Here is a 72089-nt window from a genome sequence, read left to right as displayed (position 1 = left end):
AACAGTCTACACTCCAACAGCACGCAAGGGCAGAGTATCAAGCTCAATCCCCTTGCCGGTTCCTTGACAATAATCCAATGTTTACCCACAAGTGACCCCTGGCTCCTCGACAATGGTTAATCCGAGGTTTACCAGTTGTAATACGTGTGTGTCTGGCGTCGTTCCCAACGAGGGAGGATTGATCCCCTCACCAGTTCGGACACGAGCTCGTGCTTCTCCTTTAAGAGGAGCTTTCCCAGAGTACAAATGAGACAATTGGATTTATTCTATCACAAGATAAGCTACTTGTTTGGTTTTGTTGTCTTGGAGAGTTAATTACTCTCCTACTCCAAGACACTATCATGATCTAAATTGGTGTTTCAGAGCCCTAGTAAATAAAAGTTACTACGTTGATTTTACTTCAAGCGTTAATTTTATGGTTTTTCTTAAAGACAAAAGGTAGCGGAAATGAAACCAATGGTGTGTAGACTCGACTCAAACCACTACAAAGATGCACCTAAGATGATTTACGCTACTTTTCTCTTTCAATGAAACTCCTAACTAAGAGAGTTGGAAAATGAAAATTTTATAGAAAACAACTTTCTTAGTAAAGAAAATCAAAGAAACAATTCTCTTTATCTTTCCAAGCATACAAACATGACCACTCCTTACGTGCACGAAAAATTATTTTTCTTTCACAATACCCCAAAGCTACTTGAAACAAAACTTTTCAAAGGAGATTTTTTTGTATTTTTCTTATTTAATAAAGCATATAAATCTATTTTAAAGAAAATCAATCTCGAAATCTATAAAAGCTATGAAAAATTGACTTACAAGCAAATCAAAAGGAAATTTACTCTAAAGCAAACCTAACGAGGCAAAAGCCTACAAGGAGGATTCTAGGTTTTTTTTCTTGACCACAATCAAGCCAAGGACCAGCTAATGCAGAATCAAAAGACCAGTCAAAACAAAACTCAAATCTTTTTGTTCTTTTTGTAAAATGGAATTCAATACTCAATCAACAAGCACTTCGAAATTCGCCAAAGAGACAACTCAAAGGTAAGTTGCTCTCACAGGTAGACTTTATGACAGGTCCGACTCCTAAGAAGGCTGACAAAACCAGAGAGATCTAAGGCTTGACAACTTCTACCGCCAAAGTCACTACAGGACCTACTCAAAAATCAAACCCTAGGGCTTAAACTTCTATGAAATCCACTAAAACACTCAATGCTATCGAAGCAAGTTCAGGTGAAGATCTTTGACAAGAGACTAATGGATCTGGGTAGTAAAAACTAAGAAAAGGCAAAATCTAAGAGGAAAAATGTAAAAAATGGAAATTTCTTAATTTTTAGCAAGGTACGCAGGCAACCTGTTAAGACAGGTGCGGGCTCGCTCTGTGCACACAGCAACAGTGCGTACAGGTACGCACTGTGAAATACTCAGAGGGTGCGTACTACTGAAAAAACCAAGAAAAACTAAATTCAATCTAACCCTAAGCTAACCCACCCAAATACAAAGTCATAGAGCCAAAAACCAGAAAATAAATGACTTTTCTCATATCAAAGTTGCATACAAAGGAAAAAACTTTCACATCAATGGATTCCCCAGCGGAGTTGCCATTTTGTCAGGCGGAAAGAGTCGATAGTGCGGACACAACCAACCTCCCTAGGAGCCTAAGACTCTCTAGTGACAAACAAGACAAACAAGAGCAATCCTTCTCTAAACATGCATTTACTATACGAGAAATCAAGTGTTTAGATCCTACCTGTAGTCCAACGCTGTTGTACCAGTCCAGCCTCGTTGATCCGGATGAGCTCCTCCTTCACTTCGAAACCTGCATTCACTAACAATCAAATGATTAAATAGCACTTGATAATCTCATAAAATAAAACATATTTAACACATAGACCAAGGAGTACATGAAACAACTCATAAATAACAAGTTATTGAGAAGAATGGACTCATTTGCATTAATAGGAAACAAAAGGAACAATTACAACCTGAGCCTTGGTGTTGTGCAAGTCCCTCCCAGGGTCCATCAAGAGTTCTCCTTTACTTTGACAAAGCTCACCCACTTCCAAATAGAACAAGCAAAGATGGCAATCTCTCCTCACAAGCTTCTAAATGGGAGTCCTAATTCCAGCAGCATCTACCCTTAGAAATGTTTAGCTTTCAACCTCTCCTCCTTCTGGCCCAATGCCTGTATTTATAGTGCTCAAGAGGAAGTTAATCAGGTCCACCATCAATGGGATAATCCCCTCTTTCGATGGGATAGCTCCCTTATTGATGGGATAAGTTCCTCTTTGGTAGGGATACATGAACCATCTGGAGGCGTTTCATACACGTCAAAAATACTTCTAGAAGCCTCTAGAAATGACCATAAGTAACCTTTTTGGAGTGAAACTTGCGCCTTTTGACCTTTACAGGGGTACGCACCTACCCCTTTACATACAGAGCGTACAAGTACGCATTTTTTGTGAACATCAGGTGCGTATATGCAGGTAAGGCCGAGAGAATCTGCGTACCTAGAGATAAACACATTTACAAAGACTTTCTCTCTTTTTGGAGTTTGACATGGAGAGCAGAGGCATAAGACTTGCCCAGGAGGATAGCATGACCGTTGATAGAGCCATACTAACTGTAAATAGCCATGGTGACATTTTTTAGTGTAACAGTATCCCTATCAGACACAATACTTACAGGCAATCCATGTAACGTTACAACTTTTGAGAAAAAACAGATTAGCAATATGTGTTGCATCACTAGTATTTTTACATGCAATGAAATGTGCCATTTTGGAAAATCTATCTACCACAACATAAATGGAATCATTCCCTCTTTGAGTTCTAGGTAATCCAAAAACAAAATCCATACTAACTACATCCCATGGTCGGTTTGGTATTGGAAATAGTTGGTACAATCATATATTTTGGCTTCTCCCTTTAGCACACTGACATATCCTGCACTTTTCAACAAATTTCTTAACATCAATTTGCATCTTTAGCCAATAGTAAAAATCATTTACCTGAGCAAAGATTTTGTCTTGTCCAAAATGCCCAGATAATCCTCCACTGTGTTTCTCCTTGATTATAGTTTACCTCATGGAACATTTGAGAATGCATATTTTGTTACCTTTAAACAGTAAACCTTCTTGGATAAGATAATCTAGCCACTGGCTTCTATTATGAACTGTCAAATTTTGTACAATTGCATAAATATCTTTAAAATCAGCATCGTCTTTATACATATCAACCATTCCTTCAAATCCTACAACACCAACTCTTAATTCTTGCACAATGAAATTTACTCTTCTTAAAGCATCAACAACTTTGTTCAACTTACCACTTGTATGTTTTATCAAAAAAGTAAAGCTCTGTAAAATCTCTACCCACTTGGCATGTTTCTGGTTCAATTTTGGTTGGTTGTTTATGAACTATAATGCATGATTGTCATAGTATAATACAAACTCCTTTGGTAGCAAATAATGTCTCCATTTTTTTAAAGCTTGCACAATAGCATAAAATTATTTATCATAAGAAGAATATTTCTTCTTAGCTTCATTTAGTTTCTCACTAAAGTATGCTATTGTTCTTTGTTCCTGACTCAAAACTACTCCAATTGCAACTCCACTAACATCAATTTCATCTTGAAATACTTTTCCAAAATCAAGTAAAGCTAAAATTGGTTTCTTTGTAATTTTCTTCTTCAATGACGTAAAATTTCAGTTTGCTACTTCTGTCCACTTGAACAACTTATTAGTCTCTTTGATTATTTCAATAATTGGTGCACAAATCTGACTAAAACTTCTGATAAATTTTCTATAAAAACTTGCAAGATTGTGGAAACTTCTTACCTCAAATATGTTTCTTGGAATAGGCCAGTTCCAAATTGCTTGGACTTTCTCTGGATCCATTTTTAGACCTTCTTTAGAAACTACAAATCCCAAATAGATTAATTCCTCTTTAATGAAACTACATTTCTTTATATTTATCAGCAATTTCTCTTTCTACAGAGTTCTTAAAACCAACTTAAGATGCTCCAAATATTCTTCTTTTCTTTTACTGAAAACTAAAATAACATCAAGATAAACAATGACAAACTTGCCTGCATATTCCTTCAAGACTTCGTTCATCAATCTCATGAATGTGATGGGTGCATTAGTGAGTTCAAAGGCATCACTAACCACTCATACAACCCACTGTATGTTTTAAATGCAGTCATCCATTCATCCCCTTCTCTAGTCCTTATTTGATGGTATCCACTCTTCATATTTATTTTAGTAAAATAATTTGACCCACTTAAACAATCCATCAAATCATCCATTCAAGGTAAAGGAAATCTATACCTGATAGTAATCTTGTTTATGGCTCTGTAATCAGTACACATGCACCATTCACCTCGTTTCTGTGGACTGAGTACTGTTGGTACAACATACGGACTAAGATTCTCTTTGATTAATCCCTTATCCATTAGTTCTTGCACTTGTCTTCCAACTTTTGCATTCTCTTGAGGAGTTAATCTGTATGTTGTTTTGTTTGGCAAACTTGCTCCAGGTTTCAAATCAATATGATGACTAATACTCCTGATTGGTGGTAATGCATTTGGCAACTCATCCACAATAATATCAGCAAAATCATTCAACAGAGTTTTGATTTCTTTAGGTAAATCATCTAAGTTTGTAGAAGTCAAAATTACCTTAGGTATCCTTATGACAAAAAAATGTATATGTTCATCCTTCTTGACTTTTTGCAGCAGCTCCTTTCCACACATCAGCATAACATTGTTTCCAGGCGCTTCTTTGCCTGCTTCCTCCTTCAATGGCAGCAGTGTGTGTTTATTTCCATCCTTCTCTAGAGTGTAAGTATTTCTTCTCCCATCATGAATAGCTTTTTGATCAAACTGCCAAGGTCTTCCCAACAACACATGGCATACATCCATTGGCATTACATCACACAATATCACATCCTTATAAGTACCAATCTGTATCTCTACCTTGCATTGTTCTATCACAATAAGCTGATGTCCTTTTTACAACAATGACACTTTGTAAGGAGTAGGGTGTACCATTTTTACTAATCCTAGCTTTTCCACCATTTCTGTAGAAACAAGGTTATCAGTGCTTCCACTATCAATTATCACTTTACAACATTTTCCTTTGGACTTTCATGTAGTTCTGAATAAACTCTTTCTCTAAGTTGGTTCTCCTATCTCTTTCTTTGCCTTAAGTAATACCCTTTTCAACAACAAAGGTTCTCTTTCTTCGGGTGATGTTGGGTTGTGTTAGGGTTCATGGTTTTGGACGCGATGGTTTTCGGTCCATGGTATTGGATGCTTCGGCATGTATAAATATGTATTGTAACATTGAAAGGAAAATAATGAAAAATCAAGCTAGTAGTCCCGGTTTTGGGATCCAGGGGAAAATCTCTGTGCATATGTGTTTTATGTGTTCTGCTCTCGCATTGTTTATTTTATTAGTTTAAGAATTCGTATGCAGGTAATTTATGTACAGGGTTAAAACCTACATTTGGTATCAGAGCTCTTTTGGCTTCAAGGGGACACCTTTGTTGCTGAGGGGTTTTGCTCGGGCCTGTGATAGACCCTGTTAAGTGGGAGATCTGCAAGATCGATTCTGGTGGTGAAAGAAGATGGCGATCAGTGGAAAGATCGAGATTGAGAAGTTCAATGGTCAGAGTTTTGAGTTGTGGAAACTCAAGATGGAGGATCTGTTGGTGGATAAAGATCAGTGGATCGTGGTAGATCCGGGTACTAAACCAACGGGAGTGACCGATGAAGAATGGAAGAAGTTGGATCGGAAGGCAAAGAGCACAATACGATTGTGTGTCTCAGATTCAGTATTGTTGAATGTATCAGGGGAAGCTAAGGCGAAGGCTTTGTGGGTCAAGTTAGGGACTTTGTACCAATCTAAGTCTCTGGTGAATAAATTGTTCCTGCGGAAAAAGCTGTATAACCTGAGGATGAAAGATGGAGACTCAGTGACAGAGCATCTGAATGCGTTTAATACTGTGGTAAGTCAGTTATCATCTGTTGATATTAAATTTCAGATGAAGATAAGTGCATCAGTCTGTTGTGTTCTCTACCAGATTCATGGGATAGTCTAGTTATTGCAATAGGTAGCAATGCAACTGCTTTGCAGTTTGATGAAATAGTCTCAGCCTTGCTGACGGAGGAGATGAGACGGAAAAATATGGACAACCAAAATGGTGATGCCTTTTCTGTACGAGGACGGTCCCAAAACAGAAACAAAAATAAGTCATCGAGTGGGAGATCTAAATCTCCAGGAAAACCTACAAAGGTGGTGTGTTGGAAATGCGGAAAGGAAGGGCACTTTAGAAGGGATTGTAAATCTAAAGCTCTTGATAAAGGAAAGGGATCTGATGATGCTCCTTCTGCAGAGGCGAAAACCACCTCAGATGAAGGTGGGGATGTGTACTTGGCTTCTTCAAGTACACATGTAGATCATGAGGCATGGTTGATTGACTCAGGTGCATCCTTTCACTTCACTCCCCATAGAGAGTGGTTCTGCGAGTATGAGAAATATGATGGTGGTGATGTCTTCTTAGGAGATGATAGGAAGGCTAGAATCATTGGTCGCGGAAAATTAAAGTTGAAGTTGCAAGGTGGAAGGGTTAGAACACTTCCGAGTGTTGTGCATATTCCTGCATTAGCCAGAAATCTGATTTCTGTAAGCAAGTTGATGATGCAGGTGTAAAGACAGTGTTCGAGAAAGATACCTGCAAAATGGTTCAAGGAGAACTGATATTGATGCGGGGAGTTCGGATTGGAACTCTGTACAAGCCTCAAGGTAGCAGTGTTGTTGATGGGTGCAATAGTTCTATGGTTCCTGAAAATGGAGCAAAAAATCTAGTGGTCTCTGGAGAGAAGACCATGTTGTGGCATCAAAGGCTTGGACATATTGGAGAGAAGGGCCTTTGAATAATTCATGGTAAAGGTATGGTAGAAGGTATGAATAATAGCTCTCTGGATTTTGATTTTTATGAAAATTGTGTATATGGGAAGCAGAATCGGGTGAGTTTCCCCTCTGGTGGTAAGAGGACGAAACAAATATTAGAGCTTGTGCACAGTGATGTGTTTGGACCTGTGAAGGTTCCATCACTGGGTAAGTCTGTGTACTGTATCATTCATAGATGATTTCTCAAGGAATACATGGATATATTTCCTTAAGAAGAAATCTGAAGTCTTTGACAGGTTTAAAGAATTTAAGGCTTTGGTGGAAAATCATACAGAGAAGAAGATAAAGGTGCTGAGGACAGATAATGGTGGAGAATTTTGCAGCAAGGAATTTGAAGAATTCTGTGAGAAGTGTGGTATAGCACGGCAGAAGACTACTCCATATACACCTCAACAAAATGGAGTCGCAGAAAGAATGAACAAGACGTTGATGGAAAGGGCAAGAAGCATGATCAGTGGTGTCGGGTTAGGACAAGAATTCTGGGTAGAGGCGGTGGATACTGCATGTTACCTGGTCAACAGGTCACCTTCATCAGCATTGGAGGATAAGACTCCACAAGAAGTATGGACTGGTAAGAAACCCTCTCTTTCACATCTGAGGGTCTTTGGATGTGATGCATATGTACATGTTCCAAAGGAGAAACGAACCAAGTTGGATAGTAAATATGAAAAGTGCATCTTTATTGGGTATAAAGATGGTTTAAAGGGTTATAAGCTTTGGAACCCAGTCACACGGAAAGTTGTGTACAGTCGAGATGTGGTGTTCAGAGAGGTGAAAGATGTTATTAAACATGAAGTCCAACCAAAGGAACCTATGAAGATAGAGTTTGAACTAAAGGAGGAAGAATCAGACTCTGCAGCAGAGGAGGAATCAAAAGATGAAGAGCCACAAACTCTGGCTGTGAGAAGATCAGTTCGAGAAAGAAGGCAGCCAAAAAGGTATAGTCCATCTGCTTTCTGTTCAAATTTTGCTTTGTCTGTTACTGATGATGATCCCAAAACTGTGAAGGAAGCAGTGGATTCAGAGGATGGAAAACTTTGGAAAGAGGCCATGGTTGATGAAATGGCATCTTTGCACAAAAATGAGGCTTGGGATCTGGTGGAGTTTCCGGCTGGAAGGAAACCCATTGGCAGCAAATGGGTGTTCAAGAAGAAGACAAATGCAGAAGGAAAGGTGGAGAAATACAAAGCTCGGTTGGTAGCAAAAGGTTATTCCCAGGTTGCCGGGAATTGATTTTGGTGATATTTTTTCTCCTGTTGCCAAGGTAACTTCTATTAGATTACTTTTATCTGTTGATGCTGCTTTTGATTTTGAGGTAGAACAGATGGATGTGAAGACAGCATTTCTTCATGGGGATTTGGAAGAGGAAATCTACATGAAGCAACCTGAAGGCTTTGCTGTGAAGGGTAAGAAAGAATTGGTATGCAAGTTAAAGAAGTCTTTGTATGGGTTAAAACAGTCACCAAGGATGTGGTATCAGAAATTTGATACATTTATACGGGGACTTGGCTTCACCAGAAGCAAAGCAGATCATTGTGTGTATTTTAAATTAATTGGTGACAGTGTTATTTATCTGGTCTTGTATGTGGATGATATGTTGCTGGTTGGAAATGACAAAGAAATTATCCAGGATTTGAAGACCCAATTGTCCTCCAAATTCGACATGAAAGATCTTGGTGTTGCAAACTATATTTTCGGCATGGAAATTAAAAGAGATCGGGAAAAGAGGAAGCTCTGGTTAAACCAGAGGATGTTGAGACAATACTGCAGAGGTTTAATATGCAGGATAGTAAACCAGTGAAGGTTCCTATTCCTGTAGGTGTGAGGTTATCTGTTGAACAGTGTCCCAAGACATAACAAGAGGAAGAGGACATGTCCCGTGTTCCATATGCAAGTGCAGTGGATAGCCCGATGTATGTAATGGTCTATACTAGACCAGACATTGCACATGTAGTGGGAGTATTAAGCAGGTTTATGTCAAAACCTGGGAAGGAGCACTGGACAACAGTGAAGCGGGTTTTCAGTTATTTGCGTGGCACTAGTGATCATGTTTTGTGCTACCAAGGAAGACCAGGATTGGACAGAGTGTTGGATATTCATGGCTTTGTTGATGCAAACTGGGCTGGAGATCTGGATCAGAGAAGATCTACAAGTGGGTATGTGTTTAACCTATTTGGAGGTGCAGTCAGTTGGATGAGTAAGAAACAATCTGTAGTGGCACTATCAACAACAGAGGCAGAATACATGGCAACCACTCATGCAAGCAAGGAAGCAGTTTGGTTGCAGAGATTGTGTTCAAATATGGGGTTGGTACAGGGAGCTATAAGAATAGACTGTGACAGCCAAAGTGCAATTTTCTTAGAAAATAACCCTGCTTATCATTCAAAGACAAAGCACATTGACGTTCAGTATCATTTTGTGAGGGATATGATAGAAGACAAAAAGGTGTTGCTGGTAAAGGTGGACACTTTGAAGAATACTGCAGATGCATTGACAAAATCTGTGAGCTCTGAGAAGTTCTCTTGGTGTAGAGAAAAAATGGGTGTTTCAGGGCTGGAAAAATGACTAAGCTCTCCTGTGGCCCCCTGTGGAAAGAAAACAACAAGTGGGAGATTGTTGGGTTGTGTTATATTGGATGCTTCGGCATGTATAAATATGTATTGTAACATTGAAAGGAAAATAATGAAAAATCAAGCTGGTAGTCCCGGTTTTGGGATCCAGGGGAAAATATCTGTGCATATGTGTTTTATGTGTTCTGCTCTCGCATTGTTTATTTTATTTGTTTAAGAATTCGTATGCAGGTAATTTCTGTATAGGGTTAAAACCTACAGGTGATTCTTCCTTGTTTGCAATTTGAGGTTTTTCTTCCTTTGCCTCAGCTACATTCACATTTCTCTGATTTGTTACTTTATTATGAGGACAATCCCATGATCCATGTCCCCATTCTCCACATGTATAACATCAAATGTCTCTTCCTCGGTCTCTTCCTCTGGGTGCAAATATTCCTTTACTAAAGTCTCCTCTCTATGGTGGTCTACTACTTGAACTTCTTGCTTCACTCTGATGGTGTTGAAATCTTGGTTTGATAGTCCCTCTACCTCTTGCTGAACTTTTCCTTCAATTGTCTTCAGACTCAGCAAGCTGATCTCATCCTGTATGTCATACCTCAAGCCATTGATGTATCTGGATACCTTTTCTACGTCATCCTCTACGTATCCTGCTCTAATACTCAGCTTATAAAATTATTTTGTATATTCTTTAATAGTCATTCCTTTTTTGCCTTAAATTCTGTAACTGTCTGAAAAGATTTAACTGATAATCTTTTGGCATAAATTTAGCTTCAATCTACTCACCATTTTATCCCATTGTTTAATCTTGGACTTTCCTTTTCTTTCTCTGGATTTTTGTAATTCATCCCACCAGATAGCTTCATGACCCTTCAATCTGGTAACTGCAAATTTCATCTTCTTTTTATCATCAACCTCCTCATAGTCGAAATACTTGTCCAATGAACTGATCCAATCCATCAACTCTTCTACATTGAGAATCACTTCATACAAAGGTATATCAACCTTTGGTCTTCCACTTAATTTGGCTAACATCTTGATAACTTTGGTGGTTTCACTTTCATCCTCTTCTTCTTCCTCACAAGATTCTTCTACAACACTGGCATCTCCTTCATTGCATGATCTCCTTTGAACAGTGTCCATTGTCTCCATCCTTGTACGTAGATTCTGGATCTCATCCAGCAGAATTGCATCTGATACAGGTCTTCCTCGACCTTTGCCAGCTCCTCTCCTCGATGGCATGTTTACTGTAGCAAAACTTAATCTTTGTGTTATGATACCAAATATGACACAGGAGGTTGACGAAAATGAGGTGGTAGTCTGTAATTCGACTACTGGTTAACTTTGTGACCAATCATCTACACACAAACAGATTTTGTACGTAGATTTTCCCCCTAAGGGTCTCGCTTTTCTAACCAATCATTGTTGGCCCCTCATTGACTTCTCCTTTTATCAAGTGCTTCAATATGCGATGTTGATCTCACTTCTCTAGATCCAACGGATATCGCGTCGTTCGCTCGCCAATTAGCCCAGACGATCTCCACCGTTGATGTGACCCATCCAATTGAATGGATGTCGTGAAATCCCGCGTGAAATCTTGCACGACTGATATTTGGTCAAGAGTGCACGAGAAAAGTGGTTTTCCCATGCTACGTGTCGCTCGCTAAGGTTAATCGCGTGATTTTTTGAAATAACATTTCCAGCCTTTTGAGCGTGCGAGATACCACTTCCCACTTATCAATACCACTCACGTGTTTAATACATACTTTTAATAAAGATGCTTAAGGGAAGTTTTAATGCTTAAATTTGATATTAACCCTTAATACTAATTGACTGTGATTTATAGATAAAATGTTTAAACAAAAAAAAATACCCGATTAGGGCCCAGAACACCGATACACAACTACAAATTAATTTTTTCACCATAACAGTGTGTCCACACCACACTGCAATTAATTATTAAACAAAATTGAAATTACAGAGTCTTGGCCCTCTCTGCTCGATTACAACAGTTTTTCTAACCTCTATTTCAATCTCAAACCCTATCTATGTCACACCTCTCTCTTAATCACTCTATTCTCGATCATCTAATCCATTTGTCATTACATTATTTTTCCTTTTATGAATCAAATCCTATCCTAACTGCATTGACAACTCAATCTATATTTTTATCAGTATAACAATTAAATCCCTAGTTTCAAGCTTTGATACACACCTATACTAAAAAATTATATCTTCGTCTAAAAATAATACAGTGATCTAATTATTACAATAATCAAAGCAAAGATAAATTCTAGAGATCAACCCCCTCTCTACTAAAACTGATTTTGACCACTCAGGTCAATGAAATTCATCTCATGTTATCCACAACATGTGAAGAGATCACATTGCTAGCTAAGTCTAGATGCTCCTACATCAATCGTCCACCTCTACCCACGAGAATTGAAATAGGGACACACGCTTCAAAAATAATGTGACTAAATTGATCTAAACCTGAAATTCTTCAAGCGTCCTATTTTACACTTGGTCAACTGCCTTTTCATGTTGACCAGCAGTCCTTCGTACCAGTTAAATATTGTTGGAGCTAGGAAATCCACTGCGTATTGGAATTTTTATTTCGTTCCTCATGCAATGCTTGAGCCCCAACTATATGGGCCATGGTATGTATAATCATCCTCAAGGGAAGGTTGTCGATTGTTGCTATCTTAACCTTCCCACTCATGATTGTTTCTGCACCTAGGAAATGCATTCTAATCAAGGTATTGGTGCTCTCCCCTCCAGTATGAGCTCCAAAGAGTTGGACCCTCTCCCCTCTCATAGACAATCCAGTGATGAAGTAGATGTCAACTACCTCTAGTTCTAGTTCTTGATCTCCAATGATTAAGGTCTAGTGACCGACATCCCATAATCCAATGAGATATTCTAGCATCTCATTCTGAGCTCTGAGTCCTGGGGTTTGAAAGAAATTCAATCATACATAGTCCTTCAAAGCATTAACATGTTCATCGCTTTGGGAAGCTTGGCGATCTTCCGCATCGTGGCCTCTCTCTTTCCATTCGATAGCCATATCTGTCAAAATTTCCTGCAAATAACCCATAAACAATATTAGGAAATCTTTCAATGGATCAAAATTGTGAAAAAACCAGTTAAGAAAACTAATTTCTCATTTTATTTTACACTCTGCACCCAGTGCGATTTTTTGAATTATTTTCGCACTGGCAGCATGAGGGCCTTTTGGGCTAAGGGGTGATTAGTGTGGATCCGATGATCAGACTTGCGTTGATTTCCCCTAATTATAAGAATTAAAATCCTCCCCTTAAGTAGTAAAAACTTCTCTAAAATGGTATGAAAATGGAATGAAAAGCAAGAGAAAGGAAAGAGCTCTTACCTGCAACTGACAACTTGTGAAATGGTGCCCCATATCTGCCACACCGCTTGCCTGAAGTATAAAGGAAAATGGGGTAAAATGCACTCTCCGAGTTATTCTAAGTGAAATGGTAAAATGTTTTTTACTTTTTGTCTATTTTTAATTTTTTAAACACATTTTTACCAATATTTTATTATTTTTCTCAATATCGATGATGTGTGGTTGTCTTTGTGCAATTATAGGATATTTTGGTGGTAACGATGATCATTTTTTTACTGATTCAATGAGTTTTTGTTTTCTCTTTTCATACTTGTTAAAAATAAACGAAAGAGGAACCCCCCTGGAGTCATCTTTAAGCTCTTTTCTAACTCTCAAAGATGAAAAGATCGTCAAGTACTTGTGTTTTTGAACTCATCAAATTAAATGAATTGATGTCATCTTAGTATACATTTACCCTTTTTTTGGGTTGTGATTGACTATTTATGAAAAAATAACGCCTTGGTCGACATGGTCAAGAGGTACTCTAGAATATTGTTTTCTAACTTTTCAGGTTCGGGAGACATATTACGAAAAGGGACCTGATGGAATTTTCTTTTTTTGTCCCTTTTTCAAACTCTTTAAATATGAAAAAGACACTAATTTACTCTTCTGTCTTACTCGTAAAAATTAAACAACGAAATACTTGTCACCATGACGAGATCGAGTTTCTCCTTCCTAGGGCTTGTAAAACTTATTAAGCTGGATTTATTTGAAGAATGAACTTATACGACAAGCATATGCTATTGCCCTTCAAGCTTGTGATTAAAAATAATTGGGGTACCCACTAGAAATATTATGGAAAATGAAAATGAAACATCTCTTGTATAGGCAGCATGTTGCTCTTGAACATGACACTCATTTGTTTCTCGTGTCAGGTTTGGGATATCCTCTCTCAGTCACTTGTCCTTGCTGGTTTGGATGATTCATTTTGCCTCTCATTTGACTATTCCATTTCATCATCATCACCCTTGGTCCCATGTTAAGCCAAATGCTGCCAAACTCCAGATTCATGTGGTCAATATGTTCAAGAGAATTCCTATCTGCATTTTATTACTTATACATTGTCTAACCTTTTGACATAGTCCTAGATTGTGCTAATTTATTCCACTTTATTCCTCGTTTCATGTCGATGATGAGGGAGTCATTATGGCCCTCCTTCAATGGGTCACTTCCTATAGACTTCAGCTCATTATCAAGGAAGTTGACTTAGAAACCCCTTTTTAGTACCTTAGAGCTTGCATGCCTTAATGGAAAGTTCTTCACATTCGAAGACAAGTTTTAATCATTGGCCTTTGATCGAATGATTCCATGAGTGTTTGACTTCAGCTTCAATTTCACATTCATGGATTGTACTGTCGTACCTTGAGGGCCATTGTCATTATTGGTGGTTTCTCTTATGCTTGTTAACAGTTCACATCATTGGTCGATAATCAAGTGGTTTTCTAGCATGTTCAACTTCGACACATTCATTCACATGTTAAATGTGTACTTTGATCGGGTTGGGATGGAGAGTAAGGCCCTGAGTTTTGTCTGATATAACTCAGGCTGCATGGAGTTATGTATTATTCATGATTGTATACATGTTTCCTCTATATGGATGGTTGCAACCATACTGTGGGACCTTATATCTATGATGATGATGATCCTTCTATATTGGGTGGTTGCATCCATGCCATGGATCTTAGATTTCCAGACTATCCTTTTCATTTGGATGGTTGCGCCCATATCGTGGGTATTTTCACATGGTACTTTCTATCGAATGGTTGTGTCCATATCATGGATCCATGTTTTGATATATATGACAGAGATATCATATATGTATATGTATATGCATCCTTGATTTGTAGGTCTCCTGGCAGTGTTTGTTCTCGTCCTTGCAATAGCTCTTAAAGCATCTCATCCATCACTCCCTATTCTGCCTTCACACTTTAGGGGGAATATGTTACAGAGTACTTTTTCACACCTCCTGCACTTCCCTGTGTCATACCCCAGAGTACCCAAAACTTGACAATTATGCAGCATACCCATCCTGATATGTAGTGTAGACCCACCCTGAAGAACTAATGAAAACATGCCTTGATCCTTCCCTGAGGAAATGAGCTCAAAACCCTAATTTCTGGGTCAGTGCGACTATGACACTACCTACTTGTGTTGATGGCAGGTTGTACCATATTAGACTTGCGCTACGAGTGCAGTTTTTACCTAGATACTCACGTTGATCCATAAAAGGAAAGTTTTCCCAAAGAGGACAAGAAGCTTCGTGATCTAGAGGCTTCCAGAACGATAAGCTGGAGGTTGTTCGTTGTGGATGTGGTCGAATTCTCCCAATATTTCCCTTTGATCTTATCCCTATTAGCTTCCTCCTTGAGATGAGGACCTTCCCCTATCTTTGGTGAGATCCTAACTCCCTCCCCCTACCTATATATTCATCCTCTTCCATTCCCTAATGGTTGGTATCTGATTATTTGCACCCTTATGTTGAAATAGTGCCTACATGCTATTCATTTTTCCTTGGAGAAGGAGTGCTTGAAGAGCTTGAGTTTGAACTTGGACATTCACTCAAGGAGGGCTACTAACATCAAGGTCTAGGTTGTATGATTCCTCTTTTGTTTATTAATATATACAACTGATAGTTCACTTTCAAAAAATTCCTGTGTCAATGCTTCATTTATCTTAATGCTCCTTGATTTGCTAAGTGGATTACATTCAATTATGCTTGTTGCACTTTTAACCCTAATGGCCAAACAGCCATGAGATAAACAGTATGTCCCCAAAAAACCTGCAGACTGCTGAGAAGTTGCAGAACTAGGAGACCAGGAAACAGAGCGGAATGATAGAGGAGGAGAGGGAGGTGGATATCCCCTCCTATCAAGATGCGGAGGTAGGGGAATCATGCCAGAATATCAGTAACCAAAAACAAGCAGGAGAAACAAACAAAACGTCAAGACCGGTCGTCAAAGCAAGATGGCAGGCAAGCAGCAGAGGCAAATGTTTACCATGTGCAATGGAGAAAACAAGATTCATCATACCGATGAACAAACTAGAGCGATATAGAAGTTATATGAAATACCATGCACTAATATGTAAGTTCATTATAGTATGGCCAACAAAAAAGGACCTCACCAAATGGATTCAGAAAAAATGGCGGCCCCGAGGCCATATCAAGCTCAAGCTGGGAGCTAGAGGCTTCTTCATGGTAATATTATCGAACCTACAAGACAAAGAAAAGGTATTTGAAAATGGCCCTTACTTTCATTATAATGTTGGATTGTTTATGAGATATTGGGAAGAATGCTATGACCCAGATAAGGAAAAGAATTTGGCAGCCCTGATATGGGTTAGGTTATTTGGCCTCCCAATGGACTTTTGGGACCCAGAGATACTAGAGGGCATAGGAAACACGATAGGAAGATTTGTCAAAATAGCAGAAATGACAAAAAAAGGAAGATATACTTCATATGCCAGAATATGTGTTTACATGAATATAGCTGAACCCATCCTAGACACAGTAAAACTAGAGTACCATGAAGAGGTCTGGCAACAAACCCTAGACTATGAACATATCCCATTCAGATGTAGAAGATGTCATGAGTATGGCCACCTATTTAAGGAGTGCCCATTGAATATAGACGAGGGAGAGAACATGGATAAACAACAGAGGAAAAATCAAGAAGACAAGGATGGGTTTCAAGAGGTGAAAAGTAAAAGAAAACAAGTAAGAGAGAATACTAGTGGGGGGGGAAAAGAACAACAAGCCCAACCAAGTAGAACAAACAACTTCGAGGTACTACAAGAAGAAGAAGAAGAAGAAGATAACGAGGTCCAAACAATGGACTATCAGGGGGGAAAGGAAAGGAAAGTAGCTCGAGTCAAGGCAAACTAAAACCTAAGAGGAGAGCCCAAAGCAAGCCGACAAAGAAGGAGGAGAAGGGAGATAGAGAAAATATGGATAACACTACAATGGAAATAGATACAAGTAGGGGAGAAGAACTAAGCATGGAAAAAGAGGTACTGAGGAAACTATTGAATGAATGGAGACATCTAGATAAGCGATTCATTCCAGAAGACCAAAAACGACTATACAGAGAAAAATTCCAGCAGTATCAACTTAAACAAGGGCAGGGGAAGGTGGAGATGGTAGAACAACTGGGGTTGCAACATGAAAGCACCCAAGATTACCCAAATAAAATGAAACATGGAAAGAAAAGAGGCCGAAGAAACCTACAGGAATCTATACAGATTATGGGAGAAATTCTAGTGAATACAGGGAGGGTAGTACCACTATCGGCGATATTCCATCAAATAAACCAAGTAACCCAATTATTATTACATCTTGGAATATAAGAGGCCTTAATAGTAGAGGAAAATAGAGACACTTAGTTGAAAGACTAAGAAAAGAAAAAACTCAACTCATGCTACTACAAGAAACAAAAATCATAGGAAGGAGAATGGAGGAAATCCTAAACAAAATAAAACCAACGTATGAATGCATGACCATAGATGTAAAAGGCAGTGTGGGAGGTATATAAATACTGTGGAACCTAGCAGAGATCACAGTATATTATTGGGTGGGTATGAAAATAATCCTCACGGGTCGGTTCCAGCTAATTGGAAATAGAGAATGGTTTTTACTCTACAATATATGGCCCTCATATTCCAGTGTAAAAAGGAAACTTCCTCTAACAAATACATAAGCTAGGTAAACTTCACGAGGAAAAAATATGGCTGATAGCAGGGGACTTCAATTTGATAACATCAACAGAGGAGAAAAGAAGAGGACTGCAAAGGGAAGAGCCGAAAATGGAGAGCTTTAGGGATCTTCAAGAAGAACTAAAATTGGTAGACATCCCAACCATAAATGGAAAATATACGTGGAACAACAGAAGGGGAGGGAGTAGACATATAGCCTCTAGGTTAGTTAGGTTCTTGGCAACATAACACTTCATTGGCAAAGATATATTCTATGAAGCATCAATTCTTCCATGTTTAGGGTTAGATCATTGGCATATTAAACTCGAAATAGAAATGAATCAAAGAAACCAGAACAGACCCTTTAGGTTTGAGGCATTTTGGCTAAGAGAACCAACATTTATAGAAAAATGAAGGAATGGTGGAAAGGGAATGAGAATGAGATAGGAGGAAGAAATCATATGCACACCTTCCAACTCAGACTAAAAGATCTAAAAGGGAAGATAAAGAAATGTAACAAGGAAGAATTCGGTAACATATAGAAGGAACAAGAGATAATCCAAACAAAGATGAAGAAAATACAACAACAAATAATCGATGAGGGTAGAAGTCAAGAGCTTGCAAAAGAGGAAGGGATGTTGATTAACAAACTGGAAGAAAGGAGACAACAAGAGGAAATCCTATGGAAACAAAAATCAAGAATCCAATGGTTAAAATAAGGAGAAAGAAATATAAAGCTCTTCCATAAAGCAATGATACAGCATAGCAGCAGAACAAAATCTTCTCCCTAATGGATCAGCAAGGCAATCGGTTCACCCAAAAGGAAGAAATGGAGAATCTGTTAATTCAGCACTTCAAAGGGCTCCTGAAAGAACCAAACATTAGAAGGAGGGATAATATTAATAAAATCATTCAAAATATCCCCAATTTGGTGAGCAGAGACCAAAATCTATCTCTTTTAAGAGAAACATCTAAATCAGAGGTGGAGGAGGTAATTAGGAGTATGGCGAGAAACAAAGCACTAGGGCCAGATGGATTCACTGCTGAATTCTTCCAAGCGACCTGGGATTTCCTAAGTGAAGACATAGTGAAACTAGTGGAGGAGTCCAGATGTACCAAAAGAATGCAGTCAGCCCTAAATTCAACATTTCTAGCCCTGATCCCAAAGACAGAGCACTCGAAAGAACCACAAGGGTTCCGACCAATAGCACTCTGTAATGTCATATACAAAATCTTGGCTACAATAATGGTCAACCATTTAAAACCCATATTACCTAGTTTGATTTCTCAAGAGCAAACAGGGTTTGTCAAAGGCAGAAAAATAACAGACGGCATAGTGGTGGAACAAGAAGCAATTCACTCATTAAAAAAATAAAAAACCAAAGGAATGCTAGTAAAACTAGACTTGGCTAAAACCTATGATAGATTGAATTGGGAGTATCTACAAAAAACACTGAAGGCATTCCGCTTCTATGAAAAATGGATAAGTTGGATAATGTCAATGGTAACCACCCCAATCCTTTCAATTATTCTCAATGGACCCCCTACAGAGGCATTCAACGCAACCAAAGGGCTTAGGCAAGGCAACCCACTCTCACCCTTCTTGTTTATTCTAGTAGCGGAAGGCCTAGGAAGATATATAAAAGTGAAAGTCTACAGTGAACAATATATGGGCCTTAGACTATGGGGGAATGACCTTCAACTAACCCATCAGCAATTCATAGACGACGTAATGTTATATGAACAGACATTGCTCAAGGAAGCCAGGAAAATCATGGAAATCCTCACAGACTTCACTAGTGCTTCAGAGACAGAGATAAACAAAGAGAAGTCTAATATCTTCTTCTTCAACACCCCAGCACCATCTCAAGCCTTCCTAGCAAGAACTATGGGATATCAGAATAGGAACTTTCCCAATGAAATATCTTGGCATCCAACGAAATGACTAGCACAAAAAAGTGGCTAATTAGAAACTCTTGTTGGAAAACATCCAAAGGAAAATGAAAAAATGGACATTCAGAACTTTGAACATTCCAAGTTGCGTAATACTACTAAGGTTAGTATTATAATCCATTTTGATATATCAACTAACTAGTCAAGCGACTCCTAAAACAGTCTGCCAGAAAATGGTAGACATGTTCAAAAAATTCTTATGGCAAAGACCTAGCACGATCAAAAAATGGGCGCTTCTATCCTGGAGCTGGCTTAGCAAACCACTAAAAGAAGGAGTCCTTGGACTCTGGTACCCATACATACTGAATCAGGTAATGGGAGCAAAGTTGTGGTGGAGATGGATACAGGGAGGGGTAGACCTTTGGAAAAAACTATGGGAGAGGAAGTATGACATGCCCAGGTCTCTCGAAGGAAAGTTGAGAAGCCATAATGACTAGAAAGGTTCAGCAATATGGAACCTAGCCAGTGTTAACAAGGATCTAATCAGAAACCATAGCTTCTAGGAAATCAGAGGAGGTGACAAAGCCAACTTCTAGGAAGAAGGGTGGCAACAAAGAGGAAAATTAAACAGCCAGCCTCAGCTAGTAGAAATCCACCAATTCACCAATCTCCAAGGGGGAAACACAGTGCAAAAATTTTGGTGCATAGACCTAGGAGAATACTGGAGAAAGTGGAAACAAAAATAGGATTGGCCAGAAGCACTAGAAACACCCGAATGGAAGCTATATGAAAAGGAAATGGCAACCATGAAAATAGCAAAAAAACAAGGACATGACATTCTAAGATGGGGCTATAGGATCAAAGGAATGTTTACAATTAGAGAAGGGTATCAATTAAAAGCAGAACACCTCAAACATCAAGAAATAAATAACTGGGAAAGCATAGGGAAGGAAAAAACATGGCCAAATATTGCTTTCTTTATTTGGATCCTGAGGCATGGTCGAGCATTAACGTGGTACCAACTACAAAAAAAATGAATGCAAGGCCCATCGATATGTGTCTTATGCCGAGAACAGGAAGAGACAAGGTAGCACCTTACCAATGCTTGTAAATACAGTGATAACATGTGGAAACAACACCATCAAATTTTCAAAATCAATGAGAGGAATCCAAATAACATGCAAACAACAATAGAGAACTGGTGGAAAAATCCGCACCAGAACACAATCCTGAACCATGCTTGGAGACTCTCACTAGGATTTGTCCTGTGGAATATATGGAAAGAACGAAACAAACTAATCTTCAAGGAATAAGGAAGAGAAAAAGCAGAAAAATGGAACTAGATAACCCAAAATATTCAAGAGATTATTCTGACAGAGAATTGATCAAGGAGGATTGGAAAACTAACCCAAAGGAAGAAAAGATAATGACTCACTTGAACCTGAAACCAAGCATGTTGCATACATCTTCATGGAAGCACCACACCACCAAAGGAGAGGAAGTAAACCAATTCAAAAGACCGCAGAAGGAATTCATCAAACTAAACTTCAATGGCACTGCAAAAGGGAACCCTGGTGAGGCGGGGACAGGAGGGTTATTCAGATATGACAGGGTAAGACACTTAGAGTTTATACGATGGACTGTGGCAATGTGAAAAATAATGAAGTAGAGCTTCATGCCCTGAAAAAAGGGCTAGAAATCATGATAAGAGAGAAATTTCAAAAATTGCAGGTAGAAGGCAACTCAAAAATGGTGATTGAAATGGTAAAGAAGCTACACCAAGGAACTCAATCAGAGAAGATCAACCAAAGCTACAAAACTGCATGGCTGGTCTAGGAGATCAGTAAACTAATCAGACAGATAGACTACATTATCCCTACACATGTCGAAAGGAAAGGCAATGCAGTAGCAAATAACCTGGCAAATTGGGGAAGCGGCCAGGTAGGTAGAACTTTAGACATAAAAGTGGAAGAACTATATTAGATGGAGGAGATGGAGAACTTAGTGAAAATCCTAGAAAAAGACAAGGAAGAGGAGGAGAACCCCTGATCAGGGTGTAGCACCGTGGAGGAAGTGGGTCAAGGGAGATGGGACTGAGAAGTGGTAGGCAGAGTCCAAGTGACTGAAAGGATAGGTATTAGAAGAGGAAGTGGAGGTTGAGGAAAGGGGGAAGGGCAAGTGGATGGACACAGCAGGGAAGGAAAATACCCCGAAAGCAGGCCGGTGGAGACAGGAAAGGAAGACAGCAAGGATGGCAAGGGGGCCAGTGGGAGTGCGGGCAGGAGGACGCCAGCAAGTGGCAGGTCGAGGGAAGAGGACATGTGGCAAGAGCAGCCAAGAGTAAGTGAGAATTAATGAGAGATAGTGCAAGACAGGATGGAGGGTCACCATTCCAAGGTGACGGTGTAGGGATCAATGAGGGGAGTAATGATGATAGATTGGTGGATGTAGAGAGTAAGGACAAAAAGGGGAGAGGAATAAAACTTAAGGGAAAAAAGTCTATAGGCAGATGCATGCAGAGGGAGGAAATGAGAACTAGAGAGAAGAAAGGTGGCCAAGGAATGATGTTGCAGCATGAGGATAAAAGCAGAACTAGCTCTGCAAGTCAGTATGTTGCTTCTCTTGTCCTTAACACCTTAAGAATTAGGATGTTGTTCTTTAAAAATCTAGGAAAATTTTCAAGGATAGGTAGAGATTCTGGTAGGGAGGAACCCAGGAATTCCTGGGACCACGGATGGACGAAGACTGCAAAATTAGTAATGAAAACCTTGGCGGTTAAGCTAGAGCTCAGAGAGAAGGGAGAAAGTAGAAGAAAGATGAGCAAACCTGGTAAGGATACCGGGATGGGGAAACCTATTACGACCAAGTGGTACCTATGGCTAGGAAAGGATGGGGCATAAGCCAGGAATGGAGAGGTCTCCACCACAGTAACCCCACGAAATGAAATGAGTGAGATTGAGGCCATCATGATTCCTATTGGGGACTCCTCAGACAAAACAGAGGGAAAAAGCGAAGAGCCAAATATAGTAAAGAGAACAGGTAAAAGAGATAAAAGGAAAAACAAAATTTTACTTGTTGCGAAGGAGAATAGGGAGAGAGTATTTTTGTTTAGACCACCGGAGAACATCCCCATGGCCAAGCCTCCCTATGAAGCAAAGAACAGTAACCTAGTCTATCCTGGTGGCGGTCCCAAGTGGATGCCTCTATCGCACTGTCTGAGTGATGGATGTCGACGTGAGAAAAACACAAAGGTCAAAGAAGAAAGAATTAGAAGAACCCAAAACTACAAGACAAGTTGGGAAAAACTAAAAGAAACCATGAAAAGCCTTAGTTCTGGCCCTGAAAGGGAAACCAAAAGTGACACAGGTAAATGGGAAATTGTTTGGATGTCTATTCAACATCAAACTGATATTTTGTATGGTTATGTGATAGGTCTCACCTCAAATTACATCCAATACAGAGAGGAGGCTAGTAAAAAGAAAGAAGCAACCAGCAGCAGATACGAAGACAACATGGAAAGAGACGAAAAGAGGTGACCAGGAAGGGTAAGAGAGACATAGGCAAAAAGATGGCAGAGTGGGTGAGCAGCCCAAACAAAGAGAAAAGCAAGAGAGGGAGAAAGACTGGATGCGAACACATGAAAACCCTCATCGACTCTTACATGGCAAGGAACCCACTGGAAGTCAGAGCCCAAATAGCTAGCTGGGAGTGAGAACTAAACGACAACATAAGGAACCAAGACATTCCCAGGGAGGAATTGGAGGGCATGGTTCCGGACCCAGGGAACTCTCAAGGACATCACTCTCTCTTTAGACAGACAATACAATAGTATTGGGTCATGAAGAACGTGGTGGCCTGGGCTATGACTCTCAATCGAGAAAAAGCAACAAGCAAAGGACTGGAGGTGAAGGAAGACACCAAGGAAAAGGATCCCATCAAGGCAGAACTCCTCAGCGAGATTGCAGCAGTCCATATACAAACTTACAGAAACAACTTGGTAGTGGGAAGAATTGAACAAACACTGCAAGACATGAAGAGGAGAGAGATGCTGGGCTCTAGTGCCAAAGTGCCAGCCCCAGTAATATCCACGGACGAGGATTGAAGTAGAGGTCCAGTTACTTTTTGTTGAAATTTTATGATGAATAGTTTTTACTTGTTTAACTTGAACTGTAGTATAGATAGTGTAGATAATGTTGCTAGACGGATAGAGAAAGATCTTTTTAAATTTTGGATAGCGTTTAATGTAGACAAGTGGCTACCTAGTTTCCTTCGGGCGGGTAAGACCACCTGGAACAAATGGAAATTTTGATTTTGAATAGATAATATCAAAAGAGGAAGTACAACCAAGTTCACAAAAAAAAAATTATGCTTGTTGCACTTTTATGATTTATTGTGTCTTTGGCTTCTTGTACATGTGTTCAAACACTGTGAGCAGTAAGGACTGAGCCTGCGGAGCAAGCGATCAAGATCTTCAACAAAGGAGTGCATTATAGCATCATAACGAGGTAGGTATCCTTCCTCTTCTCTCATTTTGATTGTAATTTAGGAAAGTGTCTTGTAGATTGTATCATTTGTTGTTAGACCCACTCATTGAGCTAGAGGGACCGTCTCTATCCGCATAGAGGATTTACCTATATAACACATCATTGATGAGAAATTTGTGCATGTGGACCAAACCAAGATAAAAGTCATTCAGGATTGGCTAGCCCCAACCACTCTAACAGAGCTTCGTAACTTTCTGGGTCTTGCCAATTTCTACTGCAAGTTCGTGTTGGTGTTCTCTCATATCACCTAGCCTTTAAGTCAATTCACCAAGGGTAGAGTGAAAGCGAAGTTTTTTTGGTCTGAAACCCAACAAAAGGCATTTTCTGAGTTGAAGCATCGCCTCTACTTTGCACTAGTGCTCAATTACCAGACCTGTAGCAACCATTTGAGATTGAGACAGATGCTTCCGACTATGCTATTGGTGCATTTATTACTCAACTGGGGCATCTAGTGGCTTACCATAGTGAGACACTTTCAGACACAGTCCAAAAGTATCCCATCTACGACAAAGAAATGTATTACATTGTGCAGGTATGTCGTTAATGGAAGCATTACATTATGGGGAAGTAAATGGTCATCCACACAGACAGCCCACCCCTGTAGTTAATACAAACACAAAGGAAGTTGCAGAACGATCACCATTAGAAATGGTCCACATACCTAAAAAAATTCCATTTTAACATTAAGTACAAGAAGGGTAGCACCAATAATGTTGCAGACTACCTTAGCTAACCACCAGTCATGGTGCTAATCACTGTGTTGGACTCTTGTGGGAATGTGACTTCGAGGTGGCTCCATCTTTACGAGAGAGATCCAAAATTTGGCAGTACATACCAGACACTCCTTGAAGGTAAGAAAGTTCCAAATTTTCACCTCCAGGATGCACTGCTATGCCATGTGGGACACATTTGTGTTCCTTCAAGCGAGCATGCCAAGATGATTTGGGAGGCGCACTACAGTTGGGTCGCTGGAAATTCTAAAGTAGAGAAAATAGTGGCAGTATTGCAGAAGTACTTTTATTGGATGAACCTTCGTCAGGATGTTGGGAGGTACATTAAATTTTGCACTCCTTGCGCCATTTCCAAACCAACCATCAAGAAGCAAGGCCTATATATTCTTATGCCTAATCCTAGTTGACCTTAGGAATCCATCTCCATGGATCACATGCTAGGTCTTCCTTCTACTAAGCACGACAACGACTACATTTTCGTGGTGGTCGACAAATTCTTTAAGATGACCATTATGGAAGCCTGTAAGAAGAGTATCACAATAGAGGCCACTACTAAGATCTTCTTTAAGCAAGTGCAAGTACACGTTGGGATCCCATAGTCCATTGTCTCTAATCAGGACAGTAGATTCCTAAGTGCATTTAGGTCAAGTCTCTGGTCGATGCTAGATACCAAAATCACTAAGTCCATGACTTTCCATCCCCTTAATGGCCAAACAGAATTCGTCAACAAGATGATCATACACATTTTTTTCATGTACAACTCGAAGAATCTGCACACATGGAATGAAAGCCTCCCTATGTCCAACACACATACAACATATCTCTCCACAGCTCAATGGGCCAAGCCCCTTACAAGTGGGGTTGGGATTTCAGCCATTATGTCCCATTGATGTGGCCATACCATTTGTAGCTACTCAAGTAGATTCAACTCATGTCCAATCTAAAGCTGACAGGGCTAACAACTTCGTTGAGCGCATTCAACACATCTACCAACAAGTCTATGGTATATTGGACAGAGCCAATGCTAAGTACAAGCATTGCCATGATCAACATTGGGTGTCATACAAGTTCCAAGTGGGTGATAAAGTTTGGCTACATTTGCAAAAGGATCACCTCGTTGGACCACATCACAAGTTTCTTCTGCTTTGATATGAGCCATACACCATCACCAAGGTTGTAGGGGACAATTAATTTGAGCTCAACATTTCACCGTTCCTTGGTTTGCACCCAATGTTCAATGTAGACCACCTTCAACCATCCTTTCTACCATTGTTGGACACATTCGACATTGCAGAACAACTCACACAAACATAGCTAAACCCAGACTACACGGATAGGCCACAATTGATCGGATCATGGACACACAGATCAAGAAAAGTCGCTAGTAGAAGATCCAATTGTATCAAGTTTTCAAAGTTGGCCAAGGCAAGTGGCTCACTAGGGACCAAGTTTAGTAGAAGTTTACCCATCTCATGGAGGCACTTAATGCAATGGGGACCGTTTCTTCCTAAGGGGGCAGGACTGATCCAAGTGGATACTGGTGGCCACCCTCCTATTCCACTTGGACCCCCAACACTGTCTCTTTCAGTTATTCAGTTTCCTTAATTGTAGCATAGTTTACTATTTTTGGCAGTTATTTGGGTCCTGAAGTTCAGAAGCCGTTTTGAGGCCCTAAACGACATTTTTAGGGAAAACGGAGAGATCAGAAAAATCTTATAATGAGGGACATGATTGTCTTCTTCTTACTCTTTCAGATCTTCAAAATGAAGTATTATGATAGTCAAACGTAGATCATATGCCAAAGTTATGACCCTGAGAAATTTATGTACCAATTTACCCAAACGAGGCCCACAAATTTGGCACTTCATCTCCTAGGGTTGGGTTTCTGGATGTTTATGGTTTTCCATTGTTTCTCAATAATAAATAGCCCTTGGAGCCTCATTGTAACACAGTTAAGAGGCATGTAGCCACCACATCTCTTCTCAGAGATAAGCTACCATCATCTGAGCTAGTTTATTTCCATTCTGTTTGTAAGCATATTTCAGTATTCTTATATTAATAAAATGAAGTGTTATTTCTATTGCATTTCAGTATTTATGGTTATATCTATAATTTGTTGCGTTTATGTTTAAGTTTGGATCATAGAATATCTACATCATGCTAAATACTTTACCAAATTGGATCTCAACTTGGTAGACCACTAGGTATGAGTAAAATAAGAAGCCACCTAAAAGACCACCTTTAAGATAAATTAATGTTTAAATAATGCAGTATTGATATTTAAGTATTTGATAAATGATGCGATGTTATTTTCTATACTAATTTGTAGTTATCTTGAATCATATATTGATTTCAAACTGCACCTAGGAAGAGCATATCTCACATCTCACATAGGGGTTAGAGACCCTAAAAGAGCCTCGATCCTTAAAAATATTTTAGCAAATGTGATTTTTGCCAACAATCACACATGGCTTATGTATGGACTTTTAAGAAGATTACAAATGGTCTAAAATCCTAATCTTAATTGATAGTTAAGGTAGGAAAGAGCTCTAAGCTTTAACCCTAGACAACATCATAAGTTGTTAAATACTAGGTTGTTGGAAAAGTTGGGGGTGTCATTCTTGTTATATTGATTAGTGTTCCATAGTTGAGAAAAGTAAAGAAGTGAAAAATTGGAGTAGAAAAAAAAAATAAAAAAAGTTAAATGATCCTATCATGACTATACAAACCATAACTGTCAGTGGCAACTCCATAATTAGTTTTCTTTTCTTTATATTTTCATTTTTTAGAAGAACAGGGCAATAGGGAAAATTTTAGGAGTTGATATTCACAGTTGGACTATTTTCTCTACTTTCAAAAAAAACGTTAATTTCTATTTTTTGAAAAACTATTCTGCCCTAATTCTATAGTATAGAATTGTATTACCTTAAAATTCACTAAAATTTTATATAGAGACTATATAAAGTGATTAAAAAGTTGAATATTTTTACAAAAATATCACCAAACATTTTAGAGATTGTGTATCATGTACTAGTGAGATTTGCCAATGTTTCTAAACTTTAAGATAAATTTTCATCCTTAAAGCTTTCCTTGGAGGGAAAGTCATAATCTTCAACTTAGGACTTTCCATATTGAATTTCAGAAAGTAACTATTTTTCTCATGGCATGGATGGTGTGATATTTTGATTTTACTTCATTTTATTTCATTGTTTTATGTTGTAAGATAATAACATCAAAACTTAATCATAGATAAAACACTATATATAAAAAAAGAATTTACAAAAACTTATAAGAGCTATTATTATGAAATACTTCATGGCAATCTATAAATCAAAATGTGACTTCATATTTCCCCCTTTTCTCCCTTCGTTTAAAACTTCCATTTCCAAATGCATAATACTTTTTGTTTCCTTTTTATTTAACAATTCATTTACGTTGTAAAGGTCAATATTCTTTGTTTCCTTTTTATTTAACAATTCATTTACATTGTAAAGGTCAATATTCTTTTAATAAAAAATCTTCATTCCATTCCAACTTTTATTCTATACTTTCTAATTTGAAATACTTTTATTCTATAATTTTAAAGAATTAGAATAAATAAATAAATTCATAAACCATATAATAAATTAAATTCATATCACAACCCAGACTAAATATTAAAGTCATAAAAAAAACCCAATAAAACTAGTTTAAATATTAAAATGACGATGTTTACAAATACTAATAATAATATTTTATGTAATTAAAAGATTGTAAACAAATTTTCAAAAAACTACATTTTTTTAACAACTATAATATTTGTCCTTGATGAGATGGTGACAATTGGGGTTGTGACAACCACCACATGTCACTTGGCCACCAACTTGTACAATACTTTATGACCCATTGATGTTAAAGTTAGTGAAGTTGAGAAAAATGATAAATTTGGGTGTACATTAATCTAGGATGAGTATAAGCTCACCCAAAATCCTCTGCATTGAGACACTAGCACGCTAAGATATAATGACAATGAGGAGATCATGGTTGAAGATGGTAGTGTAGAGGTACCAAGGGAATTACTCCTTTCCTATGAACAAGAGATTCAATAAAGGTTCTAGGGCGTGGAATCAATAGTTGTTCCATTTCCTTCAAGCATAATCTAAATCATGATAAATTTCTCTATCTAATCTAGGTTCTCTAGGTTTTGGATGGTCTCAAGCCACTAAGCTTGAGAGATGTGATTTGTATCCAAACAACTTGATCACCATTTGGTTATTTATTGGAGAGCTTGGGTAAGGACTTGGATCTGAGGCCTCTCAAGCACCAATTTTGTTGTTGGTTGGGAGGCTTGGGTGAGGAGTTAGATATGTGGCTCTTATGGAGAGGTAATAGTGACCATTTTGCTATTCTAGGAAATAAAAGGGATAACCTACTCTAGCTTGGTGTTCTAAGATCAAATATAGAGGGGATAACTTACTCTAGCTTAGTCTTCCAAGTCAAATTCTTTTGAAACCAATGTTTGCACAAAGACATAATGAAAAAAAGAAATACACAAGCAAAGGAAGAAAAAGCAAGAGGCTCATGACCTCCCATAAGAAAAATTATGCTCAGGGGCATTCAAATTCTACAACCTAAGTTGAAAGGGAAGCCTTAGCAACAAAATTGTTATTCTACTACTGCGCCCTTGCATTTGCAAAAGCCTCATTAGTAGAATTGGATGGAAGAGTTAAGGTAAACATGAGATGAATGGAGAATAAATTCAAAAGGAAATGGAAGGGTGGGTTCAAGGCCCTTCCTTTTTGAAGACCCTAGAAACAAAGGTATACTAGATTATTGATGTTTACTAGATGGTAAAAACAATGTTGACTCAAGCCTTAAACGGACATAATATTTTACAAGAAGATATAATACACAAAATTAGAGCATTGGGGAATTTTGGAGTTGTTTATCAATTTGTATTTGGATTCAGAATTGAAGTCTACTAGGCTGTTGAAGATGAGGAGGTTCCAAGTACCGAGGAAGGGTTTAAGGGTTCTATTCGTAGTCAAGACAAACCAATTCACATTGATGGTGACCCCCAACTTCCAATCTAATGCCAAAAGAAAAATAGATGATTAGTCAATCAATGGACCAACTGCTAAAAGATAATGTTCTTCTCTAGCATCTCTTATTTACCTGTACATTATCCTTCTTGTGTTAATATAGATGCTAATTTAGCTATAAAAATTCCTTCTTATGCTAATATAGTCTTTAGTTTTATTTCTTTTGTAAGCTTGGTAGGACTACATCTTCAACCCTGATTGGGGGAATAACACAATATTTGAACCCGACTTTCGATTAAGTAAGACTTCATTTCCACGGCCCCTGCCCATTGAATGAATAGTATTTATATTAACTAAAAACTATATTAAATTAATATAGTCTTATATTAATATAGTCTTTAGTTAATATAATCTTTAATTAATATAATAACTTAACACTCAATATAATTATGTTAATTAGTATTCAAGCTCATAATATAATTTTGTTACACACATTAAAATGTTTATGCCAATTAAAGAATAAAGTTATTTTTTGGTAGTAACATTTTTGTAAAATATGATAAAAAAATTTAAATATAAAAAAAATACAAAACCATAATACGATGATTTATTTATAATTATTAAAAAAATATTTTAACCTTTATAATTTAATTTATTTATAATTATTAAAATTTATTTTAATTTTTATAAATATTTTTATTAATATTTCCCAGTGTTTTTATTAATATTTGTGAGTTGTTTTTACTATGTTAAATTTTAAATTTAAAAAACATTTAAATTTAAATATATATTTATATTTATTTATAATTGAAAAAAAAAATATTATTATTTCATATTTAATTTTTTTACGAATATTAAAAACATGTTTTTAAAAAATCTAAATAAATCCGATCAATTCAAATAAGGTTTTTTAAATAAATTACTTTAATTGGAAAAAATACTTTTTCTCTTTTACAAGCAGTTAATATTTAAATCTTAATATTTAAAATGAAAAAAACATATACCTATTTCTCAAATTTAATAAAAATATAATCATAATTTTTTTTTTACTAAAATATCTTTTCAATATATATATATATAATTTCACTAGATAATATTTATAATAAAATGGATACCATTTTTTCCCAGATTAAAAGCACATTTATATTACAACCCTACATGTACATGTTAATAAAATGGATACCATTTTTTCCCAGATTAAAAGCACATTTATATTACAACCCTACATGCACATGTTTTATACTCTCTTCCAAATTGTCAGATGGTACTATGTAAGTTCTGGCACTGTTGCTTCAGGTTTCTCTTTTCTATACTTGATGGAGTAGTCTAAAAAGGAAGAGGAATTGCTCAGACGGCCAAAAGTGGATGGAATCTAGGCAAAAAAATTTCAAAAAATCTTGTAAAGACAGTGCTTGAATAGTGTTTTTGATGGTGGAAATGGATTCAGCACCATCAAAAACATCTACCACACCTAAAATTTTGAAGTTAAACAACTATAATTTAGATTTACAAAAATCGAAGCCGGATTTTCTCTAAATATGTCTAGAATTTCCATAACTTTCCAGACAATTCCTTCAACTAGTTAAACTATAGCAAACAATGTAAAATTTTAACATTATTTTATATGTGAATAACAAATATTAAACATGTTATAAAACTATAACATTAATTGAGCAGCAGCGATATATACCTACAGACCTCTGCAAAATCCCAGTGAATATATACCGTGACTGCAAAATCCCAGTGAATATATACAGTGACCGCCCAATTAATGCCCTATACCATGTTTTTTATTTTCAGCCCTCCGTTACCCTCTCTTTTACAGCGATCAATATTTCTGGAGAGTGACGGATGGACCACGTGGAATTTCATCAACAGTGATAGGGACGGACGGACCACGTGGAATTTCATCTCTTGCGTGTGTGGTCCACAGGGTTAATGGACTCCAACGAATCTTTCTTTCCCTTTGCGTGTGGGGTCCACAATGTTTAATGGACTCCAACGAATCTTTCTTTCCCTTTGCGTGTGGGGTCCACAATGTTTTAACTTTCATGTTTTTCTCCCGAGAATTAACTTTTACTTTACTCTCATTGCGCTAGGTTTAAGTTTCATGCGTTTTTTATTCTAAGGATTAACTTTCACTATACCCTCTATCTTTCTGTGGGGTCCATGATGGTTTAACTTTTATGACTTTTTCCGAAAAATAACTTTGACTTTGCTCGCTTTTCGTTTGGGGCCAACCATGGTTTAACTTTCGTGGTTTTTTCCGAGATTGAATTTTCAGTTTATTTTTTCCATCTAATAGAAGTTTGACATGTACCTCTATTCAAAAGATAAAATTTTTAGGAAAACCCTATTTCTAATTTTATTGAAAAGTAAATGTGCCTTGACATGGCCCGATATAACACGCCATGCGGTGATGAGAAAAAAATAGCAACGTATTATATGGGGCCCATGTCAAGGCGCATTTACTTTTCTATAGGGTTGGAAATAGACCTTTCCAAATTGGAATTTTATCCCGTCCTTTCACATTTCTAGAGGTGTATGATATGAACGAGGGCTATCCTTATTTCAAACCCTATTACAAAATAAATGCCCCCTGACATGGGCTCCATATAACACCATATAACACGCCGCACGGTGATGAGAGAGAGAAAACGCCCGTCATGTTATATGGTGTTATATCGAGCCATATCAGGGGCATTTATTTTACGCTAGGGTCTGAAATAGGAATAGCCATGAACGAAATGCATCCTGCAAAAAAGACAAGATGTTGTGCATGCGTGAGCAGCTGAAGCTCAAAAGATGGGCAACTGTAAAGCAGACCTGGAATTGACGTCATTTTTCTTTCCCCGTTCAAGCGAACAAAACGCTTACCTCCCAAGTTGCAACACCTGTAACCAACCCAACCATGGCTATACAAACATTTCTGTTTTTCTGTGAAAAAATCGTTATCTCTGTAAAGTTAGGTTTAAAAATATTACTCAAATGCTATTGTACAAAACCATGTCATTGATGTCATTTGGAATTAAATTTGCATTAATTGTTCAAAAGATTAACTAAGAATTCTTAGAGATTTTATGATCCCCAAGTCATTCTAGAGATTAAATGTTTTTTATTCCTCAAGTTATAGTCTATATTAGATCTAAAGTTCGTATCCTCTCGAGGAGACTTGGATAAATGGGAATACCTAACTTAGTTAAGTTAATAAATTTCTTAAAGTTTGTAGACTAAATATTTGTAGAGCCAATTGGGCTACTTAAAGGCATAGAATCAAACATAATGGGGATAACAGTATTGGTTGGCTTTGAAGTCATGGATCTGGTCAAAGGAACCAAAACATATGTGGGGTTAATCAGAATGCCGTGTTGCAGGAAAATGAAAGAAATAATATTCTTAGAGAACGATAGAAAAAAAATGAAAGGGAAGTGGTAGAATAATAATCATATCTATAAACCCCAAGCAAGGAAAGCCTTAGTGAGAACCTTACAATGAATAAGCTAGCATTAGCATTAGGAAGCTATATCAAGCAATCAAAATAAAATAATAATATTTCAAACCAAATGCTGAGGAGATTCACTGCACTTGTGATCACCTTTATCTGCGGGGAAAAATTAAGATACTAAATTATATGATTAATGCAAAAATATGAGTTGAGAGTAAGCACTTGTTGGACTATTAAAGCCATATCAAGAGATAGTGTGAATATATGCTTCTTAATAAGAGTGACACCAACTGTCTATGCAATATTTCTCAAAATTAGAGTCTTTTCGGGTTGTTTAATAGCCTCAGGATAATCTCTAATTACCATTTCTTTGATCTACTAAATGTTCAAATTTACTGGAATTGACTTGAATCCGTGCAAATCTATATTATTATTACACTAATATATTCTTGTTGTTTAGTAATTTCCCAATATGTCAATGTTATGACTTGGTATTTTTGCAAATGTGTCAAGGTTATGGTTGATTTCCAACGGTGAAATATGATTATGTAATGTTATTTGGTTTTTAGGAACTGAATTATGGTTATTGAATGGATGTTATGTTTATGTTTTTCCATCAATTTAGTTATGTACTCTCTAAGAGGAAACATCAACAATACACTTACAACATGTCCTCTGCATTGTGGTTTAGAAGTATGTTTGTAGAGGTTACTACCTAACCTAAATATCTTTGTGCCAATAAAAAGGAAGATCTCACACCAAGAATCTTAAATAATTATGAATAATATGCAATAAAATGGATAAAAGATTAAAATACCAAATAAAATCACTTCTATGAAACCTCAATATTATTTTCTTATATATTGTATCCTTTGTTTAGAAATATGACCTTTGTGGAAATTTGTTTAGAGAATTTGTTCACCTACACAACTCCTTTAAATAGAATGGGATCTAATGAAGAATACTGCAATCCATCACCCATAAGTTCAAATAATATCAACTTTAACTCCATATACAAAATACATGACCTTAGGAAACGAGATGTATCTCTCAATTACGATGGGTAATGAGTCCAAATATCATAATAGTACATTTAATGTAAGAACTGGTTACCATGAAGCTATGTGTAGATGAGCATAAGCGAGTCACCTATGCATTAACTAAAAGGCTCCAACAAATCTTCTTGTGATGACACCTAATAACACAATTCAAAACAAGGGTGAAAGTACTAATGACCCTTTAATGTTAACATACTCATTTTCCTTAAAGTATCCTAACTACACAATGCCTCTTTTAGCTAATGTAGATTTTTGTTCCTATTAAGGATTAATATAGATTTTCATTCTTGTTAGGGATTATGATCCAGTGGAAATTAGTTGAAAAAATTTGTTCACATACGTATATCCTTTACCTAGCTTCCCAACATCATTGGTTGTGGCTTTTGGAATGGGATGTAATGAAGTATTGTTGTAATCTATCCTCCATCAAATGCAATTCTCACAAGAATCAAAATGGAAGAGAAGAATAGGAAGGAATTAATCAACTACTCTGAGAATTAACATAAAATTATATTCTATTAGATAAATACATGATCTTGAGAAACAAATAGGACTTTCAGTCTAAAATAATATACATTAAATTGCACATCTTCATCAAGAAACTTATTATATAAAGAATATAGTGTATGGTGTTTGATTGTATATAGAAAAAACTTTCAATTTTTTACAATATATGCAACTAATACAATAGCAACTTCAAGTGGTGCAACTTTGATTACTTTCATAACGTTAGAAACACATGCATGGTTAGTCAATGAGTTAAATGAAAATTCTTTATAAGAGAAACTTCATGCACAGTTGCACCATATTAGTCTTGCACTACCAGTGGCTTTTACCTGGATACTCACATTGATCCCTAAAAGGAAAGTTTTCCCAAAGAGGACAAGAAGCTTCGTGATCTAGAGGCTTCCAGAATGACAAGTTGGAGGTTGTTCACTGTGGATGTGGTCGAATTCTCCCTTTGATCTTATCCCTATGAGCTTCCTCCTTGAGATGAGGACCTTCCCCTATCTTTGGTGAGATCCTAACTCCCTCGCCCTGCCTATATATTCATCCTCTTACATACCCTAATGGTTGGTCTCTGATTATTTGCATCCTTATGCTGAGATAGTGCCTATATGTTATTCATTTTGGCTTGGAGAATGAGTTATTGGAGAGCTTGAGCTTGGACTTGGACATTCACTCAAGGAAGGCTACTAACATCAGGGCCTAGGTTGTATGATTCGTCTTTTGTTTATTAATATATAAAACTACTATTTCACTTTCCAAAAATTCCTGTGTCAATGCTTCATTTATCTTAATGCTCCTTGATTTGTTAAGTGGATTACATTCGATTATGCTTGTTGCACCTTTATTCTTGGTTGTGTCTTTGGCCTCTTGTGCAAGTATTCAAACACTGTGAGCAGTAAGGATTGAGCTTGCGGAGCAAGTGATCAAGATCTTCAACAAAGGAGTTCATTTTAGCATTAGAACGAGGTAGGTATCCTTCCTCTTCTCTCATTTTGATTGTAATTTAGGAAAGTGTCTTGTAGATTGTGTCATTTGTTGCTAGACCGATTCATTGGGCTAGAGGGATCGTCTCTATCTGCATAGAGGATTTACCTATATAACACATCGTTGATGATAAATTTGTGCATGTGGACCCAACCAAGATACAAGTCATTCGGGATTGGCCAGCCCCAACCACTCTAACAGATCTTCATAAATTTCTGGGTCTTGCCAATTTCTACCACAGGTTTGTGTTGGGGTTCTCTCATATCACCTAGCCTTTAAGTCAAGTCACTAAGGGCATAGTGAAAGAAAAGTTTTTTTGGTCCGAAACCAAACAAAAGGCATTTTCTGAGTTGAAGAATTGCCACTTCTTTGCACTAGTGCTCAATTACCAGACTTGCAGCAACCATTTGATATTGAGAAAGACGCCTTTGACTATGATATTGGTGCATTTCTTACTCAACAGGGACATCTAGTGGCTTACCATAGTGAGATACTTTCAGACACAGCCCAAAAGTATCCCACTTATTATAAAGAAATGTATTCCATTGTGCAGGCTTGTCATTAATGGAAGCATTACATTATGGGGAAGTAAATAGTCATCCACACAGACCACCCACCCCTATAGTTAATACAAACACAAAGTGGAAGTTGCAGAACGATCAACATTAAAAATGGTCCACATACTTGAAACAATTCCATTTGAACATTAAGTACAAGAAGAGTAGAACCAATATTGTTGCAGACTTCCTTAGTTGACCACTAGTCATGGCGTTGATCACTATGCTCGACTCTTGTGGGCACAAGACTTCGAGGTGGCCGCATCTTTACAAGAGAGATCCATAATTCAGTAGCACATACCAGACACTCTTGGAAGGTAAGAAAGTTCCAAATTATGACCTCTAGGATGCACTGCTATGCCACGTGGGACACGTTTGTTTTCCTTCAAGCGAGCGTGCCAAGATGATTTGGGAGGTGCACTACAGCCGGGTCACTAGAAATTTCATAGTAGAGAAAACAGTGGCAGTATTGTAGGAGTACTTTTATTGGCTAAACCTTCGTCAAGATGTTGGGAGGTACATTAAATTTTGCACTTCTTGCGCCATTTCCAAACTAACCATCAAGAAGCAAGGCCTATATATTCCTATGCCTACTCCTAATTGAACTTGGGAATCCATCTCCATGGATTACATGCTAGGCCTTCCTTCTACTAGCATGACAACAACTACATTTTCATGGTGGTTGACAAATTCTCTATGATGCCCATTATGGTAGCCTACAAGAAGAGTATCACAACAGAGGCCACTGCTAAGCTCTTCTTTGAGCAAGTGTGGGTACACTTTGGGATCCCACATTTCATTGTCTCTAATCGAGACAACAGATTCGTAAGTGCATTTTGGTCAAGTCTCCGGTCGATGCTCGATACTAAACTCACTAAGTCCATGACTTTCCATCCCTAAACTAATGGTCGAATAGAAGTCATCAACAGGATGATCGTACACATTTTGTGCATGTACATGGGATGAAAGCCTCCCCTATGTCCAACACATATACAACAGAGCTCTCCAAAGCTCAATGGGCCAAGCCCCTTTCATGTAGGGTTGGGATTTCAGCCATTATGTCCCATTGATGTGGCCATACCATTTGTAGCTACTCAGGCAGATTTAGCTCATGTCCAGTCCGACGTCGATAGGGCTAACAACTTCATTGAGAGCATTCAACACATCTTCCAAAAAGTCCATGATATATTGGACAGAGCCAATGCTAAGTACAAGCAACGCCGTGATCAACATCTGGTGTCGTACAAGTTCCAAGTGGGCAATAAAGTTTGGCTACATTTGCAGAAGGAGCACCTCACTAAACCCCATCACAAGTTTCACCTGCTCTGATATGAGCCATACACCATCACCAAGGTTGTAGGGGACAATTCCTTTGAGCTCAACATTTCACCGTTCCTTGGTCTGCACCCATTGTTCAATGTAAACCGCCTTCAGCCATCCTTTCCACCATTGCTGGACACATTCAACATTGCAGAACAACTCACACCAACAGAGCTAAATCTAGACTACATGGAATAGGCCACAATTGATTGGATCATAGACACATAGATCAAGAAAAATTGCCAGTAGAAGATCCAACTGTATCGAGTTTTCAAAGACGGCCAACTCCTGTGCTAAGGCAAGTGGCTCACCAGGGACCAAGTTCAACAGAAGTTTCCCCATCTCATGGAGGCACTTAAGCAATGGGGACCATTGCTTCCTAAGGGGGAGGACTGATCCAGGTGGATATTGGTGACCACCCTCCTATTCCACTTGGACCCTCAACATTGTCTCTTTCAGTTTCCTTAATTGTAGCATAGTTTACTATTTTTGGCAGTTATTCGGGTCCTGAACTTCCAGAGCTGTTTTGAGGCCCTAAATGAAATTTTTAGGGAAAACAGAGAGACCGGAAAAGTCCCAACTATATTGACATGATTGTTTTCATATTACTCTTTAAGATCTTCAAAACTAGGTATTATGATAGCTAAACGAAGATCGTACACCAAAGTTACAACCTTGAGAAATTGATGTACCAATTTACCCAAACAGGGTCCACAATTTTGGCGCTTCATCTCCTAGGGTTAGATTTATGGATGTTTAGGGTTTTCTATTGTTTCTCAATAATAAATAGGCCTTGGAGCCTCATTGTAACATAGTTCAGAGGCATGTAGTTGCCACATCTCTTCTAAGAGATAAGCTACCATTTCCCGAGCTAGTTTATTTCCATGTTGTTTGTAAGCATATTTCAGTATTTTGATATTAATGAAATGAAGTGTTATTTTTGTTGCATTTCAGTATTTATGGTTATATCTGTAATTTGGTTCATTTATGTTTAGGTTCGAATCATAAAATAACTACATCATGCTAAATACTTTACCAAATTGGATCTCAACTTGGGATACCACTAGGTATGAGTAAAAGAAGAAGCCACCTAAAAGACCACCTTTAAGATAAAGTAATGTTTAAATAATGCACTATTGATATTTAAGTATTTGATAGATGATGCAATGTCATTTTCTAGACTAATTTGTAATTATCTTGGATCATATATTGATTTCAAAGTACACCTAGGAAGAGCATATCTCACATCTCACGCAGTGGTTAGAGACCCTAAAAGAGCCGCAATCCTTAAAAATCTTTTAGCAAATGTGATCTTTCCCAACAATCACACGTGGCTTATGTATGGACTTTTAAGAAGATTACAAAGGGTCTAAAATCCTAATCTTAATTGATAGTTAAGGTAGGAAAGAACTCTAAGCTTTAACCCGAGACAACTATCATAAGTTGTTAAATATTAGGTTGTTGGAAAAGTTGGGGGTGTCATTCTTGTTATATTGATTAGTGTTCCATAGTTGAGCAAAATAAAGAAGTGAAAAATTGGAGCAAAAAATAAATAAATAAATTAGATGCTCCTATCATGACCATACAAACCATAATTGTCAATGGCAACTCCATAATGAGTTTTCTTTTCTTTATATTTGCATTTTTTTAGAAGAAAAGGGCAATTGGGAAAATTTTAGGAGTTGATATTCACAATTGGACAATTTTTCTCTGCTTTTTCAAAAAAGAAACATTAATTTCTATTTTTTGAAAAACTATTTTGCCCAAATTCTATAGTATAGAATTGTTTTACCTTAAAATTCACTAATATTCTACATAGGGACTATATAAAATAATTAAAAATTTGAAAATTTTTACAAAAATACCACCAAACATTTTAGAGATTGTGTATCATGTACTAGTGAGATTCACCAAAGTTTCTAAACTTTAAGATAAATTTCTATCCTTAAAACCTTCCATGGAGGGAATGTCATAGTCTTCAACTTAGGACTTCCTATATTGAATTTCAGAAAGTAACTCTTTTTCTCATGGCATGGATGGTGTGATATTTTAATTTTACTTCAATGTTTTATGTTGTAAGATAATAATATCAAAACTTAATCATAGATAAAACACTATATATAAAAAAAAATATACAAAAATATGTAAGAGCTATTATTATGAACTACTTCAATGGCAATCTATAAATCAAAATGTGACTTTATATTTCCCATTTTCCTCCCTTTGTTTAAAATCTCCATTTCCAAATAGATGATTCTTTTTGTTTCTCTTTTTCTTAATATAGTAAGATGAACTCCATTTCTTTCCCGCTTAAAAGAACATTTATATTTTAGCGTGTGTTACAAACTGTTGGACACCGTTCTTCTACACTTGACATGCAGGGTTGGACTCTTCTACACTCGACAGCCGACAGGTATTGTAAAATTCTGCCATTCAGTCTCTCTTATACAGTGATTTGGAGGAAAAGTGATAAAATGGGTTCACCTATCCAATGTCCCCATCAACAAAATTCATGATTTCACCTTCGGTTTGGTGATGGGTTCTAAGCTAGGTGAGTGTACAGCTGCAAGTCGTCTATGGTAACCCTATAGGGTATAAACCAAACTCCATTTAGAAAAATAGAACAAGTAGAATGGACATGTATATATAAAAGCAATTAAAAAAAAAAAAGATCGGTGAGATCTTTTAAAGCATAAATATATTTTAATTATAATTATTTTATTTTTAATAAATTTAAAACTAAAATATATACGAAGAAATAGTTTTTGATTTAAATTTAGTAATACAATCTTGATTTAATTTCCGGTGGGTTTTCCGGTGGAAATCCGGCAGGAATTTATTGGAATCGTAAATTTGATAGCTAGTTTCTGCACAATGAAAGCGTCCAGGGGTTTTCCAGAGTGCTGAATCCAAATATGCAGTTAAAAAACCATTTTAACTGCAACAAATCAAGATTTAACCTCAATTTCTTCCGCCGTCACCGGAATCTCCAAAAAGTCGCATTATAGACAACTCCTTTTTAATTTATAAATAAGTTTTGTTATAATATCATTTCGTCAATATCATCGTTTATTAATCTCACATATCCAAAAATCATAAGTCGTGTTTATATGATTTTTTTTCAATTAATCAATTTAATCAAAAGAATAAAAAAGACATAATTATTTTAGAGAAAAATATCAACTTTTGATTCGTGAATAATATGTGAGAATATTCCATGAATGTTAAATTTTTAGATCTTCTTAATAATTATTGATAATTAAATTAAAATTCTAGAAATCTTGTTCTAAAATAAACACATTGATTTACAATTATTTTATCTTTACAAAAAAAACATAAATACATTAACCAAGAAAATAAAAACTAGTATTTATATAATCTAATTAAAACTAGTATTTATGTAATCTAATTAGATGTTTTTGTCTCTTTTTTGAGTATCTTTTCATCAATGTTTCCTAACCATGTTTTTTGAAAATAATGAATTTTCTGAAAATAATGAATTTCAACTAAATCATTAAGTTTTAAAATTTTGGAAAAAATTTCAAGATGTCCAATCTATTTATACATTCAAAATATATTTTAAATAATTAAAATTTACCATAAATTAACATTAAAAAAAACAAAAAAACAAAATTAAATTTATATATATGAAGTGCACTTAAAAAAACCAGCTAAAAAATATCTATCTTAGCAAAGAAACAAAAAAAATTATTAACATTACATGTTTGTAAGTGCAAAACTATATTCACCCCAAAAAAAAATTATCTATATATATGGAGTGCATTTAGAAAAGACCAAAAACAAAAAAACAAAATTAAATTTATATATATGAAGTGGACTTAAAAAAACCAGCTAAAAAATATCTATCTTAGCAAAGAAACAAAAAAAAATTATTAACATTACATGTTTGTAAGTGCAAAACTATATTCACCCCAAAAAAAAAATTATCTATATATATGGAGTGCACTTAAAAAAGACCAGCTAAAAAAAATCTATCTTAGCAAAGAAACAAAAAAATATTAACATTACATGTTTGTCAGTGCAAACTAAATTCCAAATAATGTTCTATTATATATATATATAAATTTTTTTTCAACTCACCACCCTGTCCTCCACTTGGAGAGGGCCTAGACCTAGTCTAAGTGGTTTGAAAACTATATCTTATCTTACATTGACAAATTTTTTTTTTTTTTTTTTATAAAATGAAACGAACTAAGCCAACGAAGTTAAATGGTTGGAAGTTATTTAATATAATTATGTGTTTGATAATTATATAAATATACTTTACAAAAATTAGTTAAATGGTTGGAAGTTATTTAATATAATTATGTGTTTGATAATTATATAAATATACTTTACAAAAATTATAATGCAGTTTATGTTTTTTCTTTTTATTTTTTTGGAATTATAAGTGGTTTGAAACTGTGCCTTATCTTACATTGACAAATTATTTTTTATATAATGAAACGAATTAGGCCAACGAAGTTGAATGGTCGGAAGTTATTTAATATAATTAATTTTTTTAATAATTATATAAATCTATTTAATAAAATAATAATAGAATTTAAAACTTTTATGTTTTTTCGGTTAAAGAATTAAGAGATATATTTTGATGAGATTATAGGTTTCCGACATTTAAATGGTATTGGTTTAGAATTTAAAAGTTTTATGCTTTTTTGGTTAAAGAATTAAGAGATATATTTTGATGAGATTATAGGTTTCGGACATTTAATTGATTTTTTTAAATGTACACATAAATTTAATGGGATGCAAAAAGATAAAAATATATATTTGTATAAATTAAATAATTCAAATTTATGTTTTTTATTAAATTAATAAAAAGGTAATTAAATAAATTAGTTTAATTTTTTATGTTTTAGTTTTTTTATTAATTTAATAGAGATTGGTTAGAATTATAAATTTGAGTTGTAAAGTTTATATAATTAAAGTGTTTCAATGGTTTTTCATGGTGCTAAATTTATTTACATATTTAAAAATACATTAAAAAATATATATCATGAAAAAGACTAAAACATAGAATAGTTAGACTGTACCCACAAAAAATATATATAAATTTAAATAAAAAATGGCATAGCTGGATTATATAATCAAAATACTAAACTACTTCTACTTGGTTAAGACTTAGTCTTCCTCCAACATAAGGAAATAGATTAATAGCCAAAAACTGAGAAATATGTGGTAAGAGTGATGTTGGAATATTGAGTGTTAATCAATGTGTTTGTCAGAGATAAGTATCCACCAGAAGCTATTAGTCCATGTCGCAAAACAGATAGAGAGTGTTGGTTTTTCTTTTTTCTCAATTACATCCCACCGTACATTTGAATTTTACTACTGGATCTCTGTGCTCTGTCCTGCACCGCACAAACCTCTGGGTATTGCCCCCACCTTGCTTCCCCAGGGTCCCCACAGCAGTCTCAGGCAATTTTCCTTGGCGGCAAGTTTTATTCAGGTCAAACCATCCCTCCACCGCGACCGCGTCTGGGAACGAATATTGACTTCAAATTTGTGTTTTGGGGATTTTCAGACCTGAGACCTGGTCCAAGAATCAGACCGCGTAAACCTCATCTGCCGTTTTTGAAATGTGTCTGGTCAGTGTTTTATATTCCGCAGGCCTCGCCTCCGCCGAAGGGACATGCAATCTATAAAACCATTTTTCTTTATATGTTATGTAATCTGCTTTGTCTCAGTTCAGACCAGTGGTTATTATGTCAAGAATAGAGCTCAGAATCTTGTGCTGCTGTGGCAGAGGCGGCTTCAGGCTGTAATGGATGCATTTCCTGATGGCAGTGCCTGCGATTCTCCGCTCTGTTTCTGAATCTTGGCTCGACGGATTTCGCCTGGTGGTGTTTTTGGCGCCCTTCTTTGCTCTGGGATTCGTTCCGTTTGGGAATTTCCTGGGGTTTGTTAGCACCTAAATCTACCTCAGGCTGAAGGAAGGCAAAATTCAGGGTAACCACAAACCAAGCTCAGTCTGGTAGCTAGCCCTACCAGAACAAGAGAGGGCTCTCTCCGAGTCATGCTCAGTAAATGGATAGTCGAAAACGGTCTGAGATGACTTACAATGAAATATTTACCTTAGGCTAGTAAGTGAAAAGGGATTTGAAAACAATTTTATGAATGACCGAGCTTCTGGGATGTATATGGGACTGGCGCTCAGCGAAGAACAGAGAATTGAATGTGAAGGCACAGATTATTCCGTGAGGCAAGGTAGGCGGAAAATGTAGCAAGCTAGTTTGAGGTACCATGGCATGAATAGATTGCTGAAGAAAGTGAAAAGGGCATAGTGACATGAATCCTTTTCAACAGAAGAATAACACTGAACATGAAATTTTCCCACAGGCAGAGCAATAAAATTGAATTCTACCTAATCTAACTCAGAAAATTTCACTGGAAATGAACATGAATTGAATTATGAAACATAACAAAATACATATGAAAACATAAGAGACACATTTGCTACACTCACAACCACAAGAATATTATGAAACAGAGCCGCTGCCTTTCATTAATTCTTTGTAAAAAATACACAGTGAAGAAAACAAAGTTTCTTTCCCACAGTCTCCCAGAAGTTATAAGCCAATCAACCCTTTGCAAATAACTTGCATACAATATATAGAATGTGTGAGGAAGAGATAGAATGCCCAGGGGTTGGGAAGTTACTCGAATCATTACAAAATGGAGATGGTGAGCCAACCATCAGCTATAGGTGCAGCGCTGCAAACATGACATTTGGCATTGGGTGATCATTTTCCTTCCTTCGCCACTTGGATAGAAGAAAATCTAGAGAAAAAACTCTTTAAATGCCGCCTTTGGTGCCAAAAAACCAAAGTGTAGATGACTGGGCCCACTTGGAGAAGTTGCGACCCGAAATTTCGCGAAACGGGAGCAAATTGGCAGTTTTTTCCTCTGTGCACCGAGCCAAATTCTCTGTGCGTCACGTTACTTTGGGGCCTGTTTTGGGGCACTTTCAGGTGTCCAAAATGTGCCCAAGTGGGCTTGTGGGAAAGTATGTCCTGTTTAATTTCTAACCCCATTGGAATTTCTGAATTTGGTGCTCATTTGCCCCTCCAAATCTTCATTCTCCCAAGACTGCTTTTTGTGTGTCAAAAAAGTGGCAGAAAGGCCATTTTTGGGTGTTTTTTGACCTTTTGGAGCTTCATACCTTGCCAAAATTTCTTGCTCGGACACCAGTAGTCGTGATTTTCCATGCTGAATCCAAAAATGCAAACCATTCCTCATTTGGAGCTCTAGAATTTTAGCGCCGCGCATGGTGCGCGACGCACAGAGAGGAATTTCTTGTTTTTTGTCCAAAAAAATTGCCTGTGACCAAAATCTGCCCAACATTTTTTAAATTTGGGCTGGAGGTTCCCTATGGGGTGCCATGCTGAGCCAAGGAAACCTCAGCCAAGATTCGGAGCCGATCTTGCTCTTTTGCCCTTTTTGCCTTTCTTGTTTCTTTCCTCAATTTCACTTTCAAACTCCTTATCCGGGCCTTTAAACTCAAGTTCTGTGTCCTGTAATGATAAGTCATGTGTCTCAACAGTGCGTTGTCTTCATCAGCCTTGTTCAACATTTTATCCAGGGGCATGTTAACCAACTCGAGAGTAGACTCTCGATCATCATGAATCTGTTGCTCCAAGGAAGTGAACTCAATCCTCCTATGTTGGGCAACTTGGCGACCCTCACGGATGTTCTGCAGCTCCATGATCACATGCTGGTCTTCCAGTTATTTGTTCCTCTGCTCCAAATACCTGATGTTCCATTTGGCCATCTCCAACTTGAGTGATAAGGATTGAATCTCTATTTCTTGCTCCTCGATGGTCTCTTTTAGCTGTGCACTTTGCGGATCTGTGTAGGCATCATCATCATCCTGAAGGAGAATGAATTTGGTCTCCCGTTCACCTGATGGCACACCTGAAGGCCCCTCCTCATGCTTGGGCTTCTTGTCCTTGTCCTGTGTTGCTATGAGGGGAGCATTAGAAAGCAAATCCAACTTAACCTTCTCTTTTTTCCTGATTAGTGTTTCTTGGAGTATTTTCTTCAACTGCTTGATTTTGACTTTGGAGACCTGATTCCTTGTGTAATAATGAGTAGCCATGCGTCTTTGAAATTTGTTATCTCTTTTGGCCTTCTTAAGAAGATTGTTTAAATGGAAATTTACTTTGTCAAGCCAAAACTCCCTATTTTCATTGATTTCTCCTGTGGGCCTGTTCTCCTGAAGCTGTGTCACTGTGGGTCTCCTCCTCATATTCTGATGAAACCTCGGATGCCATGATTGCTGTTTTAAAAGTTGAATTTGGGCTGCCCTTTGATTTAAATGAAGCTAGAAGTTGCTTTGACAATTTGCCACCAAGGGGACAATTTAATAGGGAGCATTAGGATGGGGATAATATGATGGGAATAGGGGTTTATAAGAGAATTTTGTTTAGGGATGTACAGGGGTTTTTGGGGTATTTTGATAGGGTAGGGTTTGGGTTTTTAGCAAGGTAGGGTTTGTGTTTATTGAGCAATAGGAGGAGGGGAAAGGGAGTATGCTCTTGGTAATGTGAGGTAATGATTATGGGGACAATGGCATAGGGAAATAAGGAGCAAGGGTAGGGTAGGAAGAATAACCTTGGCAGCAACAACACTGTAGCAAAAACCCTAGCAGAACATTCTTTCTTTGATGTCTTCTTGTGTTTGTTTTATGAAACTTTTTGCATTCAATCACAGGCAATAAACCATCATATCTCTATCAAATTTGATGCACAAGTGAGTTTATGGAGCCTACCTTGAAATTTGATGGAATTCACAAGAAATTTGAGGCAATTTGGCACAATTTCAGGCCCTTTTTTCCTTGTGCGCCGCGCTCTCTATGTGCGTCACGCCAATGTAAATTTTACACTGGAAAATCTCTCCCAGTGCGTCGCGCTCTCTCTGTGCGCCACGCTCTTTTCTAGGTGACGTTTTAAGGCCTTTCATGTGTCCAAATTGGGTGCAGGATAGCTCGTTGAAAAGGTATTTGAGTCTACTTTCCAACCCAACCAGAATTTTTCAATTTGGATTTCATTTGCCCTATCAAAAGTCAAATATACCAAGACTGGTCAAAAAGTGCCCAGTGAGGCTACTTCAAGGCAGAGTGTTGTTATAGTCAACTTTTGAATGCCTTCCTCAACTCCAAATTGAGCTCATGATAGCTCATTGGAAATATCTTTGTGTCTAGTTATCATTTGACTCATTAAGAAAGTCATTTGGCCAACTGAGATAGGAGAAAACTTGATTTTCCCAAGGTCACTTAAGAGGTGAATCAATTCTCCCGAGGCAATTGTATTTTTGCGATTTCTCCAAAACCCTGACACCTGTGTAAAAAGTGAAGGATTTTTTTCTTCCTTGGCATGTTGTGGACAAAAACCTCTCTTAGTTTTCCCAAATTCATCGTTTATTGCTCAGAAACCTCATTTGAGTGAAACCTATCCCGATGTGTGGAACAAGAGATTTGTCGAAATGAAGCAAAATGAAGGGGATAGGGAGTTTCTAAATTCTTGAAGAAATTTTGGGAAGAAGGGAGGGATGTTAAGAAGTATGGGAAAGTGGAATCTTAGAAATTGAGTGAGGGGAAGGGGCCCAAAAAGGCAAAACATAGGCCCAACCTAGAAAATTGCCCAGTTGTAGCAAGAAACTAAGGTTTGTGCGAAAATGAGGAATTTGGGGGATCTCAGTGATGGGAAGTGTTTGATAAGGTACTTTAAGGATAGGGGAAGGTGTATGAACATTAGGATACAAGTTTTGCTGATGATTTGACTGTCCAAAAGAAATTGCCTTCAAAACCCTAGGAGAGGGAAATGACCTTACCTAGGCGCAACTGAAGCATGAACAAGGTGTAAAATGACCCATTGGAACCTGACATGATGATGGAAACTCTCTGAATGATGTTACACTCAGCTAAACAGTGACATGGACCGACATTTGGACAACTTTGACAAGGGTAAAATCAAACCCTAAACCTAATGCCTAGTGACCAAATTTTGCTTGAAGACTCACTGAAATGACAAAATTTGACCTTGACACCTTAAAATCACTTCGTAAGAGCATGTTTGATCACTGGAGGAAGGCTGCAAATACTGACACTAACATTGGCTCCAATAGGGATGGCAGCTCCTTGGAGGTGCCAAGAACTGCATATCTTTGGGTGAGCAGACAGTGCCTTCATCCATTGGGATATGGAGTTCATTATTCTGACAAAACAACATGACTCAATTTATTGACTGAAACTTAATTGACTGACTCAATGCGAACTGAAATGACTGAAAAACTTGACTCTATGCAAAAGGAAATGACTCATGACTGACTTAACTAAAACAAGAACTGACAAAACTTATTCAATGGCAGCAGTCCATCAAGATTCGAGGGTTTCAAATCATGATGACAGCCACCTGCGTACTAATGCAATATGTACAATCATGTGTAATGTGTCTTCCAATGTAACCAATCAAGTAGATGCCTCCTTGATTGATTCTCTGGATCAGATCTTCTGGTCAACAACAAATATTGGTAACTGGGCCTCCAAAAACACAGTTGACCATGATCTCCTTCATCACTGAATACTGCAATAATCACCTTCACTGCTGACTGCAACAAATCTGCCATTGGATCCTGAAAAACATGAAGATTCTCCTCCTGCTGAAGAAACAAGGTGTCCATTTCTTGTGATGCTGATCTCTTTTCACAAATAAGAGTATGTTCCTGGTCCTTAAAAAATTCGGAACAAGTAGATGAGCAGCTCTCCGTTTCAAAGAACATTTCAAAACATGAGACATATGAAGAAGAATCTGAAAGGGAATCCGGAATGATCTGATTTTCTGTGGTCTGAATATACTGTAGGTCATCTTCATATGATATGACAGCCAGATTATCATGTTCCTCATTACATTCATCACTCAAGAGAAAAGAAACTTCAGATGATTCTTGAAACCCAACACAATCCTTTATATCATCTACCACAAATTCATCTAGAGGAATGTTTTCACTTACTTGAGCAAAGATCTGAGCTGACTGGATTATTTCTTCATGAAGACTATGTTCTGATGACATGAGAACATTTGGATCCATAACCCTACCTTCTTCATCCCAGATGATTTTAACCGCAGAGTTCTCTTTCATGGGACTTAGTACAAGGTTTTCTTGGTCATCACAATCTGAATTTGAATCTGAAATGGGTGACTTAACATGATCACATTCTGAATTTGAAACTTGATTTCTCTGCATGCTATCTTCTCTATGGACAGATCTGAAATGACACTTTTTCTTTCATCACTTTCAGCCATATGGAACTCTTCAACCTGCTGATCTATTTCATGTAATTCATGTTGACTGTCAAGATGCAAAATTCCTTCATTTTCCACCGTACAAAGATCTTGATTCTGCTGCAACGTTTCCTGAGCATCCTGATGGGACTCCTCTAGTTTCTCTTCATGTTGCTGAAATGGACTCTCGTACAAGGCTTCCATGATCTCATCATCCATAAAATTATCATCCTCATAGTATTTTTCAAGGCTTTCAATAAAAGTAGAAGCATGTTTGAAACAGTCATGGACTAGATTTAATGATGGATAAGATTCTTGATATCTTTCAATGAACAGGGCATGAAAATCCTTTAAACAGTAAATACAAGCAGGCGGAAAAATTTCATACCAAGATTGGGCTTCACCTTCTAGAGTGGCCATGAATATCTTCATTAAGCAATATTCAGGAAAATCAACCTTCAACTTACGAATATGCATGTGAAATCGAACTAGATGTAATGCAGCATCCTTCTTACCATCGTCTTTAAATGTAGGCAGATTCCTTGACCAATCTACCTTCGGAATTTTATTTGAAAAGCCTAGAATGTGACCTCGGCTCATGGGAGCGTATCTTCTTGCAACCCGATCCATCTAGAAAACCTCAAAGCTACTGACCTCTCTGCAGTGGAGCCACCATGAAGCACCGATTGTTGGATTCTTCAGTGAATGGAGTCGCCAGGTGAATGATTTTAGCCGTCTTCTTATGTATGATCATTGTTCACCATCAACCATCAGATCTGAGTTTGATATATGTACTGGGAAAAACAATCTTCAAGCAAACCATTTTGTCCCCAGTGGAGCCGCCACTATGTTAGCACCTAAATCTGCCTCAGGCTGAAGGAAGGCAAAATTCAGGGTAACCACAAACCACGCTCAGTCTGGTAGCTAGCCCTACCAGAACAGGGGAGGGCTCTCTCCGAGTCACGCTCAGTAAATGGATAGTCGAAAATGGTCTGAGATGACTTACAATGAAATATTTACCTTAGGATAGTAAGTGAAAAGGGATTTGAAAACAATTTTATGAATGACAGAGCTTCTGGGATGTATATGGGATTGGCGCTCAGCGAAGAACAGAGAATTGAATATGAAGGGACAGATTATTCCGTGAGGCAAGGTAGGTGGAAAATGTAACAAGCTAGTTTGAGGTACCGCGGCATGAATAGATTGCTGAAGAAAGTGAAAAGGGCATAGTGACATGAATCCTTTTCAACAGAAGAATAACACTGAACATGAAATTTTCCCACAGGCAGAGCAATAAAATTGAATTCTACCTAATCTCACTTAGAAAATTTCACTGGAAATGAACATGAATTGAATTATAAAACATAACGAAATACATGTGAAAACATAAGAGACACATTTGCTACACTCACAACCACAAGAATCTCATGAAACAGAGCCGCTGCCTTTCATTAATTCTCTGTCAAAAATACACAGTGAAGAAAAAAAAGTTTCTTTCCCACAGTCTCCCAGAAGTTATAAGCCAACCAACCCTTTGCAAATAACTTGCATACAATATATGGAATGTGCGAGGAAGAGATAGAATGCCCAGGGGTTGGGAAGTTACTCGAATCATTACAAAATGGAGATGGTGAGCCAACCATCAGCTACAGGTGCAGCACTGCAAACATGACATTTGGCATTGGGTGATCGTTTGCCTTCCTTCGTCACTTGGATAGAAGCCAATCTGGATAAAAAACTCTTTAAATTCCACCTTTGGTGCCAAAAAATCGAAGTGTAGATGACTGGGCCCACTTGGAGAAGTCGCGACCCGAAATTTCGCGAAACGGGAGCAAATTGGCAGTTTTTTCCTCTGTGCGCCGCGTTAAATTCTCTGTGCGTCGCGCTACTTTGGGGCCTGTTTTGGGGAACTTTCATGTGTCCAAAATGTGCCCAAGTGGGCTTGTTGGAAATCCTGTCCTGTCTAATTTCTAACCCCATTGGAATTTCTGAATTTGGTGCTCATTTGCCCCTCCAAATATTCATTCTCACAAGACTGCTTTTTGTGTGTCAAAAAAGTGGCAGAAAGGCCATTTTTGGGTGTTTTTTGACCGTTTGGAGCTTCATATCTTGCCAAAATTTCTTGCTCGGACATCAGTAGTTGTGATTTTCCATGCTGAATCCAAAAATGCAAACCATTCCTCATTTGGAGCTCTAGAATTTTAGCGCACAGGGAGGAATTTCCTGTTTTTTGTCCAAAAAATTTGCCTGTGACCAAAATTTGCCCAAAATTTTTGAAATTTGGGCTGGAGGTTCCCTATGGGGTGCCATGCTGAGCCAAGGAAGCCTCAGCCAAGATTTGGAGCTGATCTTGCTCTTTTTCCCTTTTTTCCTTTCTTGTTGCTTTCCTCAATTTCGCTTTCAAGCTCCTTATCCGGGCCTTTAAACTCAAGTTCCGTGTCCTGTAATGATAAGTCATGTGTCTCAGCAGTGTGTTGTCTTCATCGGCCTTGTTCAACATTTTGTCCAGGTGCATGTTAACCAACTCGAGAGTAGACTCCCGATCATCATGAATCTGTTGCTCCAAGGAAGTGAACTCAATCCTCCTATGTTGGGCAGCTTGGTGACCCTCACGGATGTTCTGTAGCTCCATGATCACATGCTATTCTTCTAGCTATTTGTTCCTCTGCTCCAAATACCTGATGTTCCATTTGGCCATCTCCAACTTGAGTGATAAGGATTGAATCTCTGTTTCTTGCTCCTGGATGGTCTCTTTCAGCTGTGCACTTTGCGGATCTGTGTCGGCATCATCATGGTACACCTGAAGGCCCCTCGTTCACCTGATGGCACACCTGAAGGCCCCTCCTCATGCTTGGGCTTCTTGTCCTTGTCCTGCATTGCTCTGAGGGGAGCATCGGCAAGCAAATCCAACTTAACCTTCTCTTTTTTCCTGATTAGGGTTTCTTGGAGTATTTTCTTCAACTATTTGATTTTGACTTTGGAGACCCGATTCCTTGTGTAGCAATGAGTAGCCATGCGTCTTTGAAATTTGTTATCTCTTTTGGCATTCTTAAGAAGATTTTTTAAATGGAAATTTACTTTGTCAGGCCAAAACTCCCTATTTGTATTGATTTCTCTTGTGGGCCTGTTCTCCTAAAGTTGTGTCACTGTGGGTCTCCTCCTCATATTCTGATGAAACCTCGGATGCCATGACTGCTATTTTAAAAGTTGAATTTGGGCTGCCCTTTGATTTAAATGAAGCTAGAAGTTGCTTTGACAATCTGCCACCAAGGGGACAATTTAATAGGGAGCATTAGGATGGGGATAATATAATGGGAATAGGGGTTTATAGGAGAATTTTGTTTAAGGATATACAGGGGTTTTGGGGGTATTTTGATAGGGTAGGGTTTGGGTTTTTAGCAAGGTAGGGTTTGTGTTTATTGAGCAATAGGAGGAGGGGAAAGAGAGTATGATCTTGGTAATGTTAGGGTAATGATTATGGGGACAATGGCATAGGGACAATGGCAGGGGTAGGGTAGGAAGAATAACCTTGGCAGCAACAACACTGTAGCAAAAACCCTAGCATAACAGTCTTTCTTTGATGTCTTCTTGTGTTTCCTTTATGAAACTCTTTGCATTCAATCACAGGCAATAAACCATCATATCTCTATCAAATTTGATGCACAAGTGAGTTTATGGAGCCTACCTTGCAATTTGATGGGCTTCACAAGAAATTTGAAGCAATTTGGCACAATTTTAGGCCTTTTTTTCCCTGTGCGCCGTGCTCTCTGTGTGCGTCGCGCCAGTGTAAATTTTACACTGGAAAATCTCTCCCAGTGCGCCGCTCTCTCTCTATGCGTCGCGCTCTTTTCCAGGTGACGTTTGGAGGCCTTTCCTGTGTCCAAATTGGGTGAAGGATAGCTCGTTGGAAAGGCCTTTGAGTCTACTTTCCAACCCAACTCGAATTTTTCAATTTGGAGTTCATTTGCCCTATCAAAAGTCAAATCTCCCAAGACTGGTCAAAAAGTGCCCAGTGAGACTGCCTCAAGGTAGAGTGTTGTTACAGTCAACGTTTCAATGCCTTCCTCAACTCCAAATTGAGTTCATGAGAGCTCATTGGAAAGCTATTTGTGTCTAGTTATCATTTGAATCATCAAGCAAGTCATTTGTACAACTTTTTTTTTTTTTCCGAAGAAAAAAGCAGAACTTTTTATTAAGCAAATAAAAAGTTACATTCTGTAAAATCTATGAGCAAGCCTGATGTCTCATTTGGTTGTTGTTTTGATACTTCTGTGAACAATAACCAAAAATCTCAGTCCTCTGTGACTTATTGAAATATGTCCTGATAACTGCTGAGAAGAGAAACTAACTAGTCTGCCTCCCTTCAGGAGGTTTTAGTTCACTTTATACAAAACATACATTAGGGTCTCCTTCAGAGAAGGAAAACAACCCTTTACATGACTGTAAAATATAACTTTTTAACAGCTGAAAGTTTCAAAAGAGTTTTTGAGTTTCTGTTTTGTGGTGCTCAGAATAATTACATATATAAAAGAAAAAACAGTAGCAGATATATCATTGTGCCATGAAACAACATAAAAAGAAAAAAGGAGCAGCGAGCCTCGATCACTGTGGAGGAGCAAAAGGGGGCTGATGTGAAGTGTATGACTGCCCCTGACTGAGTTCTACTATGGACCAGCTGCCCATATCTTGTTGTAAACCAGCCTTAGAAAGCTGATCTGCTTCCTCGTTTTTGTCCCTGTAAATATGGCAGATGGTAAAGTTGTTAAAAGAAGACTTTAAAAACAAAATTTCTTCTAAAAGAGTCTTCAGAATCTAATTTTGACATGAAGCATTTCCATTAACCCATTTTATGACATTCATAGAGTCTCCGAAAATTTGAATTGTGAAGATATTTCTTTGGAGTAGCCAGCAAAGGAGAAGGCGCAAGGCAGACAGCTCAGCATAATTATTTGTTACGGGTCCCAGTCCAACAGAAGCTTTTAGGGAGTGGTCAGGATTCAGGTGAATACACGGTCCGGCTCCAGCCTTATTATTCTGTGATGCTCCGTCAAAAAAAGCCCATGGAATGCCCTCCTGGATAGTAACAGGTTTTTGCTAAGGATGAGGATTTTTTGCTTCAGGGATCGGGATGGTAGAGTAAATGGCTGCACAGGTGATGGCTATGGCGGAAGTGGGAGTGTCCTTGTCTTGAAACAAGCTTTTGTTTCTCGCTAGCCATATTCCCTAAAAGAATATAAGGGGTAGATTTCTCATGTTTCCCTCCGGGTAGTTCTGCCACCATTTCCTCCAAGCTTCTTCCAAAGAATCTAACCCCCACTGTGCTTTTACATTGAGCAAGGATGTTATCTCCCCCTAGATTTTTAATGAGACTGCACAAGAAGTAAAGAGATGACTTATTGATTCCTCTTCTACTTTGCATAAAGGACACCTCCCAGGCCTAACTAAATATCTGGCTTGTAAAATGTCCCATGTTGGGACCTTTCTTTTTAGCAAGCACCATAGGAGAATCCTGCCCTTTGCTGGGCATTTTAACTTCCATATATTTTTTGACCACCAATCTGGTATTCCCCAACCTTTCCTTTTCATTAAGAAGGTATATCCATCTTTTGGGGAATATTCACCGGTTTTCCCATGTGCCCAAATCAGCAGATCAGGTTCGTTTTTAAGCCTGACATTTGAACGATGAAGTTCTTGAATGAACGAACCCCATTCGTTCTTCCATCTGATGTTTATTCCTAGTTCTTCATCATTTTTCCAAGCCTGTCCCCATATAGTAGAGTGGCCTACTTTCTCCACCTGGTTTAAAGTAAAAATGCCTTTACTATCAAGATGTTTGAGAAGACCAGGTGATAAGGCAAAAGCTTCAGTGCATCCTACCCAGGGGTCCCTGCCAATTCTAATATGACTTCCATCACCCACCTTCCATGCCAATCCTTGTTCAATCACAGAGAAAGCCTCCACCGTGGCCTTCCAAATGACTGAAGTGTTCTTCATTTTCTTTTCCTGGCTCCGAATCCAATCTTCCAAGGGAACTGGATCTATATACTTTCTCTTTACCACCCTTGTCCATAGATTCTCCATCGAAATTAATCTCCAGCCTGATTTAGCTGCCAAGGAAAGACTGAATTCGGGAAGCCTTTTCAGTCCCCATCCTCCCCATTCTTTCGGTCTAGCCAACTTGTCCCATGCTACCCAAGGAAGAACTGAATTTTCTTTTGATCCTGCCCATAAAAATCTATAGCAAATCCTTCTGATTTTCTCCATCACTCCTTTGGGGACCCAAGTTAAAGCTGCCCAGTATACTGGGATGGCTAACAAGACAGATTTGATGAGGGTCAATCTGCCAGCTCTGGAGAGCCACCTGAAACTCCAATGGGTAATTCTGGCTTCTATCTTTGCTATGAGCCAGTTCCAATCTTCTTTCTTGTATGCTGCCGGCTTTAGCCAAAACCCCAAATATTTGAAAGGAGAGTCCAGTGGTTGATGGGGGAAAGGAAAAAGATTGGCCATCACGGATCTTTCTCTTTTGTCAAAATCTGCCACACAGACTTGAGATTTTCTAGAATTTATCTGCGTTCCAGTAGCTTTCAGAAATAGATCAAAAATTCTTTTAAACTCCTTAAGCTCGTTATATGATCCATTAGAGAAAATCAAAATGTCATCAACAAAAAGCAAATGAGTGATGAAAAGATTTATTGCTACCTCTATACCTTTTACCTTCTCCTCTCTTCTGGCTTAGTGAATCAATTTGCTTAGCCCCTCTGCCACTAGAAGAAACAGGAGAGGAGATAAGGGGCAACTTTGCCTAAGTCCTCTTTGGCTTTGGAAAAAAGGGGAGGCTGCTCCATTGATCAGAACATCAAAACTGACATTTGTGATACAACCCATTATCCAACTGATGAAAGAATAGTTGAAGCCCAAGTGTGTAAGCAACATCCGGAGATAGAGCCAGTTGATTCGGTCATATGCTTTGGAGAGATCTATTTTAAGGACCGCACCCTTCTTTTTTTTTTGTCTGACACTGTGAATTACCTCCTGGGCTACTCCAATGGCTTCATGAATTTGTCTTCCATCCAAAAAACCAAATTGTTCCATAGAGATGTTCCTAGATAGGATAGGAACAATTCTGAGAGCTATCACCTTTGCAATGATTTTATATATACAGTTGCACAAAGAAATCGGTCTGAAATCTTCAAAGGTCTCCGGATCATCCTTTTTTGGAATGAGAGCTATAAAGGTTGAATTAAAAGGCCTGTAGATTTCTCCTTTCTGTCTTGAATCTTCTACTACATCAGTGATTTCAGAGCCTATTAAGTCAAAGAAAGAGAGGAATAGTTCAATAGTCCATCCATCAGGACCGAGACTTTTGTCTTTTGCCATGATTTTCATCACTGCTTCAACCTCCTCCTTTGAAACAGGGATTGAGAGTTCTTCTGCTTCTTCCTCCTCGACAAATCTTGGGAAACATTGAGCTGTTCTTATGACTTCTGCTATGGTGGCCTCCCCCGAATCTGAAAAAATTCTCTGAAAATGTCTCTGTCCAAGACCAGAAAGGTCTGAAAAAGCGCTGACCACCTTTCCTTCTTCATCTTTAAGGCTCCAAATGGTGTTTACCGATTTTCTTCCTTTTGCATAGTTGTGAAAAAAACTAGTGTTTTCATCTCCTGATTTTAACCATATTTCCCTACTCTTGAGCCTCCATTCTTCTTCCTTGTCCAAAAGTATTTGGTTTTGAAGCTTCTCCAGGTGAAGGATTCTATCCTTTGAAGCCTGCGAGACATATATGTCCTCCTCAATGCTCTCCAATTTCTTTAACTCCTCCCTAATTCTAAAAAGTTCTGCATTATGTTTCAACTTCCTGTCCTTTGCCCAGGATATTGTCGCTTTCTTCAATCTTTTAAGATTCTCCATAAACATGAAGCTTTTATCCTCTCTTGCATTTCTGTCCGGATGAATCCACGTTTCCTTAAAAATATTGATGAATGATGGATCTTGTAGCCAGGAAGAATTGAACTTAAAGGGGGCAGGAGGCTTTTGAGGAGGGAAAGAGAGATCCAAAAAGATAGGGAAGTGATCTAAATTACCTACCTCCTCGACCCATTGCCTGAGTATAGGGGTCTTTGATATTAGGTCCTCAGATAAAAGAAAACGATCTAATCTTTTGGCTATCCGATCCTCCCCTGCTCTTCTGTTCCTCCAGGTAGGCATGAGTTTAATCGGGGAGGGATCTGTGAGGTTGTTATCCAAGAGTAGATTGTGGAAAAAATCCAACAAAGGGTCTTCCCTAGCCGAAGGACCCCATGCCTCAGCTCTTCCAATTGAGAAGTTTAAGTCACCCCCCACAATCATCAGAGAAAACTTCATCAAAGATGTCGCCATCAGATCATCCCAGAAAATCTCCTTTCCTTGGCAAGGGCCATAGATGTTTACAATTGTAAAAGGGTGGGAAAAATCAGGAGAAGAAACCTCCATGCCCATTACTTGCTTCGTCCCCCATTGATTAATGACCTTAATTCTCCCTTCTTTAAACCCAATAGCAAGACCCCCTGAATGGCCTGATGAATCTGTTGCTGTAAAGGTCCATCCTGGGAGGAGAGCCTTTAGCATGGTCTCTACCTCGGTTCCTTTTCCCAAAGTTTCTTGAAGGAAAAGTATGTCAGCTTTTGAATTTAGGAGCCATTCTCTCAGGGCCAATTTTTTAGGTTTACTGGCCAAACCTCGACAGTTCCATGAGGACATAATCATTTGATAACAGATTCAGGGGTCTGCACTGCTCTAAGAACCCCAGGGATAGAGTGTTGTTTTCCGTCCGCTACATCCATCTTGGCTTTTAGTTTTGCCTTAGAAAGGTCCGATTTTCTACCTCTCTTGTTTTTGGCAGAGACCTGAGAGGATGACTGACCTAAACCTCCAACTACACCAAGCAAAACAGACTTTCCTCCCATAGATCTAAGGTTATAGGGGCACGGGGTATGAGGGACCAGGGGGGCAAGAGGTGGCCACATATCTTCACAATTTAAATCAAGGGACGGCATAGCAGCCGAAATAGAATCTATATCAGGGGAGGTTTTCGCAGGTTCATTTATCACATTTAAGTCTTTATTATGAGAGGGGGAGATTACAGGCGAAATGTTCATAGAAACTGAAATATGCTCAGGAACTTGAAGGGAAGAAAGAGGAGGACCTAAGCACATACCCTTATCAAGATCGTCGATTGGGTTTTGATCTGCGGGTGCATCCATTGCAATCTCCTCCTCTGCTTCCGTCGGATGCGGTTCAGGGTTCATTGCCGCCTCTTGGGTCTGGGGTACTTCGGGCACAAGCTCTGTCCGAAACCCCTCAACCTCCATTTCTTCTGATGTCTGCTTCGCCATGCCTTCATTCTCCTGAGTAGCTTGAGCGTGATTGAAAGCAGGTTCTCTGAAAGCTGAGGTCCTCCGAAAATGTCTCCTTCTCCTGAATAACGGGCAATCCTTAGCCAGATGGCCATATTCATGGCAGCGATGGCACCTAAAGGGCAAGTGCTCGTAGTCTAAAATATGTTCGAACACATAATCTTTATATTGCAGATTAATTTTTTGTGCAAGACCTTTGCTCGGATTAAGGCACACCAGAATACGGGCCATCGCTCTGTTCTTCGTCTCCAGAAAAGACATGTCTGCTTCCAAGAAGGATCCCAATCTGTTTCCGATGGATTTGAACACAGCTTCTATCCATAAGAAAGATGGGAGACACGGGGCCCTTACCCATACCGAAAACTCGTCAGTTTTCTCTTTGATAGCATCGAAAAGGGGGTTCCATTTTTTCAGCAGTAACGGAATGTTCCCTATGATCCAGTTTCGTTCAGGCACCCACTCTGCCGCCTCCTTATCCTCGAACCAGAATATGAACCACCCTTTTGCTAAACATTGTGCCTCGAACCGTAGAGGCCTTTCAGAAACAAAGCGTTGTTCACCCCAAGCTTGAAGAAATCCTGACGAGAGTTTCTTTCCTCTCGCCCTTCCAACGAGGGTACATTCAACGACTTCTAGGGTTTCTTCTATAGAGACCTCCATACCAAGGACTAAATTACCTACAATCTCCTGAGATCCAATCGGCCTTTGGGATTTTCTTTTTTCCCCTTTTTTCCTTGAGTCTTCAGCAGAAACCCTAGGTTCCCCAAAACCATCGGTCCATTCTGGCTCTTCCTGAGTCGTATCTACAGGGAAATCTACCTCCGGCTGAGTCTGAACAGGGCCAGAGAAAAGGGGATTGGGGTTCCCTGAAGTTTGATAACCGGCTGACGCACCATCGAAACCGCCCGACTCTCCTGTTAGGCTGTCAGATTGACCTTCGACTCCTCCTGCAAAGTTTTCTTTGGAGATAGGAGGGTCTCTTGGCAAAGAAACCCTGGAAAGCGGAGGAAAATCTCCAGAACCCCTAGCTTTTCTGAAACCTGAAGAAAGCCCCAAATTTGCGAAGTCTTCAAAACCCTTTGATGGGAAGTTCCGACTTGTCACAGATTTACCCTTGTTATCAGAAAAAAGAGCACCTATTGTCGACCCATCCGCCACCGTCCCCCTATCCACTTGCTTGTAACAATCCTGGTTTCGAAAATTAATGGCTTCTCTGCCTGAATTCTTGCTTTGTTGCTGAAAAGATGGTTTTACCTCCTGAGAAAAAGACTCCAACCTCGACAGCTCGAAGGCTCCAAAATACTGCTCCACGTTTTGGACTGTAGGTTCCTTTCCCCACATTGAAAGAATATCCTCCAGTTCCGGGTCCAAATCCACCAATTCATTAGGGTTAACCATGGTTAGGGTAGCCGTTCCGAGAAAAACGATAGCAGCAGTCAAATGTGTCAAGCGCTCTTGCCCTATTCACATGAAACGGAAAAACGGAATACCGGCAGCTCCCGCGCAAGAAAAACCCCCTAACTAAACGCTAAAGCAAACATGACACCAACCTCCAGCTGCTAGTCAAACCGGGAGAGGTTTTCCTACGTCTGCACCTGTGCACGGAACCTCCATTTGTCCAACTTAGCTAGGCGAAATCTTGATTTTCCCAAGGTCACTTCAGAGGTGCATCAATTATCTCGAGACAATTGTATTTTTGAGATTTCTCGAAAACCCTGACACTTGTGTAAAAAGTGAAAGAGGTTTTTCTTCCTTGGCATGTTGTGGACAAAAACCTCTCTTAGTTTTTCAAAATTCATCTTTGATTGCTCAAAAACCTCATTTGAGTGAAACCTATCCCGATGTGTGGAACAAGGGATTTGTCGAAATGAAGCGAAATGAAGGGGATAGGGAGTTTCTAAATTATTGAGGAAATTTTGGGAAGAAGGGAGGGATGTTAGGAAGTAAGGGAAAGTGGAATCTTAGAAATTGAGTAAGGGGAAGGGGTCCAAAAAGGCAAAACACAGGCCCAACCTAGAAAATTGCCCGGTTGTAGCAAGAAACTAGGGTTTGTGCGAAAATGAGGAATTTGGAGGATCTCAGTGATGGGAAGTGTTTGATAAGGTACTTTAAGGATAGGGGAAGGTGTATGAACATCAGGATACAAGTTTTGCCAATGATTTGACCGTCCAAGAGAAATTGCCTTCAAAACCCTAGGAAAGGGAAATGACCTTACCTAGGCGCAACTGAAGCATGAACAAGGTGTAAAATGACCCATTGGAACCTGACATGATGATGGAAACTCTCTGAATGATGGTACACTTAGCGGAATGGTGACATGGACTGACATTTGGACAACTTTGACAAGGGTAAAATCAAACCCTAGACCTAATGCCTAGTGACCAAATTTTGCTTGAAGACTCACTGAAATGACAAAATTTGACCTTGACACCTTAAAATCACTTTGTAAGAGCATGTTTGATCACTGGAGGAAGGCTGCAAAGACTGACACTAACAGGGTCTATGTCTTCGATTACTGCAAGTTACAGGGGAAATACCAATATACCAATATAGTATTTGGGATTGTTGCGAATAGTAGTGCGCCCAAAGTTTATTGCTCGGACTCTGAGGCAGGGGGGTATCCGTATGTTTATCAGGTACCATTGCCTGCTGTTTCTTTCATGGGATTATCCAGAGGATATGGCGGGGTGTGTGCCTTGAGAGAGGACGGGCTTCAGCATTTCCGTTGGAATACAGGGACTCCAGATAGGGGGCTTAAGCGGATCTCGAAGGACATCGCTCTGAGCCAGTTTGCCATGGGAGAGAAACGGGTCTGCGGATTGACTAGCAGCAGCGGGAATCGAACTGGCGACATCCAATGCTGGAGACCACTTGGGTACGGGGTTAATCAGCTCAGGTCAGGACCTTTCAAGGCCATAGCAGCAAGGGCGAGATTTCTCTGCGGAATTACCAAGGCGAACCAGACTCTGCTATGCTGGGGACGCAATGCGGAGGTTCCTGTGACGAATCAGAGTCTTCAAATGCGCTCTGTTTTTGCAGGAGGTTCGCACGCCTGCGGAATTGGGAACGATGGGGTTGTTGAATGTTGGGGCAACAATAAATCCGGGCAGCTGGATGTCCCGGCTCATAAGGGATTCGAATTTGAGAGCTTGGCGCTGGGGATTAATCATAGCTGCGGTTTGTACAGAGTTAATCGCACAGTGGTTTGCTGGGGATCGATTCAGGGATCGCCGAATGGATCCCAATTCGAAATCATTGTGGCCGGCGCCGGATTTACCTGCGGTGTTCTGCAACAGAATTTGTCGGCGCTTTGCTGGGGCGCGCCAGCGTTTGGCAATTTGGGTAAAATCGAATTGAAGAATATATTGCGGGGACTCTGCCAAAATTCGTCGGATTGTAAATGCGATGTGTTACCCGGTTTGAGTTCTTGTGGCGAATCGCAGGACGTTTGCCAGCCCTGCTATGACCCTCTGACTCCTGTACCTCCTACATCTCTGCCTCAGCAACCGGCTAGTCCAGCGCCACCGCGGCGAAAGGTTTTGAAAGGAATGGTGGCATTCGCAGTAGTGGGATCGGTCGGGACTTTCATCGGCCTCTACGCGATTCTCTGGATCCTCTACACGAAATTCTGCGGCCCGGCGCGGCAGAGGAGCCGGCGGGTCTACGACTCGGAACAGCAAACACCGCCGCGTAACTCCCCACCGGGCCCGAGGCGCCAGCCCTCCCGCAGAGTCTCGCACCAGAGAAGCGGCCCGTCATCGGTGAAAAGCTTAAGGTTCCTGAGCCTCAAACGCGGTGAACAACGCACCGAGGAATTCTCGCTCCAGGACCTAGCAGCGGCAACAAACGATTTCTCGGCGGCCTGTAAGATCGGAACCGGCAGCTTCGGAACCGTGTACAAGGCCACACTCCTTGACGGACGTGAGGTCGCAATCAAACGTGCCGAGATTCGACCCGAGGCCAGGAGGTACCAGGACAAAAACCAGGACAAACTCTCAGCCTTCGATTCAGAGCTCTCGTTCCTTTTCCGGCTCCACCACAAGCACCTGGTGGGCCTGGTGGGCTACTGCGAGGAAGAAGACGAGGAAGAACACCTCCTGGTCTACGAATTCATGCCCAATGGTTCCCTATATGACCACCTACACAAAACCCAGGAGCTCAACCCGGCCCTCAATTCATGGCCAATGCGAATAAAGCTCGCAGTTGATGCCGCAAGGGGAATCGAGTACCTGCACACATATGCCGTCCCGCCCATAATTCACAGAGACATAAAGTCCTCCAATATCCTCCTTGACGGCTCCTGGAACGCCCGGGTCTCCGATTTCGGGCTCTCCCTCATGGGCCCCAACGATGAAGACTCGCACCTGTCACTAATGGCCACCAGAACTGTGGGGTACATGGACCCTGAATATTACAGAATGCAGCATTTGACGGTCAAGAGTGACGTGTACAGCTTTGGCGTCGTTTTGTTGGAATTGTTGACGGGCAAGAAGGCGATAAGCGAGGACGACGGCAGCGGAGGCCCTCGGAACGTGGTGCTCCCTCATATTCTGGAGGATGATTTCCCCAGCATTTTGGACCCCCGGTTACCTCCCCCACGGCCATCTGAGATCGTGGCTTTGACTTTTGTGGGCTACACTGCTGTGGACTGTGTGGAAGGGAAAGACCGGCCTTCCATGACTGAGGTTGTGGGGTTCTTGGAAAAGGCTTTTGCCGTCTGTGCTGCTAATATGAAAAAGGTTAAAATAATACGCTAATATTCCTGGGCTTAATACTTAGGTTCAATCATTGCAAATCCAAATGAAGTCATGTGATATACACTTTTGAGTCTTAATATTCCTTGGCTTAATACTTAGGTTCCATCATTGCTAATCCAGATGAAGTCATGTGATATACATTTTTGAGTCTGTGATTTGGTATCTTGTTATGTTCATTTATATCTAGCATTGCAAAATAGAACATCAAAGTCCATGTAAAGTTAGTCTATATAAAAAAAAGTCAAAATAATACGTTAATATTCCTGGTCATAAGACATAGGTTAAATCAAATCATCCTTAATCTAGACAAGGTCATTTGGTGAAGGTTTTGGAAATGGGAATGGATGAGTTTATAATGAAGTCTATAATTTATGTCAGAATTTATTAAATTTTTTAATTCTAAGTTATTATTATATGTGTAGTTTAACTAATAGACCAAAAATGAATTTTTGATTTGGAATTCGGTAATGTAACTTTTAGTAAGGTTGTGGTTTCTTATTGTTTAAAATGCACTTTTGAATACATAAATGGATTTAACACCCTAAAAAAATTTGAGCCACTCGATCTTTGCAATTAAACAACTTAAACTTACGATTTATAAAAATCTCTACTGTATTTTGGACAAAATTGACCAGAAAAGGTGTTCAGAAAAAGGTAATTTAATCTATTAATTAGATTACGTGATTATTACATTGTGATATGATAATATTAGCTATAAGTTTCACGCTAATACTTCAAGGGACTTAGAGACAATACCAATGTCTTATTCCTTTAGCAAAACTATCGAAAGTGGCTTAGGAGCAAAGGAGGACTAGGTTGCTTTCGATCCAAACCCATAATTTTGGAAGGCCACCAAACTTATGTTTAAAGAGCAACTGTAACACCCCAATTGCTTATCCTCATGTATGCATTGTGAATACTTTTATAAATTAAAACGTTGAGAGAGGGACACGAATTCCCTTGCTTTATGCAGGAGATTGCACCGAAGGACCACGTGGAGTTTCATCTCTTGCGTGTGTGGTCCACACGGTTAATGACCTCCAACGAATCTTTCTTTCCCTATGCGTGTGTGGTCCACACGGTTAATGACCTCCAACGAATCTTTCTTTCCCTATGCGTGTGGGGTCCACACGGTTAATGACCTCCAACGAATCTTTCTTTCCCTATGCGTGTGGGGTCCACACGGTTAATGACCTCCAACGAATCTTTCTTTCCCTATGCGTGTGGGGTCCACACTGGTTTAACTTTCACTTTCACTTTACTCTCACTGCGCGAGGTTTAAGTCTCATGTGTTTTTTATTCCAAGGATTAACTTCACTATATCCTCTATCTTTCTGTGGGGTCCACGATGGTTTAAATTTCATGACTTTTTCTGAGAAATAACTTTGACTTTGCTTGCTTTTCCTGTGTGGTCAACAATGGTTTAACTTTCATGGTTTTTTCCCATAGTGAATTTTCACTTTACTCTCTTCCATCTAATGGAACTTTGACAAGTATCCTCCACATGCAAAAGGAAAAGGAAAAATTCTGTGAAAAAAGACAAGATGATGTGCATGCGTGAGCAGCTGAACCTCAAAAGATGGGCAGCTGTAAAGCAGACCTGGAATTGACGTTCCACTAACTCACGTCATTTTTCTTTTCTCTGTGCAAGCCGACAAAACGCTCACCTCCCAAGTTGCAACACCTGTAACCAACCCAACCATGGCTATACAAACATTTCTGTAAAGTTTTCTGTGAAAAAATCAATATTTCACCTCCCAAGTTGCAACACCTGTAACCAACCCAACCATGGCTATACAGACATTTCTGTAAAGTTTTCTGTGAAAAAATCATTATTTCTGTAAAGTTGGTTTAAATTACAAATATTACTCAATGCTATTATTCAGATACTTTCAAAATATAAATAATATAATTTTAAATAATCATAAAATATAAATTAATTACATTAAAATGTTCATATTATTTTAAAAAGCTACATTATATCATAGAGATCAAGGCCGTATATTATTTTAAAAATCCACATTACATCATAGACATTAAGGCAGTGACAGGGAGGAAAAGTGAGAGGGAGGAAAAGCTACTGGATCTTGTTACCAAAAGCATCTTTGAAATTAGACAACTACAACCAGGCTTGTACTTATCCTTCACAACATAAACAACAAGCACATTTTACATTGACTAAACACATTTTACCCCCAACTTCAAACTAAACTTCAACGTCATAAAAAGATCAAGGAAAGTTCGATCATATGTCAAGCCATGAATGCCCACGGTCCACGCAAAACAAGCGATGAAGCTACGCACAAGGAGACACCCTTCCTTGCCCACAACTTTGCACTAGTTGTTGCACTCAGTGCATGACCAAAACTCTGAAACCCACAACCACTAAGTTCTTAGAGCTCCTTGGTAAAGAAGAATTAGTAGCAAGCTACTCAAACCAATCGACGCATTGAAAATATCTAAGGATGAAAACAAAGCTATCAAAACTATGTGACACAATTATGATCCCCAAGTCGATCTAGAGATTAAAGGTTTTTTATTCCTCAAGTCATAGTTTACATTGGATCTAAAGTTAGTATCCTTCTGAGGAGACTGGGATAAATGGGGATACCTAATTTAGTTAAGTTAATAAACGTTTTAAAGTTGGTAGATTAAATATTTGTAGAGCCCATTGGGTTATTTAAAGGCATAGAAACAAACACAATGGGAATAACAACATTAATTGGATTTGAAGTCATGGACCTAGTCAAAGGAGCTAAAACATATGTGGGGTTAATCAGAGTGTCATGGCGTAGGAAAATGAAAGCAATAATATTCCTAGATAAAGATAGAAAAAAAAAATGAAAGGGAAATGGTAGAATAATAATCATATCTATAAACCCCAAGCAAGGAAAGCCTCAGTCAGAACGTTACAATGAATAAGTTAACATTAGGAAGCTATAACAAGTAATCAAAGGAAAATAATAATATTTCAAACAAACGCTGAGGAGATTCACTACACTTAGGATCACCTTTATCTCTGGGGAAAATTTAAGATACTAAATTGTATGATTAGTAGATGCAAAACTATGAGTTGAGAGAAAGCAATTGTTGGAATATTGAAGCCATATCAAGAGATAGTGTCAAGATATGCTTCTTAATAAGAGGGACACCAACTGTGTATGCAATGCTTCTCAAAATTAGAGTCTTTTGGGGTTGTTCAATAGTCTTATGATAATATCTAATTGCCATTTCTTCGATCTACTAAATGTTCAAATTTATTCGAATTGACTCGAATCCATGCAAATCTATATTATTATTACACTATTATATTCGTGTTGTTTAGTAATTTCCCAATATGTCAATGTTATTACTTGGTATTGTTGCAAATGTGTCAAGATTATGAGTGACTTCCAACGGTGAAATATGATTATGTAATGTTATTTGGTTTTTTAGGAAAGAAATTATGGTTATTGAATGGATGTTATGTTTATGTTTTCCCATCAATTTAGTTACGTACTCTCTAAGAGGAAACATAAAAAATACACTTACATCATGTTCTTTGCATTGTGGTTTAGAAGTATATTTGTAGAGGTTACTACCTAACCTAGATATCTTTGTGCCAATAAAAAGGAAGATCTCACACCAAGAATCTTAAATAAATAGAAATTGCATTGAGGTGCAAAGGAACGCCGATAGGAGGAGTGGGGAATGTGGAAGGAAATTGTCTCCTTGTGTGACATGTCAGGCTACATCTTTGATGTTGCCTTATGGGGTGCGCAATGCCACACTGAAGGGAAAGAACTTTCTAACCTCCAAACCTCAGGAACCATTCCAGTCCTTGCAATCAAAGGGGGTCGTGTCAAGGGATATGTTTTATTATGTGGAAGGCGAGCAAGCAATGGTAATAGTGATGTGGTTAGGGTGGTGCAAGTGTGTAACTTGTATTTAAGTGCTTACTATCGAGAGTGACCAGATGAATTTGAAGAAATTGTTAGCCCAAAGATGAAGCACATAGATAATCAATAGTGAGGTAAGAAAACACACACGAGGACTTACACAAGGGTTCTTGATTCTCACTTATATGCATCATTGTGAAATGTGTTGTATGAAATACTTGTAAGTGGTGCAACCATGAATTTTTACATATATATTTTTCTTTTTATGGGTGGAACTATGAAAAAGATCGTAAAATGCTTCTCCATCGATGGTCCATCATCATAACGGACAAGCATTCCATGGAATCTGTTACTATGAGTTAGTCACTATAGACATTGTCATACACACACAAGATGGTGTTTCAAAAGCTCCTTTTATAAATGATTCCAAGCCTCCATCTCTTGTCAAGGGTTCAATGTTCTTGGAGTTTTTAAGATTAAGGTTTTGCTTGAACTATCATTGCCAAATCTCATGCCCACTTCATTTGCCAAATCGATTAGAATCAATGTGATACCATTATCTAACTTTTTTTCTCATCCTCTTTTGTGGAGGCTTTTTTCTTTGTGTTGATTTTGAATAGTTTCTCTCTTTGCTAGATTTTCATCTAAAGTTTTGTTGAAATAATCACCAAGTCAATGTAATACCATTAGCTACCCCTTCATTTGGGCTTCATAATTCCCTCCAAAAAAAATTACAAGTTTTCCTTTGCCATCTTCAACATTTCTCGTTGTCTCAACCTCATATGTTTACATTTATACTTTTCATTTCTTCATAATTGTATGGAATAAAGTGACATTCTCTTTGCTATTGTCTTTTAAATATATTTCTCTTATTGCATTACACTCTTCATTGAACTATGAATGTAATTTAAATTCTTTTAACTCTACTATTCCTTTAGTGAAGGTTTTAGCTTTATAACTTCCCCTTATTATTTTGAATCTCCTCCATTAACTTTCTGCATAGATCTACTTTTTCATTTATGAATAAATATGAATTGAAGATTTGACAAACACTATACATACAATAATAAAATAATAAATGTTATATATATTGGAATATACATTTTTGGATCTAAAGCATATGCTCTAAAGGCTAAGTTGAAATACAAGCCATTGATATGAAATGTTGAAATCCATACTATTGGATTTGAAATGTTGAGATATATGCTATTATACAATATATATAGTTGACACCTAATCCTTGTGATTGGGTGAATATACTTAAATAGATAAATAAGAAATATGAACAGTCATCGGGAGATGAATTGAACAGTCTCTCCCTCATGTATATAATGAAGACCTACCTGATGGAATAGAACACACGAATCATTTTTTCCTTATGGAGTTACTGCCTGGCCTAACATGGTATCAGAGCCAGCTCCTTCTTTTTTTAGCTTTTATGTCCCTTGTAACTCCCTAGTCTGCTCTCCGTATAGAAGCGCTGCTCCTCCATATAATAAGCTGCCCATATAATTCAGTGCCTGACATTTTCGCTATCCATATAATTCAGTGCCTGTACGCTTGTCTGCTACACTGCCTACGCTCTCTGGCTCTCTGGACTGTCCATAAACGTTTTCTGCCATACTGTTCAAGGGAATCAAAGCTCATTAAGTCATTAACAGTGGTCCTCCTAACTGGGATTGTTCCTTCTGGGAAACTTATTCCACTGAAAGCCATCGCCTCCGTTACACTTTCGAATCAATGCTCCATATAAACATTGTTTCATGTTTGTCACACATACGCTGCTCAAGTATTTTTTAACGCTGGACTGACAGAACGCTGCTGCGTGAATGATGCTTTGAAGTTTTTCACATAACGTTGGCCTGAAGAACGCTGCTGCATGAATGATGCTTTGAAGTTTTTCACATAACGTTGGCTTGAAGAACGCTGCTGCGTGAATGATACTTTGAAGTTTTTCACATAACGCTGGCCTGAAGAACGTTGCTGCGTGAATGATGCTTTGAAGTTTTTCACATAACGTTGGCATATACTTTGAAGTTTTTGGTATATACGTTGAAGACTTTTTGACATGTAAAATGTGTACTCTTAACTCTGTTTAACACATGGAATTGTATTGAGCCCCTTATTTTTGGTACGCTGACTGCATGGTATTGGCGTCCATATTGGTATATAAGGAAGAGATTTGAAATCTTTTGAGAATGCATAGATGATCTATGTTTTATATTTTCATTAAAGAAAAAGATAGTACAAAGCCCTATATGGAGAGAATGCCCTTTTGAGTACAATTTTACTGTATATTGGCAGAAGTATTTTTCTATCAGCAGAAATAATTTTTTTACAGAATGCATTCAATCATATCCATGGTGGGAATAGTTCTCACTGGCAAGGAGAACTATCCTAAATGGTCCTAGATGATAAAACACACCGTCATTTTCAATGAGTTGTGGAAAGGAGTGTGTGTCGGAGACGGAGACAATGAACCAGTACAGCCTACCTCAGACAAAGAGCTCGTCATTTGGGAAAACACGAACAACAAAGATTATGCATTAATCGCAGCATTTGTAAATGAAGAGGTGAGTCGCCATATTTCGTCATATTCAACTGCCTTTGAAGCCTTACAAAAGCTGAAAGAACTCTATGACTCACATTCTGCACTTGAAGTTGTTCAACTCATGATTAAACTCTTCACTCTTGAACTGCAAAATAATGATCCTCTTGCTCTTGCATCTGAAGTAAAGTCTATAATGCATGATATCAAATCCACTAAGGTTGAATTGGATATTCCTATTATCGCTTTTCTCAAGGAACTTTATCCTACTTACTCCAATTATCTTGAGTCATTGCAAGAAAATGGAAATCTCAAAGATATAACCTTTGACTCTCTTGTGTAAAAGTTTGCTGAAAGAGAGAAAGCTTTTGGAAAGAAGACAGCCCCTGAATCTTCTGAAGAGGCTGTGTGCCTTGCTCATAAAGAAAAGCATCCTGCTCAAGATTCTACAAGAGGAAGAGGTGGTCGAAGAGGAAGAGGAACATATTTCAGAGGCAGGGGGCAGACATTCTCAAGGAGAAAAGGCAGATTTGCACTGCATACGCTGCAAAAGAAATGCATCACATGATGCCTCTAAATGCAAGCTACCATGGGACAAAATTAAGCAGAAAAGAAACCAACATAAAGGTAAAATTGATGATACAGAAAAAGGTAAAGCACCTGAATCCGCTCACTATGTTGTGGCACAATGTAACATTGGAGTAAATGAAGATTTATTTAATGCTTCACTTGCTTCTTGGAAAAATGATTGGTTGCTTGATTCAGGAGCAACCTGCCACATGACTTATAGAAAAGATTTTTTTGAAGATTTCACTGACAATGTTAATGGAGCAGTATACTTTGCAGACCAATCAAAAATCAAGCCATCAAGGCTTGGCACAATCAGGCTTAAACTGCCTGGTCTTCGAATATTGTTTTCTACCTTTTCAGGTTCAAGAGACGTATTACGAAAAGGGACCTAATGGAATTTTCTTTTTTCGTCTCTTTTTTGAACTCTCTAAATATGAAAAAGACACTGATTTACTCTTCCATCGAACTCGTAAAAATTAAACGATGAAAGACTTGTCACCATGACGAGATCGAGTTTCTCCTTCCTAGGGCTCATAAAACTTACTAGGATGGATTCATTCGAAGAATGAACTTATATGATAAGCATATGCTATCCGCTTCAAGCTTGTGATTAAAAATAATTAGGGTACTCACTAGAAATAGTGGGGAAAATGAAAATGAAACATCTCTTGTATAGGCAACATGTCGCTCTTGAACATGACACTCATTTGTTTCTCGTGTTGGGTTTGGGATATCCTCACTCAGTCACTTGTCATTTCGGGTTTGGGTGATCCATTTTGCCTGTCATTAGACTATTCCATTTCATCATCATGACCCTTGGTCCTATGTTGAGTCAAATGCTACCAAACTCAAGAGTCGTGTTGTCAATATGTTCAAGAGAAGTCCTATCTGCAGTTTATTACTTATACATTGTCTAACCTTTTGACATAGTCCAGGATCGTACTAATTTATTCCACTTTATTCCTTGTTTCATGTTGATGATGAGGGACTCATTATGGCCCTCCTTTAATGGGTCACTTCCTGTCGACTTCAGCTCATTATCCAGGAAGCTGACTTAGAAACCCCCTTTTGGTACCTTAGAGCTTGCACACCTTAATGGAAACTTCTTCAAATTCGACAACAAGTTTTAATCATCGGCCTTCGATCAGATGATTCCATGAGTGTTCGACTTCAACTTCATTTTCACATTCATGGATTGTACTATCGTACCTTGAGGGCCATCGTCATTATTGGTGGTTTCTCTTGTGCTTGTTAACGGTTCACATCATTGACCAGTAATTAGGTGGTTTTCTAGCATGTTCGACTTCGACACATTCATTTGCATGTTATAATTTGTACTTTGATCAGGTTGGGATGGAGCGCAAGACCCTGAATTTTTTCTGATATAACTCAGGTGGCGTAGAGTTATGTATTATTCATGATTGTATACATGTTTCCTCTATGTGGATGGTTGCGACCATACCGTGGGACCTTATATCTATGATGATGATGATCCTTCTATATCGGGTGGTTGCATCCATGCCATGGATTTTAGATTTCCAAACAATCCTTTTCATTCAGATCGTTGCGCTCATACCATGGGTCTCTTCACATGGTCCTTTCTATCTGGATCACTGCGTCCATATCGTGGATTCATGTGTTTATATATATGACAGAGATATCAAATATGTATATGTATATGCATCCTTGATTTGCAGGTCTCATGGCAGTGTTTGTTCTCGTCCTTGCAATAGCTCATAAAGCATATCATCCATCACTCCCTATTCTGCCTTCATACTTTAAGGGGAATCTATTATACATTATTTTGTCACACCTCCTGCACTTCCCTATGCCATACCCTAGAGTGCCCAAAACTTGACAATTATGCAGTGTACCCATCCTGATATGCAGTGCATATCCTCCTTGAAGAACTAATGAAAACATGCCTTGATCCTTCCCTAAGG

The 72089-nt window shown here is 38.4% G+C and overlaps 1 protein-coding gene across 1 annotated transcript; it reads left to right on the top strand.

The window, feature by feature from the left end:
- The first annotated feature begins 60946 nt into the window (after positions 1 to 60946).
- Positions 60947 to 63150, top strand: LOC149200194 (putative serine/threonine-protein kinase-like protein CCR3). Its single transcript, XM_089400878.1, has one exon. The coding sequence runs from the start codon at positions 61054 to 61056 to the stop codon at positions 63148 to 63150; it is 2097 nt and encodes a 698-aa protein (XP_089257004.1). The 5' UTR covers positions 60947 to 61053.
- The last annotated feature ends 8939 nt before the right edge of the window (positions 63151 to 72089 follow it).

This window comes from Pinus tabuliformis, chromosome 2_1 (assembly GCF_031772625.1).
Source record: "Pinus tabuliformis cultivar Carrire ecotype Pingquan chromosome 2_1, CPIR1, whole genome shotgun sequence".
NCBI lineage: Eukaryota > Viridiplantae > Streptophyta > Pinopsida > Pinales > Pinaceae > Pinus > Pinus tabuliformis.
This window is presented reverse-complemented; position numbering and strand designations above follow the sequence as displayed.

Excerpts from the sequence above, each read along its gene's own strand:
- LOC149200194 (XM_089400878.1), top strand. The coding sequence starts at position 61,054 with ATGGGATTATCCAGAGGATATGGCGGGGTGTGTGCCTTGAGAGAGGAC.